This window comes from Sorex fumeus, unplaced genomic scaffold, assembly GCF_029834395.1.
Source record: "Sorex fumeus unplaced genomic scaffold, SorFum_2.1 ptg000007l, whole genome shotgun sequence".
Lineage (NCBI taxonomy): Eukaryota > Metazoa > Chordata > Mammalia > Eulipotyphla > Soricidae > Sorex > Sorex fumeus.
The window spans coordinates 3,954,295-4,026,383 of record NW_026606064.1 but is presented as its reverse complement, the minus strand read 5'-3'; the positions used below and the strand labels follow the sequence as shown (position 1 = coordinate 4,026,383).

The 72,089-nt window shown below is 38.9% G+C and overlaps 5 protein-coding genes across 5 annotated transcripts; 1 reads left to right on the top strand and 4 right to left on the bottom strand.

Moving 5' to 3' along the window:
- The first annotated feature begins 13,161 nt into the window (after nucleotides 1–13,161).
- LOC130041941 (olfactory receptor 1013-like) lies at nucleotides 13,162–14,097 on the top strand. Its single transcript, XM_056134237.1, has one exon. It carries the CDS (start codon nucleotides 13,162–13,164, stop codon nucleotides 14,095–14,097), a length of 936 nt encoding a protein of 311 aa, XP_055990212.1.
- Nucleotides 14,098–20,244: 6,147 nt separating this feature from the next.
- LOC130041916 (olfactory receptor 1013-like) lies at nucleotides 20,245–21,180 on the bottom strand. Its single transcript, XM_056134206.1, has one exon. The coding sequence runs from the start codon at nucleotides 21,178–21,180 to the stop codon at nucleotides 20,245–20,247; it is 936 nt and encodes a 311-aa protein (XP_055990181.1).
- Nucleotides 21,181–45,154: 23,974 nt separating this feature from the next.
- LOC130041906 (olfactory receptor 1009) lies at nucleotides 45,155–46,099 on the bottom strand. Its single transcript, XM_056134194.1, has one exon. It carries the CDS (start codon nucleotides 46,097–46,099, stop codon nucleotides 45,155–45,157), a length of 945 nt encoding a protein of 314 aa, XP_055990169.1.
- A 9,154-nt stretch (nucleotides 46,100–55,253) lies between these two features.
- LOC130045451 (olfactory receptor 1002-like) lies at nucleotides 55,254–56,198 on the bottom strand. The gene has a single exon (XM_056138396.1). The coding sequence runs from the start codon at nucleotides 56,196–56,198 to the stop codon at nucleotides 55,254–55,256; it is 945 nt and encodes a 314-aa protein (XP_055994371.1).
- A 13,219-nt stretch (nucleotides 56,199–69,417) lies between these two features.
- LOC130045683 (olfactory receptor 5G3-like) lies at nucleotides 69,418–70,362 on the bottom strand. The gene has a single exon (XM_056138527.1). The coding sequence runs from the start codon at nucleotides 70,360–70,362 to the stop codon at nucleotides 69,418–69,420; it is 945 nt and encodes a 314-aa protein (XP_055994502.1).
- Nucleotides 70,363–72,089: the final 1,727 nt, after the last annotated feature.

The window sequence follows — 72,089 nt, the reverse complement described above, 5'->3', positions numbered from 1 at the left end:
CACCAACATATGACTACGCGAACCCTGCCAGGAATGGTCTTTAAGCACAAAACTATGAGTAATCTATGAACACCTCAGAGGATGGCCCTGATGGCATATACATAATTATGTATATACACAAATTGATATATGTGTATATATTTTTATGTAGGCATACATACATATACACATATATACATATATATGCTTTCTTATGATTCAGGCAGATAATACAAGGATTCAGGTATATGTATCGCATACAGCCAATCCTGGTTCAATCCCTGGCATTATATCATACCCAGAGAATCATGCCAGATCCTACTGTGCACAGTTTAGAAAATGCATCCACAAATGAATATCCATTTGCTGCTAAAAATAGTTAAATAAATTAAAAAATTAAAATAGTTAAATTATTATAAAATAAATCAATTTTAAGGATTATCCCTGCATTATATTACAGAAAAATTATCTCTTTTATGACTTAATCACTTAATCACTTAAATTCCCATTAGTAGGCGATTTGCTCGAGTGGGTGCCAGTAACGTCTCCATTCGTCCCTGTCGCATGCCAGTGTAGCCCAATGGCATCTGTTCGCTCTGGGAACATGAAGAGCCTCAAACCGATCGTTCATGATCTTGATGAAAAAGTCTGACCATCTGGTAGGTGGGCAGTCACGCTGTCTTTTGACATCCCGTGGGATCCAGTCGGTAACAGCTCTAGTCCAGCGGTCGTCTTTAAATCTCATTACGAGACCAGCCCATCTGATTTTTGACACCTTGGCAAACGAGACAGCGTCCCTGATTCTTGATTGTCGACGAATGTCAGAACTCCGGATTTTTTCTCTCATTCGAGTGAAACGTGATATTCCAAGCATAGCTCTTTCAATTCCTCTTTGGGAGACCCGAATAGCATTCTCATCCTGTTTACTTAGGGCCCAGGTCTCTGAGGCATATGTTAATGCAGGAAGAACAGTGGAATCAAAGAGATGTGCCTAGAAACGGAGGTTCTTCGTCCTCTTAGCTATTTCTTCGACGTTCTTGAAGGCGTTCCAAGCCGCTCTCTTCCTCCTGCGCAGCTCGGGTGCCAGGTCATTTGTCATGTTGACTTCTCGACCTAGGTACACATAGCTGTTGCATTTGGAGATGGTCGTTCCATTGAGAGCAAATGGGGCTTCAGGAATGAGGCTGTTTCTCATAAACATTGTCTTCGTAAGATTCAGCTGTAGTCCTACCTTTCCACACTCACGGTCAAAGTCGGCCAGCATTTGTGCTGCTTGGCTGATGTTTGGTGTTATTAAAACAATGTCATCAGCAAAGCAGAGGTGGTGTAGTTGCCGACCATCTATCTTCACTCCCATTCCTTCCCATTCTAGTCGTCGCATGATGTTCTCGAGGGTGGCACTGAAGAGTTTCGGTGAAATGGTATCACCCTGCCGCACCCCTCTCTTGACATCAACGATCACTTCTTTGTAGAATGGTGAGATCCTGGTAGTGAATCCGCAATACAGCTCACGGAGGATCCTGATGTATTGGGCTTGAATGCCCTGATTGGCTAGGGCTTCAATAACCGCTTCCATCTCAACAGAATCAAAGGCCTTCTTTAAATCAATGAACGTTAAACAGAGCGGCATCTTGAACTCCCGAGAAACCTCAATGAACTTGGTTATCGTGTGGATATGGTCGATGGTGCTGAATCCTTTGCGGAACCCGGCTTGCTCGCATGGTTGTCCTTCATCTAGTGTTCTGCCAATCCTATTCAGGATGACTCGAGTGAACAACTTGTAGATGACAGACAATAGGCAGATCGGGCGATAGTTGCCAATGTCATGGATGTCTCCCTTCTTGAACAGTAGAATGGTCCTGCTGGTTTTCCACTGGGACGGAAACTTGCATTCAGACAGGTAGTGTGTGAAGAGCTGAGCCAGAGTATTGATGACTACTGACGGCAGGTTCTTCAGGTGTTGTCTGGGCCAGGAGCTGTTCATTTCTTTACTGACGAAATGGCGTGTCGGATTTCGGAAGGGAGAACGTTGGGAACGACATATCCATCCTGTGGAATTTGGTATGTCGGCAAGTGGACATGGCTATCGAAGAGATTTGAGTAGAAGTCATGGATAATCTTCTCCATTGCCGTTCTGGAGGATGTGATCGATGTAATCTTTTATGACAGTTGAGTGAAACTAGAAAATACATTATGCATGAGGAAACAGCAGTTGAAGGATGTACAACTTGTGGTTATATTTTTTTAAAAACCATTCTTTTTTCACAAATCATGATTCTTGATCTTAATAATATGTCTCAGTGTGGTTGCATAAAGATTTGCTGTATGTCTGGTTCCATTGAACTCACTGAGCAATCAGTCTGGCTAAAACTATCTTCTATGTTGTTTCCACAAGACTGACTGGTGAATACATACTTCTGGGGCTTCCTATCTCTGGAAATCAATATCAGTTCAGAAACTGGTTGTAACCTCTAGATACTGCCTTTTTCTTATGTAGGAAAAACCCAGATATTTCATACAAATCTATCCTAGAATTAGCCTTTTATGGCTTAGAAGAGAAAATGCAGAGCACTCTTTGATAGTTTTAGATTCTTCCTCAAAGAGAATATGTGCCTCAACATCAAGTCAAGAATTTAGTATCTATAAATTATTTTGTCTGAGAATTGCACAAGAACTTGAATTTTTCCTAACATAACACCTTACCTCAGCTTAGTACAAACAAAAATAAATGATCTGAGCCCAGAGTGCAAATACAACAGGTAGAGGCAATTGCCCAGTATGCAGTCAACCCAGCTTTGATCCCCGGTACCTCATATGGCTCCTACAGCCCCACCAGGAGTGATCCCTGAATCCAGGAATAAACCCTGAGTACCATTGCTTGTGGCCCTGAAACAAAAACAAATCAAAATATGACCTTCACACACATTTTTGTGTTTTCCTCATTAACTTCATTCTCATGGAATTCCCTAATGCAATCAGCAAGGTCAAAGAAGGAAATCACATACAAAGGAGCACCCCTTAGATTCACAACAGACCTATCAGAGGAAACCCTCCAAGCCCAAAGACAATGGTTGGATATAGTGCAAAAACTCACTAAAAGGAATGCTTCACCAAGAATTCTCTATCCGGCTAAACTCTTATTTAAACTCGAAAAAAACAGTACACTATTTTCGGGATAAACAGCAGCTCAGGAACTGGATAGACACAAAACCATACCTAAAAGACTGGCTAAAAGGGCTACTATAAGACAAGACAAACCCTACAAGCATAACATACCCTTACAGAAAGATGACACAAAACCCCATAACAATAATCTTCTCAAAGTCAATGGTCTAAATTAACCAATTAAGAGACACAGAGTAGCAAAATGGATTCAGAGACAGAACCCAACATTCTGCTGCCTACAAGAAACTGATCTGAACAGTCAAAGCAAACACAGACTCGAACTTAAAGGATGGAAAACAATCCTGCAAGCAAACAGCTCCCTCAGAAAAGCTGTGGTGGCCAAACTAGTATCCTACAACATAAATTTCAGGTTGACAAAGATTAGAATGGACAGCGAAGGCCATTTTCTATTTATCAAGGGATACGTACAACAGGAAGAAATCACATTCTTAAATGTGTATGCACCTAATGAGGGAACAGCTAAATATTTAAAACAACTGCTAACAGATTTTAAGGAAGACATTGCTAGCAACACAATAGTAGCCAGAGACTTCAACATCGCTTTATCACCTCTGGATAGATCAACAAGAACAAAACTCAGCAAGGAAATATTGTCTCTGAAGGAAGAAAGAGAAAATAGAGGGCTTATAGACCTATACAGGGCTCTACACCACCAAAAGAAAGAATACACATTCTTCTCCAGCGTATACAGAACATTTTCCAAAATAGACCATATGTTAGACCAAAAAACATACCTCAATAAAATTAGGAAGATAGAAATAGTATTTGCAATCTTTTCAGACCACAAAGCACTGAAGATAGAAGTGAATCACACATAGACACAAAGAACCAAATCAAACACCTGGAAATTAAACAACTCAATGTTGTACAATGAATGAGTCAGGAAGGAAGTCAAGGACGAAATCAAAAGATACCTGGAAACAAAGGAGAATGAAGACACAAGCTACCAGACCCTATTGGATGTAGCTAAAGTCATGTTATGGGGAAAATTCATAGCTCTGAAAGCATTTCTCAGGAAAGAAGAAAGGGCCCACATAAACAACTTGACTTCACAGCTCAAGATCTTAGAAAAGAACCAACAAAAGGAGCCCAAATCAGGCAGAAAGAAAGAGATCATGAAACTTAGAGCAGAAATCAACGACATTGAAACCCAAAAATACAATTCGAAAGATCAATGAAACCAAGAGCTGGTTCTTTGAGAAAATAAACAAGATAGATAAACCACTAGCAAGACTCACAAAGAGAGAGAGAGACTCCTAATAAACTGAATCAGAAATGAGAAGAGGGATATCACAACAGAAACCAAAGAAATTCAAAACATCATCAGAGACTACTTTGAAAGTCTGTATGCCACAGAACAAGACAACCTAGAAGAAATGGATAAATTCCTAGATTCCTATACCTCCCAAGGCTGAATCAAGAAGATCTAGAGTACCTGAATAGTCCTATTAACATCAAGGAAATTGAAACTGTAATCAAAAGTCTTCCTCAAAACAAAAGCCCAGGTCCAGATGGATTCACTAACGAATTTTTCAAAACATTTAAAGAGGACCTTAATTGCCAGTTATACTCAATAGAATAAAATTCAACAATTCATCCAAAAGATCATACAACATGACCAAGTTGGATTCATCCCGGGGATGCAAGGATGTTTTAACATTAAGAAATCAATCAACATAATCCATCATATCAACAAAAGGAAATATAAAAACCATATGATAATATCAATAGATGCAGAGAAAGCATTTGACAAGATCCAACACCCGTTTATGATGAAAATCCTCGCCAAAATGACTATAGAGGAGACTTTCCTCCATATAGTTAAAGTCATCTATGACAAGCCTACTGCAAGTATCATCCTCAATAGGGAAAAACTTAAAGACTTCCCTCTATGATCAGGGATGAGACAAGGATGCCCACTCTCCACTGCTGTTCAATATAGTACTGGAAGTACTTGCAATACCGGTTATGCAAGAAAAAGATATTAAAGGGCATTCAGGTAGGAAAGGAAGAAATCAAGCTCTCACTATTCGCAGATGATATGATACTATACTTAGAGAACCCTAAAACTTCTACGGAGAAACTACTAGAAAATATAGACTTGTATAGTAAAGTTGCAGGCTATAAAATCAATACCCAAAAGTCTATGGCTTTTCTAAATGCAAATAGTGAGGGAGAAGAAAGTGACATGAAACAAGCAATCCCGTTCACAATATTGCCCCCAAAATATCAACAACCTAGGAAGCAGTTTAACTAAGGAAGTAAAAGACCTGTACAAAGAAAACTACAAAACAATATTTCAGGAAATAAAAGAGGACACTAGAAAATGGAAAGATATCCCCTGCTCATGGATCAGGAGAATTAACATTGTCAAAATGGCAATACTCCCCAAAGCACTGTACAAATTCAATGCGATCCCTGTAACAATACCCATGACATTCTTCAAAGAAATGGACATGGACTCCTGAAATTTATATGGAACAATAAGCTCCCACAAATAGCTAAAGCAATTCTTGGGAAAAATACACTGACATCTCCCCCCAAACATATGATCATCTAGTCTATAATAAGGGAGCAAGAAATGTGAAGTGGAGCAAGGAAAGCCTCTTCAACAAGTTGTGTTGGCAAAACTGGACAGCTACATGCAAAAAACTGGGCTCAGATATCTGCGTAACACCATGTTCAAAAGTAAGACCAAAATGGATTAAAGACCTCGACATCAGACCGGAATCCATAAGGTATGTTGAAGACAAGGTTGGCAAAACTTTCCACAACATTGAAGCGAACAGTATCTTAAAAGATGTCACACCACTGGCCAAGCAAGTGAAAACAGAGATAGACAAATGGTACTATCTTAAACTAAGAAGCTTCTGCACCTCAAAAGAAACAGTGACCAAAATAAAAAGACAGTCTACAGAATGGGAAAGGTTATTCACCCAATCCATATCTGACAAGGGGTTGATATCAAGGATATATAAAGTATTGGTTTTACTCCTCAAGAAGAGAACATCCAACCCCATCAAAAAATGGGGAGACGAAATGAACAGAACCTTTCTCAAAGAAGAAATCCGAATGGCAAAAAGACAAATGAGAAAATGCTCTACATCATTAATCATTGGGGACATGCAGATCAAAACCACAATGAGATATAATCTCACACCACAGAGCCTGGCCCACATCCAAATGAACAAAAGCAACCAGTGTAGGTGCCGATGTGGCGAGAAAGGGATCCTCCACTACTGGTGGGAATGCCGACTGGTTCAGCCCTTTTGGAAAACAGTATGAACGATTCTCCAAAAATTAGAAATTGAGTTCCCATTTGACCCAGCAATACCACTCCTGGGAATATATCCTGGAGAGGCAATAAGGTATAGTCGAAGTGACATCTGCACTTGTTTGTTCATTGCAGCACTCTTTACAATTGCCAGAATCTGAAAAAACCTGAGTGCCCAAGAACAGATGACTGGTTGAAGAAACTTTGGTACATCTACACAATGGAGTACTATGTAGCTGTTAGAAAAGATAGGTAAAGGTAAGGTAAAGGCCCTCCCGTTGATCGTCGATTTGCTCGAGCGGGCCCAGTAACGTCTCCATTGGAGACTTTTGTTGTTACTGTGTCTGGCATATCGAATACTCTCAGTAGCTTGCCGGGCTCTCCGAGATGGGCGGAGGAATCAAACTCGGGTTGGCCATGTTGGCTGCGTGCAAGGCAGACACCCTACCCGCTGTGCTATTGCTCCAGCCCTATAAAGTCATGAAATTTACATACAAGTGGTACTACATGGAAAGTATCATTCTAAATGAAATGAGTCAGAAAGAGAGGGACAGACATAGAGAAATTGCATTCATCTGGGGAACATAAAGTAACAAAATAGGAGAGGAACACCCAGGAACATCTGAGATAAGTACCAGGAGGTATACTCTTTGGTTTGGAGGCTAGCTGCACATGCTAGAGGAAAAGGCAGCTCAGATAGAGAAGGGAGCACCAAATAAAGGGTGTTGGGAGGATCCCCCCAAGATGGGAGATGCATGCTTAAAGTAGACTATAGACCAAACATAATTGCCAATAAATGCTTCTCTTGCAAACCACAGCACCCCAAAGAAAGAGCGAACAAAAGGGAATGCCCTGACACAAAGGCCGGGTAGCATGGAGGGGATTGGGGAGAGGAAGGGAAACTGGGATCATTGGTGGTGGAGAATGGGCACTGGTTAAGGGATGGGTACTTGATCATTGTATAACTGAAACCCAAGCACAAAAATTTGTAAGTCTACCACTGTACCTAATGGTGTTTCACTAATAAAAATTAAAATAAGTAAATAAAGATAGAAAAAATGCAAAAAATAAATATCTGAACACCAAAGGAATATTTTCTAGAGATTACAGTATATCAGATAATATTTGCTTCCTTCTTGTCTTTGAAAGTCGTGCATTGCAATAGGACTTCCTGGGTGACTTGTTATTTTTCTATAAGTCTGATTCAATTTGCATCAGAAGTTAACTGTCACTGTCACTGTCCTCCCGTTGTTCATCGATTTGCTCGAGTGGGCCCAGTAACATCTCCATTTTGAGACTTGTTGTTACTGTGTTTGGCATATCGAGTACGTCACGGGTAGCTTGCCAGGCTTTGCCATGCAGACGAGATACTCTCGGTAGCTTGCCAGGCTCTCCGAGAGGGGTAGAGGAATCACACTCAGGTCGGCCATGCTGGCTGCGTGCCAGGCAAACGCCCTACACGCTATGCTATCGCTCCAGCCCAGAAATTAACAATTCATGTTATGTATGTGTATATTATAAATGATATTTGTGATATAGAAAACTGATCTCACTGTATATTATTTCCCACTTCCTGATGTCACTAACTTCACTCAAGTAAATTGATCCCACTGGATACCATAGAGTACCATTTTCCCATATACCACACCTCAGTTTTAAATCCAATCTTCCCATGGAAGATAGTATTGCCTTTTGAATGTCAGTATCCCAGGAAAACTTCAAAGACCACTACCAGTTATGAACCTGACAAGTTTCCAACTACATAGTTAGGAAAGGATTTAATATGAGTTCTTAGAAAGGAATTTGGGTGGGGTCAGGAATTCCCAAGGAATAATGCAATGTCTCTAGAAATACCTCTGAGAGCTATCACTTCCATTATTCCTGAAGTTTTGAAAATAGCTTGTGATCACTAGCTATTTCAAAGAGAACGACTCTGAAATGTGTCACCATTTAGTTACAGTTTTGGTCCACGGATGTAGCCAACTGTGGAATCTTTGCAAGAAAGAAATGCTGAGTGACCTCATTCTCTAGTGCTGCAAAAGAAGAGAAATAAGTATATAGAAAGTAATGCTTCAAAGAAAGAAAATTAGGCATATTGAAAGCAGATAATCCACCAGTGCCTTCAATAGGCTGAGTATCCTGAGACAAAGATGAATTCAAAGAGTAGAAAATGGATAGAGAAAATCTGCAAACATTGATGGAAGGAAGGTCACATTGGTTGTGGAATTGGTGTTGAAATATTGTATGCCTGAAACAACTCTATTATGAACAACTTTGTAAATCATGGTGTCTTTGTAAAAATAAACTTTGAAAAAGTACCCAAAAATCCATAAAAGTTTGTTAATCATGGTATTTAAAAAAAATAAATTGTGAAAAAGTACAAAAATATAATAAATACTGTAAAAATGTGATATAATATACAATATGTAACCATAAAAATACCTAAAATGTACTAAACTGGTTAGAGAGTTTGCTCACAGGATCAGAACAAATATTTTACATGCATATGATATGATCCCAAAGAACAAAAGAGAATGTCCCATAACACAATTACAGTTGCCCATGTATGTGTATTTTACCTTCTACAAACTCAAAAAACAATGATAATGCTAACTATATTCACATTCTCACCAGGGAATAGAAGTCTACATTTTTTTTCTTACATCCTTAAATAATACCCAATTTGTCAATGTACAATTGTGTTTAATTGTCTTGTTATCTACTTTCAGGTTATGAAATCCTGGGGGGTTTCAGTAGTCTATAACTCTGGGGATCCAAAAACTTGTATAAGTTTCCAGGACAGAATTGAATTGTATTAAGGCAATGGTGTTGCGGACCATTTTAGGTAAGTTGAATAATACAGCTGTTTGAGGTTGATGGAAACTTTTACTTATTCTTCACAACTAGTACAAAGCCATTAAGACTTGATAAGTACTAAAGATGGGCATTTTTTAAAAAATATATTCACCATATTACTACTATAAATTCTAAAACCTCTCGGATTCAGACGAAGTAGTATTTCTAACTACTAGAAACTAAAATAATTATAATTACTATTAAAGACTGGACAAGGGAGTGGAGGAAACTAAATGCACAACCACTTATAAAAGAAATTGTTAATATCTTACAATATTACTAATATCTAAAGAGCAACTGAGGTAACCCTACAAAGGAACAGAACCTAATAGATACTGTTTAAATGTCAAAAAAATGAAAATTGTCCTCTCTGTTATAGTTTTAAAACACAAAGGAGTGTGATACTTTGAGGAGAATTAATATAAACTTATCTCAAATACAAAAAGTTAGATTTCAATAATTTTGAATGAAAAGTAAATTGTTATGCACCTTAAAAATAAAAATGCAATATTTAGCTTTCAGTGCCAGTATATAGCCTTAGTTGGAAAGGATAAAAGTGAAAAATATATTGTTATTTGCTTTATAAGTAAAAATGTATTATTTATCTTTAAGTACCAGTATATAAACTTCATCAGAAAGAATAATATGGTGACTATCAAACATAGTAATGTTTCCAGCATTCATTTGTATTTCTAACAAAATCATCTCGGTTCTTATAGACAGTTTCTACCCATGGAGATGTCTATACTATCTTGAGTTTTAACATTAGGTTTCAAAATTGATCTTTTTACACCTCTATTTTTTTAAATCAAACAATTGAGCTATAAATCTTTATATCTGTTAACTGCAAGTATTGTCACAATTTTGTAATGCAGGTAGGACTCCTGTGATAAAAAAACAGAACACGACTGCTATTCATTTAAGTTTAATCTATAGGTATTCTGAATTGCTCACATTTGTTTTCTTAATGTCAGCAGCTTTCTATCTCAAAACTATAATTGAATAATTAAGAATAAGTGTCTGCCTGGATCAGTTGATTAGTCAGATGATACTCAGAATTTAAGAACACCATCAGAATTTTTATGCTCTCATCCTTAGAGCTTAGAGGGCAGTGAAAAGCTAAAACAATGGTGTAGTTATTTTGATAAGGGTTTAGACAATTTTCTGAGGAAGATGTGTTTAGAAATTAAGTTAGCTTGGGGAGAGGTAGTATAGCTGGTCTGGTGTTTGTCTTATCACACCTCATCCCTGGCACCCTATAGTGTCCCCCAAGCCCCACCAGAAATGATCTCTGAGTACAAGCCAGAAGTAAACCATGATCACTGCCAGGTGTGTGTGTGTGTGTGTGTGTGTGTGTGTGCGCGCGCGCGCGCGCAAGCACATGCGCTTGCGCATGTAGAGGGCGGGGGGGGGGGGGGGGGCGGGGGAAGGGGGAAGCATTTGGGACAACTCGATATTCAAATGCTGAAGTTGGACCATAGCACATTATAGACAAAGTTAGCTTACCATAACCACATTTTATTTGGTTAGTTTCAGTTTATGGGCTACAGCTGGCTGTGCTCAGGGCTTTCTTCTGGCTCTGTGCTCAGTGATCACTACTGGCAGACTCAGGGAACTAGGGGCTGGGGATCAAACACAACTCAGCTGCCTGCAGGACAAGCTCCATACCTGGTGTACTATCTTTCTGGGGCCCTTATCAGTATCTTAAGCCTAAATGTGTGCAGTGAAATGAGGAAAGTCTGAAGAAAGCATAGCACATCTTTGCAAACTTTGGGCCAAGCAATATGCCTTAACTAGAATACCAAAAGACAAACAAAAAAAATCAAAAGTACATTAGACTTTTACCAAACTTTAATGCAGCTTAATTAAATAATAAAAGACAAAAAATAAAATATAAGTCAAATATTTGAATAAATAACCCTGCAGAAATATACAAATGGCCAATATGGAATAATAAGATGCTCAACATCTAGTCATTAGAGAAATTTAAATCAAAACCACAATATTATGCAACTTCATAATAATTGAATTAATATCAAAATTGCAGGCAGTGATTTGGGTTTTTTGAGGATAAGAAATAATCACAACTACCTTTTTTTTCAAGGTGAAACTGAAAAGATGCTACTAAACCTGTATGATCAAGTTGCAGTTTTCTAAGATGATGAATATAAGCTCACCATGGAAACAGCTCAGATAAATTAAAACAGATGCCTGTACATAGAGTGTGTAAGAATATTCTCAGTATCATTGTCCTTACTAGTACATGAATAGCACTGCCCTTCACTGTCCTCCCGTTGTTCATCGATCTGCTTGAGCGGGCCCAGTAACGTCTCCATTGTGAGACTTGTTACTGTGTTTGGCGTATCGAACATGTCACGGGGAACTTGCCAGGCTTTACTGTGAGGGCAAGAAACTCTCAGTAGCTTGCCAGGCTCTCGGAGAGGGGCACATGAATAGGGACAATAAAATTTCCACAAGCATTAGAAATAAATCAATGGCAAGCCCATATAATGTAACATTTAAAAGAAATAATAAACCAATACATGATCTGGATGAAAAAAAAAAGGATATTGGGCCTGGAGTGATAGCTCAATGGGTAGGGTATTTGCCTTGCACACGGTCAACCCGGGTTCGATTCCCAGCATCCCATATGGTTTCCCAAGCACTGCCAGGAGCAATTTCTGAGTGCAGAGCCAGGACTAACCCTAAGCTGGGTGTGACCCAAAAAGAAAATAAAAGGGTATTTTAAAATGTCTTTTTGTAGAGAATTCTTTTGTCCTCAATGTCTTGTCCTTTGAATGCCTATTTTTCTCCTGCTATCACAAGGACAGCTAAGCATGAGAATATTACCTCTCTTTTCAGGAAGAGAAGGAGAGTTAATGTATCCTTTCTGTATCTTATTTTATTTGTTATGGCGAATGAAACTTTTTGGGGTGCCCTATTCTTTCACCTTGTAAAGTTTCCATCGTAACCAGAAAATAGATATGGAGAATTTCCTCTCTGTAGATTAATTTAATTAAATCCTCTCTGTTTCTTTTCATCTCAGCAGTTTAATTCCCTTGCTATCATCAAAATTTAACCAAAAACATTTCTCTATTTGGTTCACCTATTATGTATTCCTTCCTTCTGCATAAAATCTTCTAGGTATGAGGTTTACCTTACTATCCTCACTGTTATATCCAATACCCACAGAGCACATGGAGTTTAATTAGTAATGTCTTTTAAATAAATTTTTTTAAATTTCATGAAACACCATGAAGTACAGTTATAGACTTACAAATTTTTGTGCTTGGGTTTCAGTTATACAATAATCAAGTACCCATCCCTCCACCAGCGCCCATCCTCCACCACCACAGGTCCCACCATCCCTCCCACCCCCCAAAATGGAACAAACAAAACAAAACAAACACTGTGCTCCCATTGTTCATCAATTTGCTCGAGCGGGCCCAATATCGTCTCCATTGTGAGACTTCTTGTTACTGTGTTTGGCATATTGAATACTCTCGGTAGCTTGCCAGGCTCTCCGAGAGGGGTGGAGGAATCGAACCCTGCTCGGCTGGGCTGGCTGCGCGCAAAGCAGACGCCCTACCGCTGCGCTATCACTCCAGCCCAATTTTTTTTATAAAAAATGAACACTTACAAACATTAATGATTTTCTGACATTCAATGTATTGATTGAAACAAACATGCTGAGGCTCAAAAACTCCCGTCAATTGCTCATGGCAAGCAACAAGCCTGCTCATATCTCTCACACATACTTTTGTATTTATAGCCATGAGGAGGGCCTCAGAACAATTCCCTCCTTTAGGATGAATTCAGAGAATGATGCTTCACTCCTCCACTTGCAGGTGAAATCTCTTTCAGTCATGGAGAGGAGCAATCACACAGTCACAGGGTTCATCCTGCTGGGCTTCTCAACAGACCCTGTGATGCAGTTGGTCCTGTTCGTGCTCTTCCTGGGTGTGTACTCAATGACCCTCCTAGGAAATACCACCCTCATAGTGTTGATCTGCAATGACTCCCGGCTGCACACACCCATGTATTTCTTCATTGGCAACCTGTCCTTTCTGGATCTCTGGTATTCCTCTGTCTACACCCCAAAGATCCTAGTGACCTGCATCTCTGAAGACAAAAGCATCTCCTTTGCTGGCTGTTTATGTCAGTTCTTCTTCTCTGCTGGGCTGGCCTACAGTGAGTGTTACCTGTTGGCTGCCATGGCTTATGACCGCTATATGGCTATTTCCAATCCCCTCCTTTATGCTCAGGCCATGTCTAGTATGTTGTGTATCAGTCTGGTTATATATTCCTATATTGGAGGTTTTGTGAATGCAATTATACTCACGAGCAATACATTCACCTTAGATTTTTGTGGTGGCAATGTCATTGATGACTTTTTCTGTGATGTTCCACCACTGATCAAGTTGGCATGTGATGTGAAAGAGAGCTACCAGGCTGTGTTATACTTCCTCCTGACTTCCAATGTCATTATTCCCACTGTGCTCATCCTGGCTTCCTACCTCTTCATCATTGCCGCCATCCTGAGGATTCGCTCCACCCAGGGCCGCCTCAAAGCCTTTTCCACCTGCTCCTCCCACCTGATCTCTGTCACCTTGTACTATGGCTCCATTCTCTACATCTACTCTCGCCCAAGTTCCAGCTATTCCCTGGAGAGAGACAAAATGGTTTCTACGTTTTATACTGTGTTGTTCCCAATGTTGAATCCCATGATCTACAGTTTGAGAAATAAAGACGTGAAAGAGGCACTGAAAAAACTCTTCAGGTTCACACAGTCTGACGGGTAAATTGACATAAATTCCTCAGATCAGTGCTCAGAGAAAACAAACTGTTTCAGGGTAAGGTTAAGGGATTGAGATGAAAAACATAATTTTCTATTTGAGGACATTCAATAATAAATGATTTTGTTTGTATTCATTTGAGTTGCTGGAGTGATGGTAATGTGATCACGCTCCACGGTCCTCCCGTTGTTCATCGATTTGCTCGAGCGGGCCCAATAACATCTCTATTGGAGACTTTGTTGTCACTGTGTTTGGCATATCGAATACATCACGGGTAGCTTGCCAGGCTCTACCGTGCGGACGAGATACTCTCAGTAGCTTGCCGGGCTCTCTGAGAGGGGCGGAGGAATCAAACTCGGGTCGGCCATGTTGGCTGTGTGCAAGGCAAACACCCTACCTGCAATCGCTCCAGCTCGGTGATGTGATACAGGCCATAAAGTATAGATTTGATTTAATAGTTTTTAAAAAGTGTATTATGTTTTTAAGATGAATTAAAAATATCTATACTTAATCTAAAATTCCAAAGAATTCACTTTTATTTATTATCTTTCCAAAAATGGACAACTCCCTGCTTTCTATAGTACAATTTTTTTTCTTTCCATATACTCTTCTCTCTGTCCCTGTTGCTCTGTTTTGTCTTTCTAAAGAAAAATTTATTTGGTTCCTGATGCATTTGTTGATATGTTGTTAACATGTTGATATTCTAAGTTCTAGTAACTCAAAAGGTGATGTCTTTAGAGACAGAAGCTTGGGAAAGTTGATGAAATTAAAATGAGTTGAGCTTTAACCCCAATATGTTTAGTGTCATTTTGAAAAGATTGACTAAAACTGTGGCTACACAGAGAAATGAGAGGAATGCTTTTACCGAAAGAAATGGCACTCTACAAACCAGATAAATTAAGCCTGATCTTGAAAAAAAATAATAGACTTGTTTTTTGTTCTTGTATTTTATTAGTGAATCACCGTAAGGTGCAGTTACAGGCTCACAAGCTTTCGTGCTTACGTTTCAGTCATACAATGATCAAGTACCCATCTCTCCACCAGTGCCCATTTTCCACCACCAGTGGTCCCAACATCCATCCCACCCCTCACAACCCATCCTCTCTACCCTACTCCGCCTCTGTGGCAGGGCATTCCCTCTCTCTCTCTCTCTCTCTCTCTCTCTCTCTCCCCCCCCCCCCGTGTGTTGTGGTTTGCAATAGAGGTATTAAGTGGTCATAATGTTTAGAATCGACCTGTTTTTAATACTTACTACAATATCATAGTCTGTGTTATTTGGTATGACAGCCTTAAAAAAATAGTAGAATTTCTTATCAATACTAGTCTTTTTTTTTATTTTGAGACAACTCTATGGGTTTTGCATACAAGAAATGTGATATATCATAATAACCTATCTTCTACTTATTAATTCAAACATAAAACTAAATAATAAATAAAATAATGCATTCCTGTGTTGGATTATAGTTCTAAACATTTTAAATTTAACATTGATTTGTCCTTTCTCCTCTCACAGGAAGCTTAGGTTTATTGAGTCACTCACACCACAGTGCTCCTGAGGCACATTCAGTTTCAACAGGCATTCCCAATCCTCTGTGTTTATCTTTAACCTCTCCTTTGTGCTTTTCTTCCCCTATCTGTTAATCACTTATCCTCGAATCAAACCCTGTGACTTGTAAAGTCAAATTCTTCTGAGAACTCTGGATTCTGTATGTGTAAGTGAAATATTGCTTTTCCCTTTCTTTTATGTCCTTTGCATCGTTTACGTTAGAGCAATCTCCTTTTTTTGTAGACATAGGAAAACAGTTAATGCTATGCTTTTGTAACTTTTGGGAGTTAATGGACTCGGAATAATATTTATGTCTGGGTGTCTTTCATACTTACTTAACTTAAGCTTCAGTTGCCCTTACTTTCTAAGACCTCAAAACAAGGGTCCCTCCAAGGGACAAGGAAGGACTAGGACAAGCTGTAAGCTACCCTGGCATTGAAAAGGGACAGGCTAAGCACCCTAAGAAGTACAACAACTTAAAATCATGGTTATGGATCAAACTCTGTCATGATCCGCGCCTCCAAAAGTAACTAAATAAGGGTCCTGATGGGGTTAGGAAAGAATAACTTGGACTGAGGACTGTAGTCTGGGATATATAGTGGGATATTTCCAGAAAAAGTCACTTTTTAAGCTCAGTATATCTCTTACTGTGTCCATACAAAATGACTACAAATATTATTAAGAAGTAAATTTAAGATGACTGTTGAAATGGATACTAAGAAAAAGGGAAAAGCAATACACCCTTAGATGGAATTCGATCCTTGGGCAGATCTCCTAGCAGGAATCTAGAGTGCTGAACACGTAAGATGAGATTTTGTCCTTGAGTATCTCCTAGAACTTCCCTTGAAGGAAGGGCTTTGCACCTGTTCATTGTTTATGATAATGTTCAAACACTACTATATGTAATTGTTACCTCCAACCCTTCATGATTTCTCTATAACTACCCTTGTAAAAGTTGAATAAATAACCACTGATAATCAACCAGCCTGGTGGCAACCCCATTCCCTCCTTTGTTCATCCTTCACAATTAGCAGACTGGCTGTGTGTGTGCGGGGCAGGTGGGGCAGAGGGGGGTCGGGTATGGTGAACTCACCAAGTGGACCCTTGGGTCATTACAGGTGGGACGATGACCACCACCCACTCAGGAACAGTAATATTCATGGAACCTTAATTTTTGTCTGCAATGTTTTATCTAACAGAGATTTATAGTTCTCATCTTAGGAGAAAAATCAATTGTTTCTGAACCTATTTATTTATTTCTATATCTCCATTTCTGGTTGTTTAAAAAAAGGACTGTGCTTTTTTCATTAATTCTTAAATTATTTGGAAACACACACATATATAATGACAAAACATTTACTATAGCTAGGTTGCATTCATTTTCTTTAATTTTATTTTATTAAAATGCTGTGATTTACAAAGAAATTAATAGTCGGGTTATAGTTTTAGACAGAGTGTAGAAAGGAGAAGGAAAGAAAAACTCCTTTTAAAATTGATTTTTCTTTCCTTTTTCTTGAAGTGACACACTTACAAGGTGTTCATATTCAAGGTTATGGTGTATAAAAGTGCAGTCCCTCTACCATCAACTATTATTTAAATTAATTTTATTGGGATAGCATTACACTTTACCACTATATAAGTTGCAATTTTGTCTGCATTACATTTTACCATTATATATAAGTTGCAATTGTGTATGAATTAAAAATCAATATGTATGTACTACATTAATTTCACCTCTAAAGAAACAATTCTACCTTTTATCACACAGCTTACACTTTATCCTGATATACACATACCAATTCTCCCTTCCTTTTGTAACTATATTTGATCATATTTTCCAGTTTACTTTTTTATTAAGTTCAACTCCTGCTGATTTTCTATCTATACACCACACATGAGTAATATCACAGGCTTTATTTCTTCACCTGTGTTTTTTAAGATACCCTTTGTAGCTAATCATATTGTTCCATATAAGAGAATTTCATCTTTGGATAAACTTATAATTAATTGTAAGTATATAGATATGTGGTATAGATATATAGAAGGGTTATTTATTGGTGTAGTCATATATAGATAATAGATACATAGATGATAGAACTAGTTTATATAATAGAAATATATAGAGACATATAGATGAATGATAGGTAGATATATAGATAGAGCATTTCTTCTTTACCCTTAGGTCCATAAATGAGTGTTTATGTTGTCAGGAGTTCTTCACTATTATAATGCTGTCGTAACCATAACCAACAGTTTACAGTGGAGCAAAGAAAGTCTCCTCAATAAGCAATGTTGGTAATAAAATTATTACCACTATAGCATTATACACAGAAAATAATTTGAAATGCATTAAAGATTAGGGTTAAACCTTAAAATCATGAAAGTCATAGGGAAAAAACATCAGTGACAACTTCCTTTATACCATCATTAGAGATGGTATTGGAGTTAAATAATTGGAGTTAAAGACCTAACTCCAATTGCAAGGGAAACAAAAGCAAGTTTCTTTTTCTTTTTTTTTTTTTTTTTTTTTTTTGCTTTTCGGGTCACACCTGGCTATGCACAGGGGTTATTCTTGGCTCATGCATTCAGAAATACTCCTGGCAGTGCTCGGGGGACCATATGGGATGCTGGAAATTGAACTGGGGTCTGCCATGTGCAAGACAAACACCCTAACCACTGTGCTATCGCTCCAGCTCCCAAAAGCAAATGTTAATAATAAGACCCCATCAGTCTAAAATTCAAGATAATTTTACTGAAATAAACATGAATCAAAGTGAAAAGCTTCTACTGAGTAGAAAAAATATTTGCTGATCATATCTCCAACAAAAAGTTAATGTGTAAAATATTAGATAAAATATACAAAAAACCGACATATTTAATATATTTAAAATATCTTTTTTTTAATTTTTGGGTCACACCTGGCGAAGCACAGGAGTTACTCCTGGCTTCGCACTCAGGAATTACTCCTGGCGGTGCTCAGAGGACCATATGGGATACTAGGATTAGAACCCAAGTCGGCAATGTGAGAGGAAAATGCCCTACCTGCTATGCTATGACTCCAGCTCCTTAAAATATCTTTAAAATTATATAAAATATTGATAAAAGAACTCATAAAATTCAACAATAGCATAAAGACAAACCTTACATTTTAAATGGACATAATAATCTGAGTAGACATTTCTCCAAAGAGATGTAAAGAACTAATAGCTAGGTGTATATGAAAAGCTATTTACTATCTCTTCTTCTGAAAGAAATGAAAATTCATACAAAAATGAGCTATCAATTTACCTCATACTATAAAAATGACTATTATATATAGAATACACTCTTATTTAATGTTCATCATGACTTTAAGAATATTTGTTTTTCCTGTATCTATTTCCATGCAAATCTTTGCATCTCATCAGGTCAGTAAATAAAAACTTAAAAGTAAATACTTGTATGGGCATTTTAAAACAAACATTTTTTATTATGATTTTTTAATATAATCTCTAGAAAAAGGGAGTAGGAGTCTTTGGAGTCAGCACACTTAAGTCTGCATTTCTATGTTCTCATCTGTGAATGATACAATTTGACGTGTCTGACATTTAATCCTCAAGATGCATGACTACTTTTATTATTTTCACTTATAAATTAAAATATTATGCATAAAACCAGTTTATGAACTGTCAAGTATTTTATAAAATTGCTCTCCTCACTAAAATTTCTATAACCCAAAGAGCATTCCTTACAGTGCTTTCTGTAGTCTTTCCCATATATGCACATGATAAAATTTTAAAAAAAAATTGGTTTACCAGTGTTTGTTTCACCAACTAAACTCAAACAGGCATGCTCTATCTTATTGTGCCAAGTCTTACTCTAAGTACAAGTATCATTTCTGTAACGTAACTTCTGTCATCTTTACTAGGGGATGGGAGAACGGAGGGGGAGGTCAGTAAAAATTCCAAACTAGCATGTGTTTGTTTTGTTTTATGAATGACCTCATTTATTGTTTCTTATTATTTATTTATTGTTTGGAGGCCACACCCAACAATTCTCAAGGTAATCCTCCCAATCTGTGCTCATGGATCATTACTGGCAGGTCTTGGGGGAACCTCACTGTACAAGGTGCCGGGGATTGAATTTTGGTTGGCTTCATGCAGGGCAAATTGCCTTGCCTGCTATATTGTCACTCCAGCCCAATTGTTTATTTTTTAAAAATTTTATTGTTTAAAAATTATAATTTTTTATAATTATAAATTTATAATTTTATAACTATAAATTATTTATTTTTATTATTTAAAAATCATATTCAGTGTTAAAAATCTGGCTCAATAGAACAGCATTTTCTTGTCATATGCTATGTCTGGGTTCAATCCCTGGCACCACAAAATATAAATAAATAAATAAATAAATACAAATCAAATTTCAGTACCTGTGTGTCAACTTATAGAAGACAAATGCAGATTGGTCTTTTCATATAGCGAGTAGATAGCATAATTATTTATTATGCTATTATAAATATCCCCAGCATTTTTTGGTATTTACGTTTCAGACTACAGACTGAAAACAATGACATGAAAATAATCTATGAAACAAATGCGGCCATGTTTGACACATATTTTCAACTAGAAAAACTTCACTCTCTCTATCATTTTTCTCAGGGCCTCTTTAACATCTTTATTTCTTAAGCTATAGATCAATGGATTTAGCATGGGAATGACTACGGTATAGAACACAGATACCACTTTATCCCTTTCAAGGGCATAGCTAGTACTTGGCCGGGAGTAAATGAAAAGGATGGAACCATAGTACAAAGTGACAGCTGTCAGGTGAGAGCCACAAGTGGAGAAGGCCTTGAGGCGACCTTGGGTGGAGCGGATCTTCAAGATGGCAGCAATAATGAAGAGGTAGGAAGCAAGAATAAGCACAGTGGGAGTAATCACATTGGACGCAAGAATGAAATAGAGAACAGCCTGGTAACTTTCCTTCACATCACAGGCTAACTTTACAAGAGGTGGCAGATCACAGAAAAAGTCATCAATGATATTGTTTCCACAGAAGCTTAAGGTGAAAGTCTCACTGGTAATGATGGTGGAGTTAAGAAAGCCACCAGCATAGGAAACTGCAACAAGACAGATGCATAACCTTGAGGACATGGCCTGGGTATAAAGCAAGGGGTTGGAGATGGCCACGTAGCGGTCATAAGCCATGGCAGCCAATAGGTAACACTCACTGTAGGCCAGACCAGCAGAGAAAAAGAATTGAGCTAGGCAGCCAGCGAAGGAGATGCTTTTATCTTCGGAGATGCAAGTCATCAGAATTTTAGGAGCATAGACAGAAGAATACCAGAGATCCAGGAATGACAAATTTCCTATGAAGAAATACATGGGGGTGTGGAGCCGAGAATCACCACAGATCAGTGAAATCAGGGTGATGTTCCCAAGGAGACTGATGATATAAATGAGGAGGAAGATGAAAAAAAGCACTCTCTGTAGCCACAAGTCTGTTGTGAACCCTAAAAGTATGAACTCTTTCACTTGGGTGAAGTTTTTCTCATCCATTAATAATGAACGCCTGGGGTGAAACCTCTGTACAAAAAGATTAACAGACATTCTTTAGAATATCAATATTTCAATTTCAACTATCATTTGCCATTTTAGATTATTGAAAAAAATATGATTTAGGCATATATGTTGTGCTTTGTAAGACACATTTATTCTTTCATGGACATGTTTCTTTTTAGATAACTGAGAAACCAATTCTATGCTGCCTTGAGAGATTAGAATTATGCACATAACATAGTACATTTCAGCATATATTTTAAAACTAATCTTTTCTCCTTTTTAAATAGGATGATTTTTAACCATCTCTTCTATTGACAGGTAGGGTAACAAGGGGCTCTGAGGAAAGTATGAAAAAGGGAGTCTGAACAAATGCTCAAGTTTCTCTTCAGGTCCTGGAGTTATGTTGCCTTTCATAGAGAATTACATAAAGAAGCAGACTTTTATTATTTTAACCATATTTGGGGATATCACTAGAAGACCATTTATAATAAATACCTTGAATGCAATAATTATATTTTTATTCAACTTGTTATTCATGGTTATCACTGTATCACCATCATCCCGTTGATGGCCGAATTACTCAAGAAGGTGCCAGTAACGTCTCTATTTCTTCCAGCCCTGAGATTTTAGCAGCCTCTTCTTACTCGTTTTTTCACAACAATTGGAGGATCTTTCAGGGTCAGGGGAATGATACCTGTTGTCATTACTGTATTTGGCATATCTAATACACCACGGGAAGCTTGCCATACTCTGCCTGTGTGGGCGGGATACTCAGTAGCTTGCCAGGCTCTCCAAGAGGCATATGTTTATATATTTCTCTCTAATTCACAGCTATGCACAAAACAAATGTGGAGATACTTATTTAAATAATAGCAATCTGATACAAGAGCTACCCAGATGGCTTTTTAAATAACAATGAAATGGAAAATAATAATAGATTTAATAACTGTTTTCTCAAGGTCATTGAATTCCCTATAAAATTAGGAGAATAAAAGCTAACCTGGTCAAATTGAATGGCTGAAGTAAATATGCAGACTTAAGAATGAACCATAAAGATATGTAGACTTTACTCAAGCCTGTGAATGCTGCTTTCTACTGGGAAAGCATTCATATTCGTGAAATGAGAAGGTTACCTGGATGGACTCTAAGTGCAATCATATATACAATAGTTACAAAGGGAGATTTTACAACAAATCACTAGATGTAATAGTAGGAAGCAATATCCCCATAGAAGCAGAGATCAGTGTGCCTTGTCACAAGGAATGTCAGCAGCCACAGAAAATCAGAGGGACAAGACATGGCCCCTTCTGAGTAGACTGTGGCCTGGCAGTTTAATATTAATCTATGAATACTAAATTTAGACTTACGACCTTCAGAACTATAAGTAGATAGATAAATAATAGATAGGAAATGGCATTACTCCTATTAAGATACTCCTATTCCATGCCTTATTTAAATTAATAATATTCATCTCAAGAAAATACTGGCCCATATTAATGCTCCTGTACTCATACCTACTCATAGACCTACTATGTTTTCTTCAGTGTAATGGAGAGATAAGAGCCCACATATGGCTAGAAATAACTAGAGATGATTAATAAGAAGGAAGCCATTCATCTTGTATGTATCTAAAAAAAATTCTTTTGTTTCTGGGCAGTTCTCAGAGCTTACCCCTGGATCTGTGCTCAGGAATCACTCCTAGAAGTGCTCAGGGAACCATTTAGGGTGCCAGGGATTGAACTCAGGTCTGTTATATGCAAGAGGAGCAACTTACACACTGTGCTACTACTTCAGTCCCATCTTGTACACATCTAATAAAATGATTTCATTGAACAAAAAAGAGCCGAATAAAGGATAATATGTAAAAATTTCATCTTTGTGAGAACTCACAAAGGTTGGGGCAGTTTCTTGCATAAAACAAGTTTAGCTTAATTTAGACAATGAGGGCTGTAAACATATACCCAAGCAGGAAATGCCTTCCTAGAATAAAACAGATTGCCATGACCCCGATGTATTTTAAAGGTGCTTGCTCATTGTTTATCATTCTATGGACCCAGTTATGCAAATATCTCAGCCTCTGCTCTTAAAGTACCTGTTAATTTTTAATGTACCTACGTAATGTCAGTATACACATTAATGTGAACAATTACGTTTCAGGAGTCACAGGAGTGATGCAAAGTAGATATTGCACTCAATAAATAGCTAGCCTGGCCCTTTATTCAAGGCAAGCTTCTACCTGGACAAACAACAGTATCTGTCTCTTTCTTTGCAATTGACTCTGCTGGACAGAGGGTGAAGATGCCAATCCAATTGGCTTTATATAGGAAAGATAAATTTTTGTATTTCAGAAAGTTGAATTATGCTATAGTTTTAATTTAAAAAATAAGATTTTTTTCATTGTCCATATAATGGTTTACTGACCTTTTCCCATAGGTTAATTAAATGCAATACTTACTTCATGAACATGATTTATCACTTCATTGAAATTTCAAATCAAGTCCAGAATTTTTCATGTTACTTTGAAAAAATATTTAATTTTCGGTTCATTCAACAGGAATTTTCTTTCTGGTGGTAACACTGCAAGATATATATCTATATATACCTAAGAATCCCTTTGGGATATGCTGCTTAAAAAAATAAGGTCTGTGTTATTCTAGTGATAAGTAAACAATTATACTACTTAGTGTTTTACTGGGATGAAGTAGAAGGACATTATTTTTACTCATCATAAAAAATAATTGGTTCAATTAACTTGTCAAGCCCTTTTGCCTTGTGAGTTTCCCTCTCACAATTGAGATTTTTAAAAAAGTGCAACAGAAAAGATAAAATCAAGCAAGTCATTTCTACATGGGTAGATTTTGAAAGTATCAGACTGAATGAAATTAGTCAGGAGAAGGGCCAACACTGAATGATTTCTTCCAGATGTAGAATATAACAAAAAACATAGTAGAGGAATAACAATTGTCCAAAGACACCAGAAACTGAGAACTGGCTTTCAGTAGGATGCAGACCACAGGGGAGGGGAGGGGGAATAAGATGGTGGCGAGGGGTCAGGACACAGAAACATCATGGAAGGAGGTGACTTTGGGAGAGTCTATTGAGTTGCAGTGTATTGGGTAGGAAACCCTAACAGTAACAATACTGTAAACCACAATGCCTAAAATAAAAATTTCTTTTAAAATTCCTGTCGTAGCACAGAAATGTGTGTGTCAGGGGTGGTGGAGGAAGGGCTGGGAAATCCAAGATGACAACACTCACTCATGGATTGGTGTTGGAACATTGTATGCCTGAAACTCAATCACGAATAACAAAAAAAAAAAAATTAAACAAAGACTCTATCAGAAAAAAAATCTACAGTAGATGCTCAAGAATCCTTTTAAGCCAACAATGAGGATAATAAGTCTGACAATGAAAACATCAGCAATTTTATGTCTTCAATAGATTCAACTTGCTTAATAAAATTTAGTCAAATTGGGGCAGAACTTGAGAAATACAAATCAAGAGACAGGACCAAAGTTATATGTTTAGAACAAAAATGATTGTTTCTTCAGTTACTTGATTATACTTGTTCATCCAAAACATGTTCATCGAGCTGCTTCTATATGCCCAGCACTCAGAGAGATATCAGGGGAGATAAAGTACTAGATAAACTTAGTCCTGGTTTAAGAGGCAAATTCAGCATAGAAATGATTCAGTGTGAATACAGGTCTAAAACTTGCTAACTGTGTTGCCAAAATACAGTGAACTTTAAACTCAGAAAGCCTTGGGGCCAGGGAGAGAGCAGGAATGAATCTCCTGCAATATTTCATGAACAATAAAATTGTCTATTTATTGGAATGAGTTCTTCCTCTTTCCACAGCAGCTCCTACTTGATCCCTGGGACTCCTTGCCAGCACTACCACATATGATACTGGTGGTACCTGCCACCATAGACCTCAGAAGCCCTTTATCCTTGGACCCTAGTATTGAACCTTTCAATAATGGTATTGACCATATTGGCCAGGGTTGACGGTCACCATGAGTGGCCTCTAGATTCCTGAGCATTGTTTTCAAGGCACCCTCCAAAAACTCTCAGTTGTTTTTCTCTTTGAAATGAAAGCAACTTGTCTTCCTCATAAATTTTTGTGGTGTTAAATGAAATAACATTTATAAGAGTTTTTAATAAATATGAATGTTAAAAGAAGAAATATTCAAAAACCAAAAACGAAAGAATGTCTTTAAAAATATGTGACCTCACTGGAAAGGCCAACTCTATTCATGGATCAAATTATCATTAGTTTTAGTATAATTACTTACATTATTCTATTAATAACAAGTCATACCTATAAATTTTGATGCATGCTATGGAGTAATAATAAGGTGTTCTAAGATTGTGTTACCTTTGAATCTAATAAAAACAACACTATTTAGCCATAGGCCAAAAATTTATTGAAAAATGGTTATAACAATTTATTTAATTATGTGATCATCCCTAGAGATGTAACAATGATCAAAGTAAGGAATTCTTGCCCTTGTGATCTTATCATTCAGGATGTCATATCTGCAGAGAAAGCAATTGCTTAGTGGAATTGTGAGAGTTGACAAGACCAGAAAGAGTTTTAACAGCTAAATCTGTAGGATCAGAACTTCTGTAAAACACTTTGCCCGACTTCTTGTGCTGTTTCACTGATAAAAATTTTAAAAATAATAATAAAAAAAATAAATTAAAAAAATCACTTTGCATGACTTAGGTGTTCTAAAGCTTGACCCTTCAACCTAATTTAGTCAGGAGCTCTAAACTGAGTTGACTTTTTTTTTTTTTTTTGCTTTTTGGATCACACCTGGCGATACACAGGGGTTACTCCTGGCTCTGCATTCAGGAATTACCCCTGGAGGTGCTCAGGGGACCATATGGGATGCTGGGAATCGAACCCGGGTCGGGTCCGTGCAAGGTAAACACCCTACCCGCTGTGCTATCTCTCCAGCCCTAAACTGAATTTTATTGTTCACTAGACAACATGTCAGTGGGCTTCAAAGGGCTGAAGAATTCCCCTGAAAATTTGCCTGGGGAATCCTGATTATGTACCTCATTGTTCAGAAGTCTGGTCTATTGGATTCTCAATGGGATTTATAGTTCATAGCTATTGGACTAAGGTTTCACATTTGCATCGTTCAAAATAGAAGCCTTCTAGAGAGAAACGAATACTTCCTGAATTGGGTCTAACCAAAAGGTTTTGAGGAACAAGGATTAACTCTATGAAATGTAGCTTTAAAATGTCCTTGACCCACACCTAGTGTTACAAAGATGTTTCTCCTGACCCACTGCTTATGGATCTCTCATGGTGGTGCTCAGGAAACCATGCAGCTCCAGGGGATCAAATTCAGGCCTGCTGTGTAAAAGCATTAATTCCAGCCCTTTCTGGGCTGGAGAGTTAGCACAGCGGGTAGGGTGTTTGCCTTGCATGCAGCCAACATGGCCTACCCGAGTTTGATTCCTCTGCCCCTCTCGGAGAGCCTGTCAAGCTTTTGAGAGTATCTCACCCACACGGCAAAGCCTGGCAAGCTCCCTGTGGCATATTCTATATACCAAACACAGTAACAACAAGTCTCACGATGGAGAAGTTATTGGGCCTGCTCAAGCAAATTGATGAACAACGGGAGGACCGTGACCATGACCAGCCCTTTGTGCTATCTTCCTAGTTCCAAAAAATCATTTTTTTATCATTGTAAGCATATCCAAATGATGACACCTAGATAAAATATTATTAAAATATTGACACTGTCACACTGACACTGTCCTCCCATTGTTCATTGATTTGCTCGAGAGGGCCCAGTAACGTCTCCATTGGAGACTTTGTTGTTACTGTGTTTGGCATATCAAATACATCGTGGGTATCTTGCCAGGCTCTGCCGTGTGGGTGAGATACTCTCGGTAACTTGCCAGTCTCTCCGAGAGGGGCAGAGGAATCGAACTCGGGTCGGCCATGTTGGCTGTGTGCAAGGCAAATGCCCTACCGCTGTACTATTGCTCTAGCCCAAAACATTGACAAGAATACAAAATAATAAGGTATTTGATATTTCTACCAAATTGATTCTGGTATTTCATGTAGATATTGCAAGAGGGGGATAGGGAGAGAGATAGAATCATAAATTTTAAAATATTGGATTTTATATGCAATAATTTAAAATGGGAATAAAGTGATTGTGAATCATGTGTGAAAAACAGCAACAATGTAGCAAACATTTGTAGAAAAATAGTTTTTCCTACACACTGTGCTGGTGAGGAGTGGTTTTTAAAAAAAGCAACTCTTATACATTATTTGTGGGAAAATTACTGTTCAAACCTTATAGAAAACATGGCAATTCACAAAAAAAACTAAGAATATAGCTACCAAATGACCCAGAAATCCCACTACTTAGTATCTAGCCATAAGGTGCAAATGCATTCATTCAACAAGACATATTCATCCCTATGAGCATGACAGCACTTAGTACAATAGCCAGGTTTGGGAAGAAACCCAGGTGTCCAATGACAGAAGAATAGGTAATGAAGCTACGGTATATATACACAACAGAATACTACACAGCTACAAGGAATGATGAAATAATGCAACTTGCTGTTACATGGAGGGAACTGAAGAATCTTGTTTCAGTGACTTACGTGAAATGAGGAAGATAGAAGAGACAGCTTTGAGAGTTACATCTACTGCTGCGTATTAGGACCCGATCGATCCGTGATCTCCCTTTAATGACAAAGAGACTCTAGAGATTGAAAACAGCAAGCAAGGTTTATTGTAAGACTGGGTAGCCAGGGTCGAGCCGTCTACACAGACACGCAGATCCGATAGGTTAGGCAAGACCCCGAATTTCTTCAAAGGGGATATTATATAATAGGCCTTCACTGGTCGTTACAGCAGAGCCCGTGCATTTCATGGCTAATAGATTCGTAAAATCATATACTTTCTTAACCAATCCATTTAAAAGTACACCACTCCTTAGCCTATAGATTCAAAGATCAGCATTTGTGTACATGGGCATTGTGACTAGTGGGCATCTCATAACTCAAACATCTGGTTATTTTCCATTTCTACCCAGCTCTCCATGATTTACAGCTTAGGACACCTGCATTTAGGTGGAGGCAGGTAAGGGAAGAGTTACTAGCAGAGGGGTGGATAAGGAAGAATCAACAGTGGAGGCAAGATTTACATCCCAATTAAGAAGAGTCAACAGTGGAGACAGAATTTACATCTCAAGGCTTTACTAGGGAGAGGGCAGGATTTACATCTCAAGGCTTTACCAGGGAGGGCAAGTAAGGAAGAGTTACTAATTAGCAGAGTTTAGCTCTGGAATTTCCCTCCGGGATCCCATGGGACCTTACACTGCCCTCTCTGTCCACCTCAGTTACTCAAAGAAGTGCCTGGAGAAATCTAGAACTGCCGAGAGTCTATGAGCAGTGAAGTCAAACAGTTCTATATAAAAATTATCAGAGGAAAAAATTGAGAAAATGACACCGTAAAGAGTGAACTTGGACTTCTCCAATGGAGATATGAGCCTCTGCTCAAAATATGGGGACGTTTCTACTTGCCTTTTCAGAATTGGTTTCACAAGTTTTTCCCCAAGTTGCCCCCACATGGAGCTTTCTACATATATGAGTCCATTGCTATGGCATTGTCAAGGAGAAGAGTTTGGAAGTTCTGGTGGCACAACTTCATGTCCTTAGAAGGACCCTTTGTTTACTGGAAGGTGATGAGGTTGGTGTTTATCCTTCCCCCAAATCATACAGATTTCAGTTAAGAGTCTTTCAAGACTTTAGATCCTGTGTCCACAAAGTGGGTCCAGGCATAATGCTCTTTTGGGTTACTTTAGGGCTAACAATAGAATCAATGTCACTGTCACTGTCCTCCCATTGTTTTTCAATTTGCTAAGGACCCGAAAAATGGTGAACTATGCCTGGGCAGGACGAAGATCAGAGGAAACTCTGGTGGAGGTCCATAGCGGTCCTGACATGCAAATCAGTCGTCCTACCTGGATATAGGGACTAATCGAACCATCTAGTAGTTGGTTCCCTTCGAAGTTTCGCTCAGGATAGCTGGAGCTCATCATGACCACCTACACAGTTTTATCCGATAAAGCGAATGATTAGAGGTCTTGGGGCCGAAACAATCTCAACCTATTCTCAAACAATAAAATAGCTTTTTAAATCCTCATCTTATTTCTTTTTATGACTTCTCAAGAACTCATTGCCACCACCCCCGAATACCTGCCTATTTCACCTTATAGTAAATTAAATCAGAAATACAAGGACAAAAATCAGATTTTTCATTAATTTGTGATCTGTAGAATAACATATCTAAGTAATAGTGGATAGCAAAATTAGGCAAAACACTGGCTCTAGATTAAGGAAACAAAGATGTCAAGAAAAGAGAGAAATGGAAGTGAAAAGCAACAAAAGAGTTCTGGAAATAACGAGGCAAAGATAGGGAAGCTTGAATCTCACTATGGCACAGCGGTGAAGTTTCTGTAGAAATCTATTTATTTTATTTTATTTTTTGTTTTTTGGGTCACACCCAGCAATGCACAAGGGTTACTCTTGATTCTCAAGAATCACTCCTGGTGGTGCTCAGGATACAATATGGGATGCTGGGAATCAAATCCTAGTAGGTAGCATGCAAGGCAAACGCCTTACCCGCTGTGCTATCACTCCAACACCTCTGTATATATTTAAACCACTAAATCCAACACTATCTTACACACAGAACTTGAAACTGTAACTTAAAAGGAGTCAGGTTGGAGATTGGGATGAAATCACTGGGGGTCACTGATGAGGGGATGGAGACACTGCGTTGGTTTGAAATAGGTGTGGAAATATTCTCTGAAAACCTTGTGAGCATTGTAAACAGCCATGCAAATTGTAGCACCTAGTTTCCTAAGGAAAAATAAAGGTATTTACCCACAAAGAATCTACCTTGTACCATGCACAGAATGCGTAGAGGCTTGTGTAACCCATCCAAAATAGGAAGGCTGGGCCAAAGAGAGAGTACAGTAGGTAGGGCACTTGCCTTGCATGTGGCCACGCTGGTTTCAATCCCTGGCATTCCATATAGTCTCCCGAGCACCACCAAGAGTTATTCCTAAGTGCAGAGCCAGGAATAACCCCTGAAAATCACTGGGTGTGGCAAAAAAAATTAAAAATGAAAAACAGTAAGACTACTTTCCTGATTCACTTAGTAGTGAAGACAGGATTGGGTGAGTATTTTCCGGCCAACAGAACATTGACAAAAATGAAGTGGGGCCAGAACAGAGCAGGTAGGGCACTTGCCTTATATACAACAGATTCAGGTTGGATCTATCCCTGACACGTGATATGGTAGCTGGAGCCCACCAAGAGTGGCCCTTGAGCACAGAGCAAGGAATAAACCCTGAACACTACCTGGTACGGTCTATCACCAAACAACTACAATAAAAAGAATTATACCACTTCTATTTGGGAGGATAAAACCCTGTACACAATTATTCATCTCTCCTCTTCTTCTGTCAAATGATGGTGTTCTCATATTAGCATAAATGATAATAGAAGATAGGCGATTTTTTGTGGCTATCTCTCTCTTGGCATTCCTCGCACATTCATGGAGGTGCTGAACCAGTCTATCGTATTCCTTGTCAATGTTGTCAACAATGGCATCTTCCCATGTTACCGCAATAGTGCCAAAGAGTTCCCAGTTGGTGGTCATTCTGGGAGTTCTCTTTTTGAACTTTGCAGCCCTTTCTCCCCGCTCTGTGAAGTAGAATTTTGCACGAAGGAGACGGTGGTCCGATCCCGTTTGAAATTTTGGGACAACAGCGACATAGGTCAGGCAAAACCATCGATTGAATATGATATGGTCTATTTCGTTGTGGAATCGTCCACCGGGATACTCCCATGTCCATCGTTTAGATTCTGCCTTCTGGAACTGTGAGTTACCATGAATGCTCTTGGTCGACATGATGAACTCAGACAGTCTCTCACCCTGTTCGTTCCATTCTAGGCCATGGGTCCCGATGTGAAGTTCTTCAGCTGATCTTCTCGGTCCTATCTTGGCATTAAAATCACCCACAATGATCTTGTAGAAGGTGTGGTCTTCTTTATAGAACTTCTCTAGCTCCATGTAGAACTTCTCGATTTCTCTTTCATCATAATGAGATGTTGGTGCGTAGACAACGAAGATAGAAACTGCAGCCAGTGAGCCACATCTATTCAAATGTAAACGTCTGATTCGGGTTGTTAGGCATTCGAATGAATCAATGCTCTTGGCCAAGTTTGTGTTGACAAGGACACAGACGCCTCCGACACCTCTTTTATCGCATGTTCCGAGGAACAATTCTTCTCCAATTCTTCGCCTATCTTCAAAAACTCTTGAGCTAATTCGCCAGCGTGGTTTGGCGCATGCTTCAGGCAATCACAAGCTAACGTCCAAGCTCGCAAAGCAGTGCAGAGATGCGATCAAGGAAGACCTCAAAGAGAGAAGAGCAGAAGTACTGGTAGATGCGGCAGAAGCCGGGAAAAGTATTCGTAACCCCCGCCTGTCCTCACCAACTACAAGACCAAGATGACTGCCCTCCGACGTACTGATGGATCCATCACATCCTCCAGAACGGCAATGGAGAAGATTATCCATGACTTCTACTCAAATCTCTTCAACAGCCATGTCCACTGGCCGACATACCAAATTCCACAGGATGGATATGTCGTTTCCAATGTTCTCCCTTCCAAAATCCGACACGCCATTTCGTCCATTTCGTTGGTAAAGAAACAAACAGCACCCGGACCAGACAAGGTCAGACCTGAACACCTGAAGAACCTGCCGTCAGTACTCATCAATACACTGGCTCGGCTCTTCACTCGCTACCTGTCTGAATGCAAAGTTCCGTCCCAATGGAAAACCAGCAGGACCGTACTACTATTCAAGAAGGGAGACATCCATGACATTGGCAACTATCCCCCGATCTGTCTATTGTCTGTCATCTACAAGTTGTTCACTCGAGTCATCCTAAATAGGATTGGCAGAACACTAGATGAAGGACAACCATGTGAGCAAGCCGGGTTCCGCAAAGGATTCAGCACCATCGACCATATCCACACCATAACCAAGCTCACTGAGGTTTCTCAGGAGTTCAAGATGCCGCTCTGTTTAACGTTCATTGATTTAAAGAAGGCCTTTGATTCTGTTGAGACAGAAGCGGTCATTGAAGCCCTAGCCAATCAGAGCATTCAAGCCCAATACATCAGGATCCTCCGTGAGCTGTATTGCAGATTCACTACCAGGATCTCACCATTCTACAAAGAAGTGATCGTTGATGTCAAGAGAGGGGTGCGGCAGGGTGATACCATTTCACCGAAACTCTTCAGTGCCACCCTTGAGAACATCATGCAACGACTGGAATGGGAAGGAATGGGAGTGAAGATAGATGGTCGGCAACTACACCACCTCTGCTTTGCTGATGACATTGTTTTAATAACACCAAACATCAGCCAAGCGGCACAAATGCTGGCCGACTTTGACCGTGAGTGTGGAAAGGTAGGACTACAGCTGAATCTTACGAAGACAATGTTTATGAGAAACAGCCTCGTTCCTGATGCCCCATTCGCTCTCAATGGAATGACCATCTCTGAATGCAACAGCTATGTGTACCTAGGTCGAGAGGTCAACATGACAAATGACCTGGCACCCGAGCTGCGCAGGAGGAAGAGAGCGGCTTGGAACGCCTTCAAGAACGTCGAAGAAATAGCTAAGAGGACGAAGAACCTCCGGCTCCGGGCACATCTCTTTGATTCCACTGTTCTTCCTGTATTAACATATGCCTCAGAGACCTGGGCCCTACGCAAACAGGATGACAACGCTATTCAGGTCTCCCAAAGAAGAATAGAAAGAGCTATGCTTGGAATATCACGTTTCACTCAAATGAGAGAAAGAATCCAGAGTTCTGACATCTGTCGACGATCAAGAATCAGGGACACTGTCTCATTTGCCAAGGTGTCGAAAATCAGATGGGCTGGTCACGTAATGAGATTTAAAGACGACCGCTGGACTAGAGCTGTTACCGACTGGATTCCACGGGATGTCAAAAGACCGCGTGGCCTCCCACCTACCAGATGGTCAGACTTCTTCGTCAAGATCATGAACGATCGGTTTGAGGCACTCCATGTTCCCGGAGCTAACAGATGCCATTGGGCTACACTAGCACGCGACAGGGACAAATGGAGACATTACTGGCACCCGCTCGAGCAAATCGACGACTAACGGGAAGTTAAGTGATTAAGTGATTTAAGTGATTATAGAAGAAAGGATTCTCAGATTCACTGATGACTGAAACAAAAACATGAAATGTTATGTATTCTAGATTATCTTGACTAAAAGAGTTTGGTTCACTCATTGAAAAATAAAATATTCATTAAAATCTCAACTAAATAGGTCTCCCATTCTTTTACTTTATATTCCACAAATGAGTGCAATCTTTCTTTGTCCCTCTCTTTCTGACTCATTTCACTTAACATACTTTCCATGTTTATCCACTTATATGCAAATCTCATGACTTCATCTCTTCTAACAGCTGTATAGTAGTCCATTGTGTAGATGTACCAAAGTTTCTTTAACCAGTCATCTGTTCTTGGGCATTCTGTTTTTTTCCAGATTCTGGCTATTGTAAACAGTGCTGCCGGCTTCCACAGCTTGAAAGCTGGCCTCACATGCTGGGGGGAAAGGCAGCTCAGATAGAGAGAGGGATCACCAAGTAAAGATATTTAGAGGGCTTGCTCGGGATGGGAGATGCATGCCGAAAGTAGATTATAGACCAAAAGATGATGGCCATTCAATACTTGCATTGCAGACCACAACACCCTAAAGGAGTGAGAGAGTAAAAGAGAATATATCTGCCACAGAGGCAGAGGAAGGGAGAGGGAGAGGGGTGGGGGCATGGGAGGGATGCTGGGATCATTGGTGGTGGAGAATGGGTATTCGTGGAGGGATGGGCACTTGATTGTTGTTTGAAATGTAATCAAAAGTTTGTAAGTCTGTAACTGTACCTCACAGTTATTCATTAAAAAATTAAGAATTAAAAAATAGAAAAAACTAAACTAAATAGGTGTAAAATTATTAAAAATGGAAAATGTAACCCTGATATATGGGGCTTAAAGTAATCATGCTAAATGAAATGAGGAAAGGGTACAGGTAATATATTACTTAGGCAAATGAACTGCAAAAATCGCAAAAGTAACCCTAGACTCAATGAAAACTATTCTAGGTAGCTGAGAGAAAATGCAAAATGGTGAGAGGAATGGATAGAGAGATTTTTGTGTGTAAAATAGTACTGAACCTTGAAAAAAGGTGTGAATAATCCCATACATATATTACTTAAATCACTTAACTTCCCTTTAGTCGTCGATTTGCTCGAGCGGGCGCCAGTAACGTTTCCATTTGTCCCTGTCGCGTGCTAGTGTAGCCCAATGGCATCTGTTCGCTCCGGGAACATGGAGTGCCTCAAACCGATCATTCATGATCTTGATGAAGAAGTCTGACCATCTGGTAGGTGGGAGGCCACGCGGTCTTTTGACATCCCGTGGAAGCCAGTCGGTAACAGCTCTAGTCCAGCGGTCGTCTTTAAATCTCATTACGTGACCAGCCCATCTGATTTTCGACACCTTGGCAAATGAGACAGCGTCCCTGATTCTTGATCGTCGACAGATGTCAGAACTCCGGATTCTTTCTCTCATTTGAGTGAAACGTGATATTCCAAGCATAGCTCTTTCTATTCTTCTTTGGGAGACCTGAATAGCGTTGTCATCCTGTTTGCGTAGGGCCCAGGTCTCTGAGGCATATGTTGATGCAGGAAGAACAGTAGAATCAAAGAGATGTGCCCGGAGCCGGAGGTTCTTCATCCCATACATATATGTAGGTGTGAAATTCCATGTTATGGCAAATTAATAATGAATCAATAAAAAGCGGGGAGAAATATATCATTTCTGCCTCCAAGGCTACCCCAAGGCTGGAGCGATAGCACAGCAGTAGGGCGTTCGCCTTACAAGCGGCCAACATGGCCGACCCGAGTTCGATTCCTCCACCCCTCTCGGAGAGCCCGGCAAGCTACCAAGAGTATTCGATATGCCAAACACAGTAACAACAAAGTCTCCAATGGAGACGTTACTGGGCCCGCTCGAGCAAATCGACGATCAACGGGAGGGCCTTTACCTTTATCTTACCTCCAAGGAAGGTAATCAATCATGGGAAACATGATTGCATCTGAAAACTGGTCTATGAATACTTGTAGGGTGCTGGGTTGGAACATTGCATGCATAAAACCCTATCATTAATAGTACTGTAAATCAGGTGCCTAAAATGTTTAAATTGTAGTAATAGTTTTTAAAGAAAATATAATTGCAAATAGATATTATAATACAATATATTTTCAGGCAAATGTAAAGAAAAAGATCTGTCAAAAGTAATTATCTTCTTTGCTTTCTCTAAATTTTTCTGTGAAGCTTATAACACTTTTTTTTTTGCTTTTTTGGGTCACACCCAGCGATGCTCAGGGGTTACTCTTGGCTTTGCACTCAGGCATCACTTCTGGCAGTGCTCAGGGGACCATATGGGATGCTGGGAATTGAACCCAGGTCGGCCGCGTGCAAGGCAAATGCCCTACCCGTTGTGCTATTGCTCCAGCTCCAAAGCTTATAACACTTTTAAAAGCATTATATTTTTAAGATAAAGGAGGTGGTTGCTCTTCAGTGAGATAAGGTTTTTATTTGAATGAGGCTAAACACAACGGAGAATAGTGAAGTTTTTCATTTCTCCTTTACATAATAAAGAATTTTTCATTTCCTTTAGCATTAGGTATGCATTAATGTTATCTTTACAATAGGTAAAATACAATGAAAATGTTCTGTCAGAATTTGTAAATAAAATTACACATATAAATTAAATATAATTAATTACCAATATCTGTGCTTTAATTATTCATCCACATATGGACAACCACAAAAGAAAAAATCATATTTTTGATCAGTTTAGAGGGAAAGTCACTTTCTTGGAGATATTTGGCCACCTTGTGGTCTGTACAAGCCATATCACATCCTTTGTGTGTCCACACGTATGCTTAACATGAAGCATCTTTAACAGCTATCTCTCAGATAACTGTTGGATAACATGTATTATTATCACAAAATACATCAAAGATATTTGCTTTGCCATGACCATCCAGAAGATGATGTAAATCAAATCTCCCTCACAAGAAATACCAGATGCAAAACACTGAGATATAAACTAGAAACAAATGTAGAAAAGAGAAAACAAGTATCAGTAATGTCCTGCTCAAACTCTTTCTTTCCCCTTAACTGTCTTCATCAGAAAGCATGAGGAAGCACTGACTCTCTCTGCTAAACGTTCTCCTTTACTACTTTAGCCTATTTCTAAAATTCCACAGGAACATTATTGTCTTCTTTTTAATTAGGCACCTAGGGAATACTAATGAGTTCATTATAAAATGTTTAATGTTCCCTTTCAGTATAATAGGTACTTATGATTTCTTCCCTCCCATCCTTCTTTCTCTATTGCCTCCCTTCTTCATTACTTGCTGTTGCTAGACATCTCCTATTTTGGGTCTCCACAAGCAGCTTTTGCTCTCACTGACATTAGGTTCCTGAGGGAGCTGTGTATCTCTCTCCAAGGCCTGAGTTCATAGAATTCCCCACCCTACTGATTAGTTCCCAATTGACAACTGACAAAGAAAACATTTAGCCAGATCATCTCTAAGGTCATTTCCACTCAGAACATTTCTGTGACTCAAAACTCAAAAAACCAAACGTGTGTGTGTGTGTGTGTGTGTGTGTGTGTGTGTGTGTGTGTGTGTGTGTGCAGCTGGCTCCAAGGGTCAGCAAAGGATCCATTACTCAAACACGTTAACAAACTATTCTTTGCCAGTGGGAAATCAAAGCTCCAAGTCCAACACTGCCATCACCGTTCTTCCTAACAAGATGCCTTGGGCATCATTAGGACTGATTGGGCACTCAGAGACTTGTAATTACTAAATTTGAAAGAAATGATTGGCTTTGCAGTTAAACTAATTTCAGGGGAACTCATTAAATCCAGACAATTTTAAATAAGAAAACTTCTTTGGTGATAATTACTGCTCTGTTCTGCAAGTTAGTATCTGGGGCCTGTATAGCAAAGAAATTCAAAGTCTGGTTATGGGCAATTCCTTTGTAAATGGATTTAAGTCAGAAGGTCCACTCTCTATCATGCTCTACTCGTGGACTAGTTTTCTTGGGGTTGATCCCTTGCCCTACAAAACAAAGCCAATGAAAATGTCTTCCACGTTTGCAAAACTGGAAAACCCAAGAAATTAATTTAGAAAAATCAGAAACTGGGCTGGAGACATTGTATAGCCAGTAAGAGGCTTGCCTTGCACACAGCCAACCTGGGTTTGATCCTCATCATCCCATATAGTTCCACCAAAGTCCACCTGGAGTGATTCCTGAGTGGAGAGCCAGAAATAATACCTTAGCATCACTGGGTGTGGCCCTGAAACCAATAAATAAATAAATAAAAATAAAATTTAGAAGCTTTTGGAAAGGTGGCTAGATTGATAGTAGAAGAGGTAGGGCATTTGCCTTACACACAGCTGATCTGGGTTCGATCCCCAACATCCCATATGGTCCCCCAATCAATACCAAAAGTAATTTCTGAGGCAAAACCAGGAGTAACTCCTGAGCATTGGTGGTGTGACCCAAAAAGAAGTAAAAGAAGAAGAAGCCATTGAGTTTAGGAAGTTAATCACCAAATCTTTGCCGTGTGTCTTACATGGGAACATCTCTACACCCACAACTGCCCTTGAGCAAATCATTTCAAACTCTTGAATTTGCATTTCCTTTGAATGTGATAGTTCTTATCAGAACTTCTTGAGGGCTACCAGAAATTCCATGTTCAATCACTTATCAGAGTTCCAGATGCAGACACATATTCCTGGTGATTTTCCATGATTCCTTTCTCTGTCCTCTATGACACTTGATTTTCAGTGAAGTAATAATAATTTTAATATTACAATTCTACAGTTCAGATCTTCACATTCCTTCTCTCGGTATTCATAAGAGTATGAAAGCTGAAATCAGCTGACTTCAGCTTTCATACTTCCTCATGGACTCCTGTTCTTCATGGTCGTAGCTAATATTTGGAGCATCACTTCTGATCAATGCCATCTCTCTGAAAATTTTTGTAACATGAGCTTTGGAAGGCAGAAAGAATCCAAAAGATTGCTTCCAGAGTAATTCAGCTTACCTACCTTTCTTATGAATGAAGCTGCATTAATGCCAAAAATAGTATTTTTCAACATTATTGACCTTCAATTCTAATATTTGTTTCGTGGGATGTATTTGGCCACACCCAGCAGTGCCCAAAGGTTACTCCTGGCTATGTTCAGGGATCACTAGTGGCAGGGTTCAAGGGTCCAAATGTGATGCCTGGAATCAATCCCTAGTCAGTCGTGTCAGTACCTACTGTCCATAACCCTGTTCTTATATCTTGTGTAAGACAATGTCTGACTTGTAGAGTTGTCTTAAAACAAACTTATGTTTAAAAGGTTCACAACATTACCTGCTACTTAAGAATTTTACTCTCTAGGGGGCCAGAGCACAGCATGTAGGGCACTTGTCTTCGGGTTCAATCCAGGGCACCACATACGATGCCCTGAGTCTGCCAGGAGTGATCCCAGAACTAGAGCCAGGAGTAAGCCCTAAGCACCACCAAATATGCCCCCCCCCCAAAAAAAATGTTTATATATATACTTAAAGAGTGTTTCAATAGCTCATCTGACAATCCCATTTTATAATTTTTATTATTATTAATACGAAAGTATATCCCATGAAGAGAAAGAAAGTTACTCTTTGGGTATCTAGGGGAAGAGGGTATTTGGGACTACCTGAAATAATGCTCAGGGGTTAATGCAGGCTCTGCCCTCAGGAATCACTCCTGGCAGTTCTGGGGATCAAACCTATGTCAGAGAAAAGCAAGGCAAGAGCCTGATTCACTGTATTATCTCTCCAACACTACCTTGGGTATTTCTTTAACTCCTAAATAATTAGATTAAAAGGCAAAAATGAAAAGTCAGAAAAACAAAAATAAATATCTGCCAGATATTCTAAACCCTGGTTAATTTGGAAGATGGAAATAGTAATAAAAATTAAAAGATTATATATATATATATATATATAGGCTCTTTATTTTAAAGTGTCAAAGGACAAACTAGGAATGGAGTTTGAACTCAATAGTAAATAAAACATTTTTTGCATTTTATGTTTATTTTTGCCTAAACTCTTTGTATGGTTGGTTTCTACAAGTGCAGACCTAGTGCTGTTACCTATCACAAGAAAGTTATCCTCGGTCTGAGCTTTATACTGCAGGGAGTCTTGCGCGTGGCCAACCTGAGTTCCATCCCCGCATCCCCTATGGTCCCCTGAGCAACTCCAAGAGTACTTCCTGAGCATCACCAATTGTGACCAAAAAAGCCAAAAAAAAAATTAAGGAAAGTTATTCTCCCCTTTACAGTTTAATTTCACAATCCAAAAAGTTAGAAAAGATTTTTGAATCATTGTATGACATGAACATCAATGAATCTGATGAGAGATCCAATCTTTCCTGTGGAATAAACATAAAGGAATATGTATCCCAACGCAAAAAAATTGCCTAGACGTTCACAGCCCTCTAAAATGAATTCTTAGACTTTTAAATAGACTGTTCAAACTTTACTGCCTTTATAACGCTTTCGGTTTTCAAGAAACAGTAACCAACTATTTTATAGCAATAGATAAGCTGATACTGCCATCTAGTGGCCAGATGTAACATTTTTTAGCGGGAAGGCAGAAAGGCCAGCGGCTGGGAGGGAAGGAGACAGGGGAGACAGGGGAGGGAGGGAAGGAGGGAGGGAGGAAGGGAGGGCAGGCGGGCAGGCAGAGAGGGAGGGAGGGACGGGAGAAGGAGGGATGAAAGAGAAAGAAGGGAAGGAGCAAGCGAAGGAGCAAGGGAAAGAGCGAGGGAGGAAAGGAGGGAGGGAGGGAGGGAGGGAGGGAGGGAGGGAGGGAGGGAAGGAAGGAAGGAAGGAAGGAAGGAAGGAAGGAAGGAAGGAAGGAAGGAAGGAAGGAAGGAAGGAAGGAAGGAAGGAAGGAAGGAAGGAAGGAAGGAAGGACTTCTAGGTCTATTGAGTATCACTTAGAAGCTTCCCCTCTGCCCACACCTCACCATATACCAGAAAGATAAAATACTGGTAAAAAGGAACAAGACTGTGTTACTCTGTACAAACAAGATCACATTATAAGAACATGTATGTGTCAGAATAGAATTGTCTTATAAAATATACTATCTTTATATATTTCTGAAGTTTATAAATATAATTTCCCTATATTCCAAGATAAGAAAACATTTGAAACATATTAAAATAACTACAGTTTGTGTCACTAGATGACTGAAACATGGCATTTATCTCTTTGTTCTGTTTCCAAACAACTCTACAATGACTTTAAACTACCCATAAAAGTAGAATCATCATAAATGGGTGCCCTAAGTTTTTCTCAGTACTACTACTTAATATAATTATCTTAATATAATTAAATAACTGTATATAATATAATACAGTTAATATAATTAACTTAATATAATTAAATAACTGTATACTACTTAATATAATTAAATAACTGTATACTACTTAATATAATTAACTTAATATAATTAAATAACTGTATAATTATACAGTTATCTAAAACTAAAAAAAAAAACTTCATTTGAACGTTTCCCTTTATTAAGTTCTAAGCTATATAATCACAACTTGGAATTTCAATAAAAGTGAGTTTGAACTGAAAAAAATTAGTTTAAAGAATTCGTGGAATGACACCCGTCCATGCTCTGATATGGCATTTATCTCATCACTCATGGGCTTTTATTTTATTACTCATGTTCAAAGCTCCACTTTGTTCAGTGGATGATAAGTGACAACAAAAGCATTTTTGCTTTAATTTTTATTTTGCTTTCTTGGGAAATGGAGAATGTGGTTGCATCCAAGATAGTAGAAATGTCCATTTAAATCATGCACCCCTACCAGTGTCCATTTATTTAAGGACATTGCTAAGTGCTCTGGAATCTTAAAAAGATTCCCAGTTCCTTTGCTTTGCATAGACATGATCTCCCCCGCTCCCCCTCCCACCCCGCCATGCCCCACCACCACCATTTTCTAGAATGGATAAGAATTTAAGGGGTTTTTTTTTTTGGCGAAGCAAGATGGTTTATATTGAAATTTACTTAGAAAGATGTGAGGGTGGAGAAAGGGAAGAGGTATGTGTTCAAGAGAGAACAACAGATCTCTCCAGAGTGGAAAAAAACAATCCCTAGAGAGAAGCAAGTGAGATATGTGTTCAAGAAAGAATAGGAGAAGCATTTAGATGCACGACCATCCTGTTGTTCATCGATTGCCTCGAGCAGGCCCCAATAATGTCTCCTTCATCCTAGCCCTGAAATTTTTTAAAATGTGCCATATTCAAGGCTCTTTCAGGGTTAGGAAAATGAGACCCATCATTGTTACTGGTATTTGGCATATTGGGTACGCCACGGGGAGTTTGCCAGACTCTGCCATGTGGGCAGGTTACATTCGGTAGCCTGCCAGTTTGTCCAAAGTAAGGATGAGATAATAAGATCTCACGCGGCGGCAAATGCAGCCCCGCGTTTCGGGAATCTGGGCTTTATAGTCTCTGGGTCTTGGCCGTTGATGGGATTACATGGCGCCAGGGGGCCAGTTGGTGGGTATTACCCCTGTCTACTGGAATATGGAGGATATGGGTGGAGGACGCTCAGCCCCGATCCGAGCAGGCTTGGAAATCTCAGCCCCGGAACCCTCATGCCTTTGTTCCTCTGCCGGTATCTTCATGCATGTGGAGAGTGGTCTCAGCATGGTGGTGGCTGGTTCTGGAGGTCTTCGGCTGCCGGAACCCTGGTCGGGGCAGGGAGTGAAACTCAATGCGATCCCCTCCAAGGGGCCCCAGCGAGGACAGCCAGGCATGGGGGCAGGAAACTCTGCGCTGTTCTCTTCCGGGATCTGAGTTTTATAGTCTCTGGGTCTTGGCCGTTGATGGGATTACACGGTGCCAGGGGGCCAGTTGGTGGGTGTGACCCCTGCCTACTGGAATATCCTCCTCCATATTCCATTTAGGTTTAATTTTTTAAAAATCTTCCTCTTTACATATTCCTATTGATGATGGAATCTACTGCCAAAGGCCTTCATCTTTCAGAGAAATACAGAAAAAGCTCTGAGGAGTAAATCACAGATAGAGGAGACATTCTCATCCATCAGGGAAGCATATGGCATAAAATCAGGAGAAGGTTGGGCCCTACAGTATTATGGTGCATGGTTACAGTGGCAGGGATGAGTAGGCAGAGGATAACCAGATGGTTAGACCACTGTGGTATGCTGCTACTACAGGCACAATTTAAAGGTAACAGTCTAAATACCAGTGCTGGACAGGGTCATTGTATTTTCCTATGACTTTATCATATTCAAAAATCCATAACAAAATTATTTTTAACATTTATTATATTTTAGAAACATGGTTACAATGGATGTTAAAGCTTATGATATTGATGGACAAGTTACTGCACCCCATCACCCTCCACCACTGTCATGTTTTTGAGTACAACTATGTCAGTGATGCATAATACTTTATGACAGCTACTAGGAGGAGGACCCAGAAATTATATTGAATAGTAATAAAAACTACATAGCTGAATCAGGAAATCATGAAATATTTGGGAAAGCAGCAGTATAAAGCCTGTCTCTATTCTGGCACAGTGTTTGTGTCCAATGTGGAAACTAAATCGAGCTCTAGATTCTAGAAGAGTCGAACATCCCATGGATGGCAAGAAGAAACACTTAAAAGACTCTCAAGGTACAGCGCCAAATACTGATCATTTTCCTCACAATAAGTGAAGCCCATCTTATTTCACTATTAGCAACAAACATTCCATCTTCTCATGCTCACCCTATTTTCTAATTAGTTATTCTAAATAAGTTAAACATTTAAAAAATCTCAGTTAAAAATATGAGTCCATATAATAGCATTCTATTGGCACAGTTTCTGTCTTATCAATTACCTAGCAACTGACACATTCTTTCAGAGATGGTTGCATATTGAATCCAGGATTATCCAACCCTGTAAAACAATTCCCTGTCTTAGTATTCAGTTCCCTACTCAGCCTGCTCCATCCTTCTGAACTCAGCCTTCTAGGTCCTTGTTAAGTGCTATGCTGGGAATAACTGCAAGAGTGAAAGCAAGTTTGACTTTCCCTGTCCGACATCGTCATTCCATCAATACTGTCAAAGGAAAGTATTTACTGATCCAGTGATTACCATTATAGAATTGATTTGGGAAGAAGCTAAACTAAATCTACATCCTAATGCTCCCCTATATCTACATCTTCTGAGGCATGTCTCGCTGCCTTCTTTTCCTTTAATGTAGAGATAAATTTTATGATTTTGTGTTATGCCAAGGTATCAGGGCTAAAGTGCCTATACACTGTCTTACATTAAATAGCTGCCTTTCAAAAATCACTTGATATTTCCCAAAAATAATTATGTAGTTTTTAAATATTTAAAATGTTTTCTGGGGAGTAGAAACATATAAAAATAACTGTATTCCATTTTATCACTTTTTTATTTTAAAGCACATGAAAACAAGAAACATTTTTCTGCATTTTAGTTTGCCATTGACTTCTCAACACTTAATGCATTGGGTTTTTAGAAATTCTTCCTTTTTTTCTTATTAAATATTTTGCATTAATCCTACTCTCTAAACTGTTCCTATATTTTTTTATTTGAAGAAACTAGTAAAAAATATGTATCAGTTAATTAAGAAATATTTGGAATAATTGGAGATTCAATATGTAGAGAGGCCTCTGATAATTATTGCCAGGACTTTCATTTACTGCAGAGTAAGAATATAAGTTTTTGCCATAATGTTCTTCTCTTTCTTGTCTACATTGTCTCTTACTCTTCAATGATTGTGGCATTATATTTTTAAAAGACAAGACTAAAGGGAGTAGGCCAAATGGGTAGTAAAAGAAATATCTGTATAATCCTTACAGCTTAAAATATTATTTGTAAGCTGAGTAACCTGCACTGGTCAACATTTTTAGCTCTGCCTTTAGGGATGAGAGACATCTCTCATCCCTAAAGGCAGATGTCAGTATATTCCCTTGATGTCTATCACCTAGGATATTGACTCTGTTCCAGTCCCTGGGATGGGGTCAGTAGGTTGATGGTTCCAATAGTCATTGGGTTGTAGCATATTCCAGTGGATGAAGACAGCTGAGGAAGCAGAATTTGAGGTGAATGGGGATTTCTGTCATCTACACCAGTGGTTCTCCGGCTTTCCCTGAATGTTTTCTCTCCCCTGCCCCTTATTTTCCTCACCTCTCATATTCCTTCCTCTGTTGCCCTCTACTCTCAAGCTAAGGCTTGCCATTTACCCTAGTTTTACCTGCAACCCTCTTGGAATAACTTAAGAGCCACCAGGAGGCCATCTGACCCCTATCTGAGAAACACTGGTCTACTGCTACCTGACAAAATGAAGCTTTCACGCACAAAAATTGGAATCAAAGTCATACAGAGAGAGGGAAGAATCCATCCAGTCTAACCCCTGTCCAACATTCCATAAATTGTTGGGTGCCTTTGGATGAGAACTAGGGAATCTACCTCTATCTCTGTCTCTGTCTCTGTCTCTGTCTCTCTCTCTGTCTCTGTCTCTGTCTCTGTCTCTCTGTCTCTCTGTCTCTGTCTCTGTCTCTGTCTCTGTCTCTGTCTCTCTCTCTCTCTGTGTGTGTCTCTGCTCTGACTTTCTCTCTGTGTCTCTGTGTCTCTGTCTTTCTCTTCTCTCTCTGCCTCTCTCTATCTCTCTGTCTCTCTGTCTCTCTCCTCTTTTCTAGATGCAAATCTAACCCCTACTACCCAACTTCAGCCTGGTGATCACTCTGAGCATGGCAGATTTCACCTCCTTATTTCTTAAGCTGTAGATGAGAGGGTTCAGCATGGGAATGACGGCCGTGTAGAACACGGACACCACTTTATTGAGGTCCAGAGAGAAGATCGCTCCAGGCCGCACGTAGATGAAAAAGAGGGTCCCATAGAGGATAGAAACAGCCGTCAGATGGGACGAACAGGTGGAAAAAGCTTTGCGCCTCCCATCAGCGGAGCGAATCCTGAGGATGGCGATAAGGATGTAAAAATAAGAGATGATAATGGTCAGGCTGCTGACAATGAGGACAGCCCCAGCCACGATGAACACCAACAATTTATTGATGTAAGTATCTGCACAGACGAGGGAGAGAATGGGAGACATGTCACAAAAGAAATGATTGATAACGTTGGAGCGACAGAAAGGAAGTCGAAAGGCGGCCGTTGTATGAGTCATGGTGTTGAGGAAACCTACAGTGTAGGGTCCAGCCACCAGCTGGATGCAGAGTCTGGGGGACATGGCCACTGAATAGAGTAACGGGTTGCAGATGGCCACGTAGCGGTCGTAGGCCATGGAGGCCAGCAGGAGACATTCAATGGCCACAAAAAAACCAAAGAACCACTGCTGCAGGATACAGCCCACGAAAGAGATGGCTTTCCTCTCAGAGAAGAAGTCAGAGAGCATCTTGGGTCCCACAACTGAGGAGAAGCAGATGTCCACAAAGGACAGGTGGCTGAGAAAAAAGTACATGGGAGTGTGAAGGCGGGGGTCCAGGCGAATGAGGATAATCATGCCCGTGTTTCCCGTCATTGTAAATAGGTAGAAAAGGAGGAAGAGGAGGAAAAGGAAGACTTGCAACCGAGGATGGTACTTTAAGCCTACAAAAATGAACTCTGTGATCCTTGTGTAGTTTTCATCAGCCATGGGTTAGTTCCAGGTGTCTATCATGGAAACAAAAACAAAAGCAGAGAACTGTTCATGCATACAACTTCCATTTTCTTTCCTTTTTGGGTGGTGGTGGGGGGTTGGGCATACCTGGAAGTGCTCAAGGGCTGACTCCTGGCTCTGCACTCAGAAATTACTCCTGGCAGGCTCAGGGAACTGTCTGGGGTGCCAAGGGAAGGAACCTAGGTTGGCCAAATGCAAGACTCATGCCCTACCTGCTGTCCTATTGTTCCAGCCCCACTTCAATTTTCTTTAAAAATAAGCAACATGCAGAAGAAAATTCGTGCTTTCGTTTAGGAACACCTGAACAGACAAACGCATAAGTAAAGGGTTTCAAATCAAATCAAGTCAAAAGATCAATATTGTCTAAACATATGGGGGAACTCTGCATCCAGGGATCCTCTTGGTGGAGCTCTGGGGAAAACAGGTGGTGTCGGGGACCAAACTGGGGTCAGTGGCATGCAAGATGAGCCTTTACTTCCTGCACCGTCTCCCCAGCATCACAGCGTAAAATTTTTAAAGAGAGGTTCAGAAAGTTCAATCCCACCTGTCCTCCACTTTCACAAAATGCTATTCTGCATGACTGTGCCATCTGGGACCCCTACAGTGAAATGTGCCTTCTCCAGAGCATCACAGCAGGACAGAGAAAGCCTCTATTAAAGTATGTGACCCGACCCATGAGCACCACATAGGGGAGGACTACAGCAAGGTGGAAGGCTCACCACCAAGAAAATGTCTGGGAGCAATCACAAGTAAAGTGTGAAATTCCTGGCAAGCACCACAACCAGTGTGAGAGCAACACAATCAAGCACCTGGGTGACCCAGGGCATTAAAACACAACAGCAAAAGGGAAGGGGATGGGGGAGGAAAAAAATCAGGGTTTAATGGGGAATTTGATCAAGGTATGAAAACCTATAAAATTCTATTCACTCTGTCAGGTTAAAAAAATACCCTTATTACTGTTTCTACAGAATTTTTAAAAATAATGTCACAAAATGCGACTCTCAAGAACAAAAAGTTTTTAAAACAAGTTACAAGGAGTAAAGGTAAAAGGTAAAGGCCCTCCCGTTGATCGTCGATTTGCTCGAGCGGGCCCAGTAACATCTCCATTGGAGACTTTGTTGTTACTGTGTCTGGCATATCAAATACTCTCGGTAGCTTGCCGGGCTCTCCGAGAGGGGTGGAGGAATCGAACTCGGGTCGGCCATGTTGGCCGCTTGTAAGGCGAACACCCTACCGCTGTGCTATCGCTCCAGCCCACAAGGAGTACACAGTAGCGATTGTCACAATGGAGATGTTACTGGGTCTGCTCCAGCAAATCGATAAACAACCAGAGGAAAGTGACAGTGACAAGGAGTCATTACTGAATCTTCCTGAAATTGCCAGATAATATATGTGTACATTGTAATACACTAGAATTATTTACATAATAAATAGTCATATAAAAACACATAATTTATGCTTGTTCCAGGCTCATATTTATGTAAGTCATGAAGAAGAGCATAAAATACTAAAACAAAGAAGAAAGAAAGGAGATAAAAATTATAGAAAAAAAATAGTGTCACTGTTTTCAGACAAAATAGTTATCCATTTTGGAAATGCAAAAGAATTGACTGATAGAATAATTTTCCAAAAAAATGAGAGTTCAACAAAGTCAGAGAATAGAATAAAAATTTTTGAATAAACAATAGTCATTCCACAAGTTACAACATATAAATTCATAGCCATCATCTGTAATTAATAAAAATGACCACAAATAAGAATGTATCTTCAATATTGGTGTGGTAAAATAATACAAACTATGAAATGTCACTGAAGCAAAGAAATGTTTAAAGCTGTGAACATTGTTTTGTTCTTGGTCCCTACCTGGTAGTTCTTGGGGGACTTGTCCCAGTTCAGCACTGGGTGATCACTCCCAGTGATGTTTCAGAATCAAATCAGGAATATCCCAAATGCAAACAACATGCTTCAGCCCTTTGGGCTAATTCTCTAACCTAAAAAAAAAGTCACACTTAATATATATGTGTTAATATATATCATGTTCCCAGAGCGAACAGATGCCATTGGGCTACACTAGCCCGTCACAGGGACAAATGGAGACGTTACTGGCGCCCACTCAAGCAAATCGACGACTAACGGAAAGTTAAGTGACTTAATTATATATATATATATATATATATATATATATATATATTTGGGCTGGAGCTATAGTGCAGAGGGTAGGGCGTTTGCCTTGCAAGAGTCCAACATGGCCGACCCGAGTTCGATTCTTCCACCCCTCTTGGAGAGCCCAGCAAGCTACCAAGAGTATCTTGCCTGCACAGCAAAGCCTGAAAAGCTACTCTTGACGTATTCAATATGCCAAACACAGTAACAATTGTCACAATGGAGATGTTACTGGGCCCACTCGAGCAAATCGATGAACAACGGGAGGACAATGACAGTGACAATTATATATATATTCCACAGCACAGCCTGGCAAGCTCCCCATGGCATATTCGATATGCCAAAAACAGTAACAACAAGTTTCACAATGCAGACATTACTGGTGTCCGCTAGAGCAAATTGATGAACAACAGCAACAGTACAGTGCTACAATGCTGTGTGTGTATATATATATATATATGCATATATATGCATATGTATATATATATATATTCATTCCAAATGATTCCAAGGATTCAATCATAAAGCCCCATTTTCCCATAAAAAATTTCAAACTAGCTCAGACTGTAAGTAAAGAGGCCAAGTAACCATCGTTCTGTTTGAAATAGCAGGGGAAGTTGAACAGGAGACATTTCTTCTCCCATAGATAAGCTGAAGACATAAAGGCCCTAACATCCATCCCTTTATTTGAATGAGCTCTGCTTCATTACCCAATAAGAAACCTTAGTTTCTAAAATCAAAATTATCAAAAATATATTTAGAAGTATGCCAGCCAGGTGAGACCGTCCACCCTGTCCTGGGATGTCTGCCTACTTCTCACCTGGCCAAGAAGGCTGGATGTCCAACAGAGGAACAGACAGCCCTGAGATGCTTCTGGAGCAGCCTCCCAACTTCCAGTTGCTTTGCTGTTTTCTAGGACACAGCTCCTGTGTTTGCCTTGGTTTGAGACTTGTTGCAACGTTATCTTGTTACTGCTTCAGCTTGCTCTGTTTCGAGTTTATCAAAAGTCTCCAAATGTCAACAAAATTCTACCCTTTACAGGATAATAGAGTATTATAGATAGATAATATGATATATATGTAATAGGTAATAAGAATATTTTCCTTATTCAGTGAAACATCCTTGGCTCCCAGGGTTCTGCAGTTCCACAGGGCTTCAAAAAAGCCAATTGATCAGTATGGTAACCTGAAGCCTACCAGGAGTGATCCCTGAGCACAGAGCCAGGAGTATGACCTGAGCATCGCCAGTTGTGACCAACACCTCCCTAACTCACCCACACAAAAATGTGGGGTCTGATTGGTCAAACTACAAACTTTTTCCTACTAAGAGTTGGCTAAAATTGATTACACCAGGGTGTCTACTGAATTATTTGCTAGACTTAACACAAACTAAAATATGCCTACAGTTTTTATGAATCAGTGTTTTAAATTGACAGAAGAGATAATAAATAACCAAAGAATCTTCAATGTAAAAAAAAATTAAGGTACGTGTGATCCTCTATATCAATAAATAAAACAGTTTTAACTAAAATAATCCTTACTAGAATAGACAGTTGACTAGAAAAGGACAAGAAAAAAAACAGAAAAATCACAATTAGACATAGAAATATTTAGATTTAATATGAATGAACATTTTATTTCAAAGCCAGAAGATAAATTATTATCCACAAAATTATTACAATACTTAAATGACAACTTAAAAAATGAATTAAAATCCTGGCATGGGGAGAGAGTACAGGGGCAAGTCATTTGCCTCGCACAAGGTCTATTTTGGTTCAATCCCTTGCATTGCATTAGTACCTCCAAGCTATGTCAGGACTCACACTGACCCCCGAACACAGAGTCAGAAATACATCCTGAGTATGTTGGAAAAAATAAACCAAAAAATAAAATAAAATAATAATTATTATAAAAAATAATTAACTGAAAATCTGAAGAAGTTTTATACCATAATTTTAAGTCAATCACTTGCAAATGCATTCTAGGTAACACATTGATAAAAATATTTAAAGATATATTTTAAAAGATTAAAACAATTATACACCAAAAAACTATCACAACTGTATGAATTAAAATGAAAATTATTTATTGTAACAACAGGCAACTGACACATAATGGTATGTCACAAGAAAGAATACTCATAATTACTGGAAAAGCTCTTACTCTTCCAAATAACCATGGAAACCAAATTAAAACAACAACCATCTTACATTATTTTCACCATTATATTGGTAAAACACTAGGAAGTAAAAAATTTAAAATATTAATGTGACTGAGAGAATATAGCCATTACTCATTTTGCAGGGGCAGCACAATAAATGGCAAGCTTTCACTGATTTCTTAATATTTTTTTAAAAGCACATACGTAGAAATGCAGGTATTCAATTATATAGTAACGACCCTCAGAAAATATAGAATGGAAAATCAAGGTTCCCAATTAACCATGTCTTTAAATAACAAAAAATTCATGAAATACATGTAAATAACCTCCAAAATAGTAGCAGCATGGTCATTTTATGGAATACCATGAATTTAAAAGTTGCATAATTGTGTGTGAAAAATCAGTTTTTTCAAAACATACGAAAAGAGAAATAAGTCATAAAATAGTGTGCTTATTCTTATTTCATTGTATTCACAAATAAAACGAGGAAGGCACCAAATGATTAGCCAGTATATTGAGAACAGGTAGAAAGCTGACATGTCGGTACGTAATTAAAGGCAGCTCCAGATTGTCCTGAAATTTTAATATTGTTTCAAAGAAAAGACACAAACAGAATCTTTGAAATCAAATTCAGTTTAGATGGTCCAGAGATATAGTAAATAGTTAAGATCCATGCCCTGTGTGTGCCTGACTCTTGCTCCATTCCCAGCACCACATCAGTTTCTAAGTATCACCAGGCCCAAGAGCTACAGGGCTAGAGCAGCAGCATCCTCCAGATCTTGCATTGAACTGCTGGCCTGGTTGTCCACAATCACTGGTATGACCTCCTAGAAAATTTCTAATATAAAAACTGAAAATTCAAGAACTTTCTTGATTCATGGCGGGGGGCGGGGAGGAGAGGAAGGAGGAGAGGAGAAGAAGGAGAAGGAGAAAGAGAAGAAGAATTAGGAGGAAGAGAAGAATAGGTGGAAGAAGAGGATTAGGAGGAAGAGGAGGAGGAAGAGGGAAGAGGAGGGGAGGAAGAAGGAAGAAGAAGGAGAAGGAGGAGGAGAAGGAGAAGGAGAAGGAGAAGGAGAAGGAGAAGGAGAAGAAGAAGAATTAGCAGCTAAGGTCTGAAATACATATCAGAAAATGTGTGAAACCTAAAATAATGTGAGAATAACCACAAGCTACGTATTTGAAGATCTTGATTTCTGAAAGATCTCTAGTTCCAACATCACCTTTATTAAAAAAAAATAGTGTTGAGCTCTAAAATCTTCCAAGACCACAGACATGGTAATAAATACACAATTGACCTTTCATAGGCAATATTAAAGTCATTATTGTTTGTGTAAGAAACATCGAGCTTGTAGTGAATAGAAGACAAGAAACAAACACTTGTCCAGGATTCACACTGAGCAGACTCTGCCCCGTATGCTCTTCCTATTCAGATTACTTGATTTATACCATACCTGGATAAATAACATTTTAATTCCCATTTTAAAGAGCAGGCACTCAAGGGAACAAGATCAATGCTGTGAGTGTGAAGTTACAGAACTGTTATCTTATAAGAGTGACCAAGACATGACCAATTCAGACAAAGAGAGTCTGAATTTGAAGACTATCTATCTCTTTTGAATTCTCCTCAGAGGAAATCCTGGATGGTTCAATTTTCCAGCCCAATTCTCCAAAACTCTTGTAGATTATAGAATCAGCCCTTGCCCAAATGAGTGTAAGAAGAGAAGAAAAAGAAGGGAGGGAGGGAAGGAGGGGGAGGGAGGGAGCGAGGGAGGGAGGGAGGAAGGAAGGAAGGAAGGAAGGAAGGAAGGAAGGAAGGAAGGAAGGAAGGAAGGAAGAAAGGAGCAGTGAGGGAAAAGATGGCAGCCTCTCTTCTGTTTAGGTACAGTCTGACTTTTAAGAGTATGTCACTGGACTACCATCTCTTTGTGCATCTTACTGGATTTCATATTACCTCCTGCTAGATTTGATGCAACAGTGTAACTCCTTACTATATGACAGTGAATATCTTGTTTTTATTTAAATTCTATGATTCTGTATATATCAAAGTAACACATATGAAATGTCAATCACTGTCTTTTCCCCTATAAATACATTTTGGGACTTTTGTACCTCTCTAAGAGTGAACAGAGAAGCAGCAATGGAATTTTTTTTTTTTTTGGTTTCTGGGACACACCTGGCAATGCTCAGGGCCAGGGGTTACTTTGCCTCTGCATTTAGGGGTCAATCCAGAAGGGCTCAGTGAACCCAGGTTGGCTGCAAGCAAGGCCAGCACCACACCCCCCATACTATTGCTCTGGCCCCAGGCAGTAATGGATTGCTAAAAACTGATTGACACTTACATTCCAATGAGTTCCTTTCTTCTTTAAAGAATTGAAATTAAGGTAGAGTGTAACTCATATTGTTTGTCAGCCTAGGTTCCATCCTCCCACCCCCACTCATTCTTCTATATAGAAAAAAAAATCAGACTTTCTGAAAATCTCTAGCTTTTATTCTTAGTTCCCTGCAACCACCACCCCAAGGAATTTGCAACATCCAATTCTGAAGCAAATTATTTTCAGATTAAAGTTTCTAGAAGTCATTACATCATTTTTTGTTATGAGAAAATTCATGTCCCTAAAGTAAGCTCTGACTTGGGAATTATATTGTTAAGAGGGAAGTAAATCTAAATGCTTGCCTGTCTTTAACTACTTTTTAAAATCCACTGGGATCCACGTCTTCATTTTCTGTGTTTAGGCAAATCATTCCTTTCCTCCTTCTCAAACAAACAAACAAAAATAGTTTGAAAATGAAACTTCAGTGCATTGATATAGTAACTTGTGAGTCATTCAACCAGAAATACAGAAAGAAATTTTGAAACTGCCTAAAATAGAGGAGTTGGAGAGATAGTACTGTAGGCAGGGTACTTGCCTTGCATGCAGTCAATCTGACACCACATCGGGCCCCCAAAGTCCCTCCAGGAGTGAGCATTAGCCAAGAATAAGTCCTGAGCATAGTGGGGCACACTACCACCTCCAATAGAAAGATAGATTGATGGATAGATTGATTGATAGATAAATTGCACTGAGGCATCCTATATCAACATACTTTATTTGACATTCAGATGATTCATTTTTTTAATATAACAAGGGGATCAGGCTCTGTAATGAATTTCCATTATGTTAATACATATATTTTTTATGAGAAAGGTTTCACTAACAAAAGCAAGCCTGATGCTACAACTTAAAGCTGAATCGCACTATTAAGTGTACCACTTCATGAATTATTACAGAGAGCACATGAAAGTAAACAGCACACCACACACACCCTTACCACTCGTGGAATCTCATTCTTCATTGAGATGAGGTATGAGAAGAACATGGAATTTTTGTTAATTAACCCTTATTTATTATTTCTTTGGTTCTATTGTTTTGGGGTTTAGTGTCATACCTCTTGGTGCAGGGGACTACTTCAAGCTCTGTGTTCTGAAGTCACAGTGCTGGGGATCAAACCCAAGACTCCTGCATGCCATGCATGCACTCAAACCTTTGAGCTCTCTCCCCAGTCCTGGGAATTCTGTATTCTTTGATTGCCAATTACTTTTAATGGAATAGCATCTTGTCCCAAGTGTTTAAATGACACAGACACCATCACTGGCAGAAAGCATGACACATAAATACATACCACACACACATATAACACACACATACACACACACACAACTTTAGGGCATTAGAAACTACTAACATTTTTCAAAGTCAGTGGACTGAAATTATGTATCTTTTAAGGAAAACTTTCAATATACATTAGTGAGCGGAATTTAAATGTGCACAAGGCACAAACATTATTTTTGGATTGTTTGCTGTGTTCAAAAAGGAAAAACAGAAGAATTAAAATAGTCTTTGGAGGGCAATATTGTAGGAGTGAATTATAAATTCATGGATAATCCAATAATTCTTCTTAGTTATCGGATTATTATGTAAAATGGGAATTCATTTTCTAACTACAACATAAAACCCATAAATAACAATAGTAATAATTACCACTTTATTAAACAACCATAATGCATTCTGGATATTACATGCATAAATTCCATGATCCTACTAACAAAGACCCATGAGTTATAACCATACACAAAAAAATCTAGTAGGTATAGATGTTTCTAGTTAAATATCTGCTTCAATCACAGAGGCATTGTTAGAAATTCTAACATTACTACTACCGGAAGAATATCCTTTATAATTAAATAAGTTTTCATTAAAATGAGTCAAGATCAAACCCACAGACATTAAAAGATCCCAAAACCTATAAAGCAAAACAGATATCTTTAAATTCACTGCTAAAGAGTTTTCCATTTATTTCAGAGGTAAAATGACAAAAAAGAAAGCACTTGTGTTTTGTAGTCTTAACATTTTTTAATAAGTGTTCTCAATTTGAGAGTTTTGAAATCTACTCAGCATAATTGATGAGTCTAAATCTCTCTCCTGGTAATAAAGAAACAAGAGGATGGAGTGAGTAAACTTGACACGTTCATGATACAGAGTAAGGAAGTGAAAGGCACCATTGGTAGCTCTCCCATCCCCAAGGCCTCGTGTTCTTGCCGCACAACTTATTTGCTGTTTTTGTTGTTATTGTTTTGTTTTTTTACTTTTTTGGATCACACCCAGTGATGCTCAGGAATCCCTCCTCGAGGTGCGTGGGGGACCATATGGGATACCCGGGATAGAACCTGAACTGGCCGCATGCAAGGCAAATGCCCTACCCAGTGTACTATCTCCCCAGCCCCGCCCCACAGCTTGTTTAATCTGAACCTGTAGAATACACGTCTAATTTATTTACCTATCAGAAACTTCTCCCACGCAAACGTCCTTCTGAAGGAATTTTTGACTTCCTTGTTTCTCAGACTGTAGATAAGTGGGTTCAACATGGGAATCACAGCTGTGTAGAACACAGACACCACTTTATTGATGTCCAGAGAGAAACTGGAGCTTGGACGCACATAAATGAAGAAGAGAGTTCCATAAAGGATGGAGACAGCTGTGAGGTGGGAAGAGCATGTAGAGAAGGCTTTGCGCCTCCCCTCAGCAGAGCGAATCCTCAGGATGGTGACGACGATGTAAATGTAGGACACCAAGATGATCACACCACTAAGGACTCCTAGAGCTCCGGCCAAGATGAAAAGCAAAAATTTATTGACCAGGGTGTCTGCACATGCCAGAGAGAGAACAGGAAGAAGGTCACAGAAGAAGTGATTGATGATATTTGGACCACAATAAGGAAGACGAAAGGTGAAAGTTGTGTGGGTTATGGTACTGATGAAGCCCAGGGCATAAGGCCCTACCACCAACTGCACACAGACCCTCTGCGTCATGATTAGCGTGTACAGCAATGGCTTACAGATAGCCATATACCGATCAAATGCCATAGAGGCCAGGAGGAAGCACTCAGTCACTACAAGCTGGCCAAAAATCCAGACCTGAGCAGCACAACCGAAGAAGGAAATGACTTTTTTCTCCATGAAGATGTCAGTCAACATCTTGGGACCAATGACGGATGAGGAACAGATATCCACAAAGGACAAGTGACTGAGGAAAAAGTACATGGGAGTGTGGAGTCGGGGATTCACCCAAATGAGCATGATCATCCCCAAGTTTCCCAGAAGAGTAACAAGATAAACCAAGAGAAATGTCACAAAGAGAACAACCTGATATGGGAAGTGATTTGTTAAACCTACAAAAAGAAACTCCATCACCAAAGATTGATTTTCATTATCCATTTCTCTGAATTAATCTGCAATAAAAAATATTTTTCTCTGCAATCAATTTGCATTTAAGGGTGCAGCATTGCAATCAAAAATTGATGTTAATTATATATTTTTTTAATTTCACACATTAGATCACCAGACAACACCTGTAACACTTGGTGTTTGTTCTTACTATCCACTAATATCTAAGTGATACAGGATAAGTCACTGAGCTGCGCTGAGGTCTTCAGTTCTTCTTTGATCAAAACAGAAATTTTGAAGAGAAGCAAAATTTTAGACCTAGAACTCACCTTTGGAGATTATCTGAGGCAAGTCTTCCAATAGTGTTATATTGTACATATAGGATCTCCTGTCTTTGAATCAAGACTCAGAAGAAATACTTCATATAAAAAGATATTCTGTAAATTTTATTAATTCAAGATGGTATCTGCTCTTATTTCAGATGAAGAGTTCAAAGAGTATAACTTCCTCACCAATTTCTTTATGTATTGTCAATATAGTTATGTTGTTTTAAAAACAATTCCTGAAGGAGTTAAAACTCTGACAAGGGAAATTAGTTCTTGGACAGAAACAAAAATTCTCAATAATATCTCCAAAATGCCCATGTTCCTCTTCATTTGGAATTAATTTCACAAAACTCCATCAAGTCTTTTATTTTATCAAAAAGACCATTTCTTAAATATCAAGAAGTTATTATAACCTACAGTGGATAGGGCACTTTTCTTGCATGTGGCTACCCCTGGTTTAATCCCCAGCACCCCATGCATAACTCCTGATTGAGTACCTTAAACCCTGCCAGCAGTGACCTATGAGTGCAAAGTCAAGACAGCGCTGAGTACTACAAGGTGTGGCCCCAAAAGAAAAAAATAACTTAAGGATGAAAAGGGCAGATGTAGGCATTAATCCCAGAGAGATGAAAATTTACGGTCCACCAAAAATGATACAATATTGTTCATAGAAGCTTTATTTATAATATCCAAACACTTGAAGCAGTTGTATACTGGCTGAATGATTTAAGCAACTCTGGACCCATAACGCAGAATACTGATTAATATCAATAGAGAATAACAAACTATGGTCTCCATAGCAATGTGAATGGGTCTCTAGGCCACCAGTCTTTGAGAAAGATCCAGTCTCAAAAACTCACGTATCTACAACTACGTTTTTATACTATTCTGAAACTATTAGTACTATGAGAACTTGAAAGGAAAAGGTCTAGTTCAGAGGCTCCAAAACTTGTTTTGCTTACCTCCTCTTTTCAAATAAAAGAAAACAGAAAAGAAAAGAAAAAATCACTTCCCATCCCAATTCCCACCATCCCAGAAACCTAATTCTTTTAAGTGAAAGAGCAAGAAATGCCCCCAGTTGCACTTGAGGCTACAAACATCCCCTGGATCATTCCAGCACCTTAAGAACAGTGTCAGCCACATTAGGAAACACAAGTCTAGAGTATAAAATTTAGATTGATTTTTTAAAAAAAAAACTATATATTAGAAGCAAAATGATTCAATTTTATTGGAGAGATAGCTTAATAAACTGTAGTGTCTGCTTTACATATAAGCAGATGCGGGTTTATTTTTGGCACAGCATAGTTCACTGAGTACTGCCAGGAGTAGCCCCTTGTACCATGTGATGCACAAAAATGAAGAAAATGAAAGAAATTAATTTACTATACTTATTAAACATAAACTCTTATCTTAGGACATTTATATCTGTTACATAACTTGAATATACATTTTTTGTTGAATTTGTCAAAGAAGATGTAAACAAAGAATTTTAAGTATCATGATAATTTTGGTTATGAAACAAATTCATAAAAACAAAACTAGGCTGTGTGAATATATTTTCAAAGAAAAATATTCTGCAGCACTATAGTTGCTAATTGTTGAAAATCCATGTTTTATTCTTCCCCAGTCTTACTCAACCCAAAGATTTTAATCCTGAAAACTCATGATACTAGGTATGTTTATAACTTTAAACACAAACCACACAGGAATTCACATCAACTGATTCATAGAACTACTTTCTACTTACAAGGTACTTTCTTGTGAAATGAATAAATTAAGATCCAAAGAAGTCAAGTCTTATTTCTAACATTTCTTGAATTCATAAATCTTGCAGAAACTATTTCTCTGCAAAATCCCATATCCAGCTAAAATGTACATTGAAATTGCATCATTTAAGTCAAGTATACTATTTGAATGAGATAATTTTTCACAGTAAGTGTAGTGGAAATGATGTTTTTCCAGAAATCTAAATTTACTTTTCACATCTGAGCTCCTGAAGGAAATTCTAGGTAATTGCTTAACTCACCTGTTAAGGAGACACCCCCTAGACTCTGCCTAATCAAATGAATTACATACCCTGAAAATGAATTCTCTGTAAATAGAGACTTGTTATTCTTCTCAGCTTCTCCAGGTGTTCAGAGAGATCAACAATCCAGAGATAACACCATGAGACCTGAACCTTCAAATCGCTTTAAGGATTTCATTGACTCAATTCTACATAATGCACAACAGAGGGTTTCCTAAAAGGGCTGTTGTGTAAATTGAAACCAACTCCCTTAAGGAAACAAAAACACAGGAGATCAGGCCCATAGAGAAGATGTTAACATTATTTTAGAAGAAAATAATTGTGGGACTTGGAGTCAAGTGTAACTGCACAAATTGCTTCCTTGGGGACAACACACACACACACACACACACACACACACACACACTTGAAATTCCAGTTTCGAGCCTTCAACTGCCACAAAATGAACACCAACTCTTGTCACTTAATAAGTCAAAAATAAACACCAAATCTTGGTTTGTGATTCTAAAATAACACCCTGCTTCAGAGAGAATATGATCTTTCTTAGAAGGTACTTATCAGTCTAGGGTCACCTTGATTGGCTCATGAGTTATTAGGAGGCTGGCATTTTAATAATCAGAGAACTTGGAATTAATCTTTTGAATGAGATAAATTTCAAAAGATAAGATAAGACTTAACAGATAAGACAGGTGAATGATAGGATAGATAATGAGTGTCTTCACATCCATGGGGAGAATTAAGTTGGATAGCATTTGAATGAGAAAAGAAGTATACATTGGCTGTATGAAAATTTTAAGTATCTGGGTAAAAATAGAAAATTGTTTGGGGCTCAGCTTACTAATGATTTTAACATTGGCTTAAAAGGAGTTTGAATTTCTTTCAGCAATAATGAAGTATCCAATTATTTGATAAAATAGTTTGTCTGAATCACCATTCCACAGTGACAGGGGTCCTCTGGTGCATTTGGGGCCGATGACCAACCCCCCAAACAATGAACAAAGAAACACGTCCACAGGCTGGTAACGAGTGGTATTTTATTCAGGTAGAATTTCAGCATAAACAATGAACATATGTAAAGCCCCTCATTCAGGGGAAATTCTTCTAGGAGAACCATCCAAAAATGTAATTTCATGTAGGGGCTCTAGTACTGTAGATTCCTTCTAGATGATCTACCGAATGATGAAATTCCATATAAGGGTATAATGTTTTTTCCTTTCCTTTACTGGTAATCCATTTAAACAATCATATTAAATTCATTTTGTATTAACACAATAAGAGATACAGGCTTTTACCTATACCCTAGATAAGCTTAAATGATCTTTCTGATCTCATGGTAAAGGGTAGCTTTTCCTGGGGAAATCTCGCTATATTTCCCAGACTACAGTCCTCAAGTCAGATTAGTTTTTTCCTAACCCTAATAGAGTCCTTGTTCAGTTATTTCTTTTTAAGTCATTTCAGAGTTTGTTCCATGACCATTCTCTTAACTTATTATACTTCTCATGGCCCTTAGACTGTCCCATGTTGAAGCCACGGTAGCTTATGGCTTATTCCGGGTCCATCCAAGTCCCTCTGTGAGATCCAGCTTTTGGGGTATAATGGACTAAGTTCAATCTAAGGGCAACTGAAGCTTAAGTCAAGTGAATATGATGAACGCCCAAGAGTAAATATTTCAGAGTCAATTACAAAAGCATAGCATTAGCTTTCTTCCGGTGTCTACTCAAAAAGCACATTGTTGTAGAATAAAAATATGCAAAGGGCATAAGGGAAAGAGAAAAGCAATATATCACTTACATATTGAAAATTCAGGGCCATAACAAGGTTTGACTTTACAAGTTACCATGTCTGATTTAGAGATATTTGTGACTAACATATAGGGGGAAAAGAGCACAAAAGAGAAGTTAAAGAAAAACACAGAGGACTAGGAGTGCCCCAGTGGAATTGGGTGTTTCCCAGGAGCATTGAATAGAAAGAAAGAAAGAAAGAAAGAAAGAAAGAAAGAAAGAAAGAAAGAAAGGAAGGAAGGAAGGAAGGAAAAGAGACGAGGGAGGGAGGGAGGGAGGGAGGGAGGGAGGGAGGGAGGGAGGGAGGGAGAGAGGGAGGGAGGGAAGGAGGGAGGAAGGAAAGAGAGATAGAGAAAGAAAGAAAGAAAGAAAGAAAGAAAGAAAGAAAGAAAGAAAGAAAGAAAGAAAGAGAGAAAGAGAGAAAGAGAGAGAGGGAGAACGGGAGAAAGAGAGAAAGAAATAAAGAAAGAAAGAAAGAAAGAAAGAAAGAAAGAAAGAAAGAAAGAAAGAAAGAAAGAGAGAGAGAGAGAAAGGGAGAAAGGGAGAAAGAAAGAAAGAAAGAAAGAAAGAAAGAAAGAAAGAAAGAGAGAAAGAAAGAATAAAAGAGAGAGGAAGGAAGGAAGGAAGGAAGGAAGGAAGGAAGGAAGGAAGGAAGGAAGGAAGGAAGGAAGGACAATGGGACTGGGTTGAGATGAATGAAGAGAAACATTTGTATAGTATTGGGTGGAAATAATACTTTTGATGAAAATTATGAAGGATTTAATACCAGACCGAATTATTATGCTGTATGCCTAAAACAATGCTACATATTAATGTTATCTCAATGAGAAGTTTCAAAAGTACTCAATAAATATGTTTAAGCAAATAAGTAAATGAATAAGCATGTTAATTCTATTATTGTAGTTTCAAAAGAAGAGCTTAGGCTAAAACAACTTCTTTCAGGTGTTTAGGTTAGAATGTGTTAGAAGAATGAAAAAAACTCAAGGTTATTTCTTGAGAGAAGATCTAGAAAGATAAATCATGACTGCACACGGTATCTATACTGAAATAGAAGAAGGAAAGAGTTGAGCCAAGCTTGACTTCTAAATGCCAGACTTGGGGAATCCTCACATACCTTCCTTGAATTTGTCTGGCTAGATTATGACTTTTACATATATATATGGTAAATATATATATATATATATGGTAATTCATATCCACCAAGACCATAACTGAGCCAAGACAATTAAATTGGTTTCTTGATCCTTTTCTCACCAACTTTAGTATCTTATACCTGGTATCCAAGTAAATTTTTATTTCTACTGTGTCTTTAAAAAATTTTATTTTCATTCTTTTAATGCTTAGCTATAAATCTTCATTTCTAGCCTGGTACTGGGCCACCTGGTTTCCAAGGAAGCCTACCAAGGAAGCCCACCCAGGGATGAACCACCAACCTTCCATTCTTCAAAGGAAAAGTTTTCAACCCCAGTACAGGAAACGCTGTAGGCAAAAAAATTTCAACTGTTAGTCATCTCAGGGTCTGCGTCAGATCCAGAGTGACACCGCACCCAAGGTGATCTTATACCAAGTAGAGACTTAACAAGCAAGACTGTAAATCCCTAATCATTTCAAACTAACCTGGGATAAGTCTGAGAATACTTGTTCTAAAGTCCAATCCCAGTGGTGTAGGTTTTAACAAGTCTGCTTACGTTTAACTTCTCTACCCAATCTTTCTTCCTTCCCAGGTGTTGATCTATGCTAAACATCTTACAACTCAAATTCTTTCTCAATGTCTGCTTCAGGAGAAGAAAATTTACAAAAATGGGTAACATAAAATGATCTTAAGGAGCAGGTAAAATGATAGAACTGATGTTGAGTAAATTGTTATCATAGATACAAACCAGGAGTTGTATCAAAGATACAAACCAGATAGGACAGAGGTTTAAGTCACCTGCCTAGCTTTTGGCTGATCTCCCCCCCTTTGGTCTCTGGTACCACATGGTTCCCTAAGCATCACTGAGTACATACCTATAGGCCCCTCAAATACCACAGGTGTGGTTCTAGAGATCACTAAACACCACTGGAGTCATCCAGGTAGCACTACATCGTTGGCCTTGCATTGAACTACCAGCCCTGTTGGCTAAGAACTCTGGAAAGGGTTGCCTAGATGCCTTGAGCTCCACTTGGGAGACCCCCGAAATGCAAATCAAACAAGGAACTCCCATAACTGTTTTAAATAGAATTCAGTCACCCCCAACAGAAGATAGTAATTCGAAATTATAATGTTCGGTAGGAATAGTAACTATGGGAATAATGAAGTTGAATCACCACTAATAATCCATTTCTTATCTACAACAGAGGGAGATTAAGTAACAATTGAAAATAAAGATGAAAACCCTGAGTCTCATCATCTACACATAATAAAGTTTCCATCTTCTTTGTCTGAGGGGTGGGAAGAAACCAAGCACCAGTCTCAGGATTTTACAATAATAGTGCCTAGATGCCAAAGAGAGTTAAGTGGTTAAGTGGTTAGAGGTTAGACAAGCTAAATCAATGGTCAAGCATTCCTAGGTCTTCTCCTAGTACCCTAATCACTTGATCACTTGACATAAATTTGCTCAAACAGGTGCCAGTAGCATCTCCATTCATCCTTGTCATGTGCTAGTGTAACCCAATGGCGTCTGCTCATTCTAGGAACACGAACAGCCTCAAACCAATCGTTCAGGGTCTTGATGAAGAAAGTCTGACCATCTCTTAGGTGGGCAGCCATGCAATCTTTTGATGTCATGTGGAATCAAGTCGGTAATGGCTCTAGTCCAGCGGTCGTCTCCAAATCTCATTATGTGTCCAGCCCATCAGATTTTTGACGCCTTGGCAAATGAGACAGTGTCCCTGATTCTTGACTGTCGACAGGGGTTGGAACCTCGGATTCTTTCTCTCATTTGAGTGAAGCATGATACTCCAAGCATAGGTCTTTTGATTCCTCTTTGGGAGACCTGAATAGCGTTCTCATCCTGTTTTCGTAGGGCCCAGGTCTCTGAGGCGTATGTTAATGCAGGAAGAACAGTGGAATCGAAGAGATATGCTCAGAGCTGGAGGTTCTTTGTCCTCTTAGCTATTTCTTCGATGCTCTTGAAGGCATTCCAAGCCGCTCTCTTCCTCCTGCACAACTCAGGTACAAGGTCATTCATCATGTTGCCTTCTCGACCTAGGTACACATAACTCTGGCATTCGGAGATGTTCGTTCCGTTGAGAGTGGATGGAAAGAGTACCCCAATATGTATTTTTTTTCTTCGCTTGAAGAATAGGGATTTTTTTCCTTTTTTTCCCCTCTTAGTATTGTGATTTAAAACTTGTTCATAGTTGAGTTTAGACATACAATATTGCAGCACCAATCCCACCACCAGCGTCAACTTCACTCCACAATTTTCCCAAGTTCCCTCCCATATCCCCCTCATCCCCTCCAATCGTCCATCATGACAACTTTGTTATGAAAGCTTGGCTGTTAAAGTTTGGGTCTGTTGATTTAAGTATTGTTGATTTTGTGTTGACTGTTGATATTTGACTCTATCATTCCTTAACATCACTTTGATACCTATATCAAAAATACTGGGAATAATCTCCGTTGGTGGATATGTGATAATAAAAGGACTCTCATTCACTTCTGGTGGGAGTGTTGTATGGTTCCAACCCCTATGGATAACAATATGGAGTGTACTCAAGTAAACTCAGAATTGAACTCCGATATGACTCAGCAATTCCACTTTGGGGTATCTATCCCCAAGACAGAAAAACACTCATTCAAAAAAATATGCATACAATTATTTATTGCAGCACTCAGTACAATAGCTAAGATGATTAATCAACCTAGATAAATGGATCATAAAGATGTGTTGTATATAGCACTGTAGCACTGTCCTCCTGTTGTTCATCAATTTGCTCGAGTGGGCCCAGTAATGTCTCCATTGTGAGACTTGTTGTTACTGTGTTTGGCATATCAAATACATCATGGGTATCTTGCCAGGCTTTGCCATGCGAGCAAGATACTCTCGGTAGCTTGCCAGGCTCTCCAGGAGGGGCGGAGGAATTGAACCCGGCTCGGCCAGGCTGGCCGTGGCAAATGCCCTACTACTGTGCTATTGCTCCAGCCCATGTGGCATATATACACAAAGGAATACTAAACAACTGTAAGGAATGATGAAATGAGGTAATTTCAAGCAACATGGATGGAACTGGATGTCATCATGTTAAATGAAATAATTCAGAAGGATAAACACAGGATGGTATCTATTACATGTGGTATTTATAAAAATTGGAGTATGGAAAGCAATGTTTTGAAGGGGGCATGCCCTTATCAACCTTGGACCTGGAGTATAGGGAGGACTATAATACTTTAAATGGAGACATCTGGTTAGATCATATAAAAAAAATTTCTTCTCAGAACCATACAAGCCTGCAAACATGGTGAGCCTGTCCTTGTGAAGAGCTAGTATTCCTCTCCAAGTTTTAAGCAAACATTGAATCTTTCTCCCTAGTGAAATATGAGACTTCTTCAGAGAACTATACCCCATACTCTCTGGTTACTAGACTACAACTGAAGTTGCATTAGAGTGAACACAAGTAGGGCTTGGGATTGATAATAGAGTCCTGGGCTTGATAATATAGTAAAAAGTCTATACCCATAAACAAAAATAATAGCTCAAATGAATTAACAGGAGACTGGGGGTATGTGTAGGAATAGAATTTGAGTGAGCTCATCAAGATAATCAGAAAGTAAAAATAGAAAAATGACAGTTTTACATGATAACCTCTCAGAATCTGTGCTGCATACCATAGTACTCAGAATGAGAGGGGAGTAGGGGTGGGGGGTGAAAGAGAAAGAGAGAGGGAGAGAGAAAGGGAGAGAGAAGGAAAAGTGTCTGCCACAGAGTCATAGAGGTAGGCTGGGGAGCAAAGGTGGTGGAAGAGAAACTGGGGTCATTAGTGGTGGGAAATGAACACTGGTGGAGGGATGGGTGTTGGAACATTGTATGACTGAAACCTGATCATGAACAGCTTTATAACTGTATCCTGCAGTGACAGGAAAGAAGAAAGACAGATAGACAGAAAGAAAGAAAGAAAGAAAGAAAGAAGGAAGGAAGGAAGGAAGAAAGAAAGAAAGAAAGAAAGAAAGAAAGAAAGAAAGAAAGAAAGAAAGAGGAAGGGAAGGAGGGAGAGAGGGAGGGAGGGAGGGAGGGAGGGAGGGAGGGAGGGAAGGAGGACAGTTTTAATTTGCAAATCCATTCCTAACGGGGCTTTAACACTTTAAGATTTTAACAAGGACCTTAGCAAATGATGTTAAACCTCTAGTTAATGAATAAATGAAAAGAGCAGTGACTCAGATTGACCAAAACACACCTATAGGCATGTAATGACTATAGGAATATGGGTCAGATAGGCACCAGTGCCACTAATCTGATTCGTGACAGTTCTCTCTCAGGCACAGGACTATCCTACAACAGTGATGTGGGATTACAGAGCTAGCTGATAGACATGAGCTAACAGGACCCTCTCACAGAACTGAAGCCATAGACCGTGCTATACTACCAGAAGTCAGGAATGTGTGATGTAAGTGAAAGCCTATGTATTTAATGATCTTCCATTATTTCCTGCTAGTTACCCTAAATATGACAATAGTGTTTATCAATTTTCTGCCATCAGTCAATAAAAAAGAATTAACTCACATTTTTAGTGGCTAAAATATTTGATACCTGATCAGGTGATTCTTTTTTCATAGATATTCTTCCCATAATTTTTGCATAGTGCAACTTTTCCACTTAAGACTATTACAAACATTTTAAAGGTCAATTTTATCAAGTATATGAATTTCTCAGGAACTTATTTTCTGGCTCTGTATCTAGCTATACCTTCTTATTACATTAATACTTTTAGGACATGCTATGGACATATTTTTGCAGTAAAGAGTATGTCCTCTTACTCTCTGCACTTCCATATTTTTGCTTCTTTCTTGTGCAATCATTGATACTAACACTGAAATCTAGAATTCAAGAAATCAAGAGTGAATAATACAGGGGCTAGAGCAATAGTACAGTGGGTAGGGCGTTTGACTTCCATAGAGCCGATCTGGGTTTGATTCCCATAATCCCATATGGTCCCCCAAGCACCGCCAGGAGTAATTCCTGAGTGCATAGCCAGGAGTAACCCTGCACATTGCTTGTTGTGACTCAAAAACAAAAATCAAAGTTAAAAGGTTTGAAAATAGCAGATTTCTGGGCCTCATTGGACATTTAGGTGTCCTGCTAATCTCATAGTATTAACTGAGAAAAAAAAAATCCCAGTTTTTCTCTCTTTTTGTCATAGAAATGAATGGAATGGAAGTGAAAGAAGATTTGCAAAAGTGCTTAAGAGGAAAATGGCAGGTTCTGTTTTGATTCCATATGTCACATTTGTATTCATTTATTCTAGCCAAAAATACTTCCTAATTACCCTTGATGTATCAGGCATTGTTCAAGGCCCTCAAGTTATATTCATGAACAAAACTGCCTCCAAGTTAAAAAATAAAAAAAGTAACCTTGGACATGACGAAATTCTGAAATCACTGTGAAATTATTTTAAGCCCCACCTGTGTCCAAAGTGTCAACCATATGCATATGTGAGAATCTAGAAAGGTCTTAGAACTACATTACCATCTTCCTAAGATATCTGATGAAAATCTTCCACCTGTTGGCACCCATTTATGATTGAATTAGACAATCATTATAGCTATGTGCTCTAGCTGTTATACCATGTTTTACTATTTCTATGCCATGCTCTTCTTCACTGAAAACTATTGTCCCAGTAAATTTAATATTCTACATGGTTATTACTTATCATACACCACCAAAAAATAGCAAGCTGAGATCTGGGGTTAGGCATTTGTCTTTCATTGGTTTAACCATTGTTTGGTACCTGGCACCATGTGATGCTCAAGTACTGCCAGGAGTAACTTCTAAACACAAAGCATGCAGTCTGAAGCACAATCAAGTATGGCCCGACTTCACCCCCTCAAAAAGAAGATGCTGGAGAGCATCGGGGTAGACATTCAGGTAAGGGGCTTCTTTGGCAAAGAATTTCAGGAAGCCTTAAAACCAAGAAATGTTAACCACAAAGAGAGGAAAAGGGTGGGAGTGTGTACTGTGCACTCAGGGAGTTCTGAGCTTTAATCTGAGCAATGGGATAACTGCTTGGTTACCTGAGCAAGCACTTTGATGTGTTGAGCACTGAGCTAGAAGTAGACCCTGAACATAACGGGGCATGTCCAAAAATCTGGAAGAAAGAGAAAGGAAAAGAAACACACACACACACACACACATACACACACACACACACACACACACCTCAAATAGTTATCTAAGTCAAAGAGGATCTTAAAATTACAGGAGCCACACTGGAGTAAGGAAGCTGGGTTCTTTATCTAGCTGTGTGACCACCAATGTGTTTATTTCAGAGAGACCTCTTTGAAGTGCATGTCAACACTTAAGCCATGCACTTGCCTTACCAACAAACATGGCTTACATTCTGAAATGAGTTGTTCCATCATGAAAAGCATTTCACACAATGGATTGAATTCAAGGATTAGAGAGAGTGAACAAGTTCTTAGACAGGGAAATTGGAAAACTGAGGATATCACTGTTAAACTGTTATTTTTCATGCCAGTTGTACTCTTTAGCCCTGGAAAGTTTATTGGATTTGTATAGCCTCCATTTCTCTATTATTTTGAACACAAGGAATTAAACCTCTCCTTTTCCCCCTTGAGTGTCATTCCCACTGAAGCATCAGGTCGGTGGTTGTTGGGCTTTGTCATCCCCCTCTACTCAGTTATACATGTACATGCATATGCGTGTACATTTGGTCCTTACATTGAGTTCATATCTTTTCTGGATGATCTCTACTGCATGATCTTCATCTTGAGTTTTGTTCTCACCTTTTATAATATACAATAGTTCTTGCCAGTCAGTTCATGTTGCACCATTCACACATTCATTTAACATGTATTTCCCCAGAGAAAAAGTGTAATGTTCTCATAATATTAAAATAATTCCTTTGACTTTGTCACACAATGCTTAAAAATGCAGTATTTTCACCGGCTTTTATAGTGCTGTGGTCTAAATTTTCAAACAAAAAGTTTCTAAATTAAATGCCATAAATATTGACCACTTTAAATGGAAGTTTAAAAATTGTTTTGCAGAAATGATGCGGTTCATATTATCACCAAAAAATAATAAGGGGTAAAGACAAATAGGAAAATTCACTATCTTAAACTCTCATTGCTTCATAGCATTGAAATACATTGATTGGAATTTTAATTTATTTTTATTTACTGGACTCATGATGATGTTAAACACTTTTTTCCACACAAATTGGCAACTTGTATTCCCATTTCTGAGAAATAATTGTCCTTTTGTTTTTTTTATTTATCTACTTCTTTTCTTTCTGATTATCATTCAGACTGGGGCTGGAGCGATAGCACAGCGGTAGGGCGTTTGCCCTGCACGCAGCCAACATGGCCGACCCGAGTTCAATTCCTCCGCCCCTCTCGGAGAGCCCGGCAATCTACCAAGAGTATCTCGCCCGCACAGCAGAGCCTGACAAGCTCCCCGTGACGTATTCGATATGCCAATCACAGTAACAACAAAGTCTCCAATGGAGACGTTACTGGGCCCGCTCGAGCAAATCGACGATCAACGGGAGGACCTTTACCTTTACCTATCATTCAGACTACTATTGTATGCTGGGAATTATCATTCCCACTACTGTATGCTAGGGATTATTGTTCCCTTTGGCACATATACACAAATATTTTCCTTGGATCTATTATTCTCCTTTTAACATTTTTGTGGCACTTTGAACTTCTGGAGGAAGTACTATTTTCATCCTGACAATTATACAAATATTCACTTAAGCTTTTTGTACATATGTTCTCAATCTATCTCTATTTAATTTGAAGCCCCTATTATATCACAGAAAACAAGACTAAGGAAAATACTGAAGAACTAATCCATTTCCCAAATCATCTATGAGTTACAGAAGCGAGACTCACCTGCATCTTCTGCTCTAGTGCTCTTCTTACTACGCATTCTGCACCAACAAATCCAATACGACACAGTTCAAGTTCTGCATTACCTACCGACTAGAGAACTTTTCCTTTCAAATATCTTCCTGAATGTGTCTTTCACTTCCTTGTTCCTCAAACTGTAAATGAGGGGGTTCAACATGGGGATCACCACAGTATAAAACAGAGAAATCACTTTATTGATATCCACGGAAGAAGTTGAACCAGGACGCACATAGATAAAGAAAAGAGTCCCATAGAGTATGGAGACAACTGCCAGGTGCGATGAACAAGTGGAGAAAGCTTTGCGTCTCCCATCAGCTGTCTGTATCCTCAGGATGGCCATCAAAATGCAAATATAGGACAACATGATAATCAGGCCACTAAGTACACCTATAGATCCAGCCATGACAAAGAGCACCAACTTATTGATCCAGGTATCTGCACATGCTAGGGAAAGCAATGGTGAAATATCACAGAAAAAGTGATCAATAATATTTGGACCACAAAAAGGCAAGCCAAAAGCTAGAACTGTGTGAGTTGTGGTACTTATAAAAGCCATGACATAGGGTCCTACCACCAGCTGCACACAAACCCTCTGAGACATAATGAGTGAATACAATAAGGGCTTGCAGATGGCCATATACCGATCATAGGCCATAGAAGCCAAAAGGAAACACTCAGTTGCCACAAAGAGACCAAAGAACCACAACTGCGCTGCGCATCCTGTAAAAGAGATGCCCTTTTTCTCCTCAAAGACATCACACAGCATCTTGGGGGCAATGCAAGAAGACATACATATATCCACAAAAGACAAGTGGCTAAGAAAAAAGTACATAGGAGAGTGGAGTCTGGGATTGGTCCATATGAGGATGATCATCCCCAAGTTACCACCAAGAGTAACAAAGTAGATTAAAAAAAACATGAGAAAGAGGACAATCTGCTGATGGAGTTGATCTGTGAGACCCAAGAAGAGAAATTCTGTCACCGCTGTCTGATTATTATCTTCCATAGAGCTGTTGTAATCTACTATAACAAAGAAAAGAATTATCTTTATAAGTCAGTAAATAACAACTGCAAGAATACTAAAGCTACTTGCCTATTGTTTTAAAGACATCAATAATATACAATTACAGACATATAAATAATTTCTCTCAATTTAATCTTGGAAACTTTGCAAAGATTCTGTGGAAATTTCAACTATTTACTTTGGTCTCTTTGGATCCAGTCTTTTCTCCCATAAAAGAAAGTTTCCAATCATATTAACTGAAACTCTATTTGAAATTACAATTTTCAATAAGGGGGCTAGAGAGAGAATACATTGGGTAGAAGTTTGCCTTGCATGCAGCCAATCCAGGTTCAGACCAGCATCCCATATGGTCCCCAGAGTTCACTAGGAGTGATCCCTGAGTCGAGAGCCAGGAGTAAGCCCTAAATATCACTATATATGTCCCCCCCCAAAAAAAAATTAATAGAATAAAATGAGAAATATTTACTCTATCTTTTAATCTACTGCATGATGGGATAACTATAATAACTTAAGAATAATGTTACTATATATCCCAGAGAGGCAAAAATGTATAGTCGAAGTGACATCTGCACTTGTTTGTTCATTGCAGCACTCTTTACAATAGCCAGAAACTGGAAGAAACCTGAATGCCCAAGAACAGATGACTGGTTAAAGAAACTTTGGTACATCTACACAATGGAGTACTATGTAGCTCTTAGAAAAGATGAAGTCATGAACTTTACATACAAGTGGTACAATATGGAAAGTATCATGCTAAGCGAAATGAGTCAGAAAGAGAGGGATAGACATAGAAAGATTGCATTCATCTGGGGGATATAAAGTAACAAAGTATGAGATTAATACCCAAGAATAGCTGAGATCAGCACCAGGAGGATTACTCCATAACTTAGAGGCCAGCCGGGTATCCTAGAGGAAAGGGCAGTTCAGATAGAGAAGGGAGCACCAAATAAAGGATGTTTGGAGGATCCTCCCAGGAGGGGAGATGCATGTCGAAAGTAGACTATGGACTGAACATGTTTGCCACTCAATGCCTCTTTTGCAGACCACAACACCCAAAAGGAGAGAGAGAACACAGGGGATTGCCCTGCCACAGAGACAGGGGGGATGGGGGGATGGGGGTGGGAGGGATATTATCCATGGTGGTGGAAAATGGGCACTGGTGGAGGGATGGGTATCTATCTGATCATTGTATAATTGAAACCAAAGCACAAAAAATTGTAAATCTACAACTTTAAAAAAAATAAAATAAAATAAAGGAAAAAAAATTAAAAAAAAAAAAGAATAATGTTACTACAAATATTGTAAAATCTAGTAAGACTCAGATCTTAACATTAGAACCAGGACAGATTAAGCAGGAAATTCCTATTCTTACTGAATGATCAGTAGTACCATTCTAATAATATTAAGACAAAAATTAATTCATGTATGTGTTTGTAAGTCTATATAATTCTTCCACTTATAAAATGATGAGAGAAGCATAATATATATAATTCTGAAAATTAGTGAAAAAAAGATTGCTCTTTATATTTTATAAAGAGCTTTTGAAAAACAGAAAATTGTTGCTCTGACAGATGCAAACTTAGAAATTGCACCAATAACTCAGTATAAAATGACTGATTGAGGGAATAAAAATAGGTCAGCATAAGTATTACTCCAAAGTATAAAATGCGGACAAATGCTGTTATTTAAGGGCTGGCAAGATCCTGTCT

What these genes read in the sequence shown, in the direction of transcription:
- LOC130041941 (XM_056134237.1), top strand. Translation starts at nt 13,162, where the DNA reads ATGGAGAGGAGCAATCACACAGTCACAGGGTTCATCCTGCTGGGCTTC.
- LOC130041916 (XM_056134206.1), bottom strand. Translation starts at nt 21,180, where the DNA reads ATGGATGAGAAAAACTTCACCCAAGTGAAAGAGTTCATACTTTTAGGG.
- LOC130045683 (XM_056138527.1), bottom strand. Translation starts at nt 70,362, where the DNA reads ATGGAAGATAATAATCAGACAGCGGTGACAGAATTTCTCTTCTTGGGT.
- LOC130041906 (XM_056134194.1), bottom strand. Translation starts at nt 46,099, where the DNA reads ATGGCTGATGAAAACTACACAAGGATCACAGAGTTCATTTTTGTAGGC.
- LOC130045451 (XM_056138396.1), bottom strand. Translation starts at nt 56,198, where the DNA reads ATGGATAATGAAAATCAATCTTTGGTGATGGAGTTTCTTTTTGTAGGT.